General features: G+C 36.5%; 2 protein-coding genes and 4 long non-coding RNA genes across 8 annotated transcripts in view; 4 read left to right on the forward strand and 2 right to left on the reverse strand.

Annotated features, from left to right (window-relative positions):
* The first annotated feature begins 5911 nt into the window (after window positions 1–5911).
* LOC135797263 (U2 snRNP-associated SURP motif-containing protein-like) lies at window positions 5912–10127 on the forward strand. Of its 3 annotated transcripts, none has more exons than XM_065309510.1 (13): window positions 5912–6071; window positions 6127–6243; window positions 6318–6414; window positions 6468–6657; window positions 6719–6878; window positions 6944–7109; window positions 7269–7611; window positions 7668–7783; window positions 8005–8694; window positions 8753–8942; window positions 9063–9260; window positions 9399–9461; window positions 9576–10127. In XM_065309510.1, exons 1-13 carry the CDS (start codon window positions 6054–6056, stop codon window positions 9823–9825), a joined length of 2598 nt encoding a protein of 865 aa, XP_065165582.1. In that variant the 5' UTR covers window positions 5912–6053; the 3' UTR covers window positions 9826–10127. The 3 variants fall into 3 exon arrangements, with proteins under 3 accessions (XP_065165582.1, XP_065165583.1, XP_065165584.1); XM_065309511.1 differs by having other exon boundaries at window positions 6130–6243; XM_065309512.1 differs by lacking the exons at window positions 9399–9461; window positions 9576–10127 and having other exon boundaries at window positions 9013–9184.
* A 3511-nt stretch (window positions 10128–13638) lies between these two features.
* LOC135797586 (uncharacterized) lies at window positions 13639–14377 on the forward strand. The gene is made up of 2 exons (XR_010549585.1): window positions 13639–14082; window positions 14156–14377. It is a non-coding gene; the product is annotated as an uncharacterized lncRNA (long non-coding RNA).
* Window positions 14378–16057: 1680 nt separating this feature from the next.
* Window positions 16058–16518, reverse strand: LOC135797261 (uncharacterized). Its single transcript, XR_010549508.1, has 2 exons — window positions 16311–16518; window positions 16058–16228 (listed from the first exon to the last, which is right to left on the reverse strand). It is a non-coding gene; the product is annotated as an uncharacterized lncRNA (long non-coding RNA).
* A 427-nt stretch (window positions 16519–16945) lies between these two features.
* LOC135797331 (uncharacterized) lies at window positions 16946–17423 on the forward strand. The gene is made up of 2 exons (XR_010549514.1): window positions 16946–17160; window positions 17236–17423. It is a non-coding gene; the product is annotated as an uncharacterized lncRNA (long non-coding RNA).
* Window positions 17424–19540: 2117 nt separating this feature from the next.
* LOC135797579 (uncharacterized) lies at window positions 19541–20177 on the reverse strand. The gene is made up of 2 exons (XR_010549583.1): window positions 19836–20177; window positions 19541–19762 (listed from the first exon to the last, which is right to left on the reverse strand). It is a non-coding gene; the product is annotated as an uncharacterized lncRNA (long non-coding RNA).
* Window positions 20178–60689: 40512 nt separating this feature from the next.
* LOC135797446 (lachesin-like) overlaps window positions 60690–72089 on the forward strand; it is a 30698-nt gene continuing 19298 nt past the window's right edge. The window contains exons 1-2 of the mRNA XM_065309811.1: window positions 60690–60719; window positions 71202–71409. Coding sequence (XP_065165883.1) covers window positions 60690–60719; window positions 71202–71409 — 238 coding nt within the window. The remainder of the gene's footprint in view (window positions 60720–71201; window positions 71410–72089) is intronic.

Below are 72089 nucleotides of genomic sequence, written 5' to 3' on the forward strand. Positions count from 1 at the left end.
CCCGCAGCGTCTTATCTACGGACCATTCTCTATCCAGATAGCATAGTTAAAAGAAATCTAGGAGTAAAATTTTAAGTTTTAGAAAAATTATAGGGGTACTTGATACTTTTTCACGACGATTTCAAAATTCATAGCTCTTAAAGTAAAGAGATAGCTACCTACGAATTGACGATTGAAAGATTGGAAAATTCTCTATCCAGATAAAAATATAAAATAGTATATTTCCTACAGTAAAGGTCGAAAACATGACTAAAGTGCTAAAAGAAGTGACCATTTTGCAATTTTGCCCATTTTATTCAATCGCAAATATCGTAAACTAAAAAGAGATAATTAAGATCTGATCGCAACGTCTTAATCTACGGACTATTCTCTATCAGATAGCATAGTTAAAAAGGAAATCACAGAGATGAGAATTTTAAAGAATCTTAAGAAAAAATTACCGAAGGGTGCTTACTTTTTTCGACGATTTTCAAAAATTCGCAAACTCTTAAACTAAAGAGATAGCTACCAACGGGTATTTGATTATAAAAGATTGGAAAATTCTCATCGGATAAAATATAAAATAATTATATTTCCACCACAATTAAAAGGTCAAACGCAGTAAAGTGCTAAAAAGTGACATTTGCAATTTTTGCTTGTTTATTCAATCGCAAATATCTCGTAAACGAAAAGAGATAATTGAATCTGATCGCAGCGTCTTAATCTGCAGGACTTCTTTTCTATCAGATAGCATAGTTACATGGAAATCTGAGAGAGATAAATTTTTAAGTCTGAAAAAATTGCCAAAAGGGGAGTGCTTGATACTTTTTCGACGATTTTCAAAATTCATAGCTCCTAAACTAAAAAGAGATAGCTACCAACAGGTATTTGATTATAAAAGATTGGAAATTCTCTATCAGATAAAAATATAAAATAATTATATTTCCTACAGTAAAGGTCGAAAAACGCGGTAAAAGTGCTAAAAGTGACGTTTATGATTTTTGCCCATTTATTCAATCGCAAATATCTCGTAAAGCGAAAGAATGAGTAAGATCTGATCGCAGCGATGTGAAAATCTACGGACTATTTTTTCTATCAGAATAGCATAGTTAAAATGGAAATCTGAGGAATGGTGACCGCAGAAGTCTTAGAAAAATTGCCAAGGGGGTGCTTGATACTTTTCGACGATTTTTGAAAATTCATATCTCTTAAACTAAAAGCGCCAACCAACCAACGAATCGCTGATTATGAAAGATTGGAAAATTCTCTATCAGATATATACAATAATTATATTTTCTACAGTAAAGGTCGAAAAACACGAGTAAAAAGTGCTAAAAGTGACATTTTTTCAATTTTTGCCCATTTTATTCAATCGCAAATATCTCGTAACGAAAAGATAATTAAGATCTGATCACTTGGCGTCTTAATCTACGGACATTTTTCTATCAGATAGCATAATTTAAAATAAATCTGAGAGAGATAAAATTTTTAAGTCTTAAGAAAAAAATTACTTAGGGGGTGCTTGATACTTTTTCGGTGATTTTAAAATTCATAGCTCTTAAACTAAAAGATAGCTACCAACGAATTGTTGATTATAAAAAGATTAGGAAAATTCTCTATCAGATAAGAAATATAAAATAATTATATTTCCTCTGGTAAAAGGTCGAAAAGCTCGACTAAAAGTGCTAAAAGTGACATTTTCAATTTTGCCCATTTTATTCAAACGCGAATATCTAGCTAAAGAGAGATAGTAGATCAATCCGCAGCGTCTTAATCTACCACGGACTATTCGCTTTATCAGATAGGATAGTTAAAACTGGAAATCTAGAGAGATGAAATTTTTAATTTCTAGAAAAAGAATTGTCAAGGGGTACTTCACATACTTTTTCGACGATTTTTGAAAATTCTTATCTCTTAAACTAAGAAGCCACAGCAACCAACAAATTGCTGACTATTATAGATGGAAAATTCTGTATCAGATAAAAACATAAAACAATTATATTTCCTGCAGTAAAAAGGTCGAAAAATGCGAGTAAAAGTGCTAAAAGTGACATTTTTCAATTTTTGCTAATTTATTCAAACGCGAATATCTAGTAAACTAAAAGAGATAATTAAGATCTGATCGCAGCGTCTTGTGCTTGCACAATCTCTATCGAATACGATAGTTAAAAGGGAAATCCTGAGAGATAGAAATTTTCATTCGTAGAAAAAAATTGCGCAAGGAGATTACTTGATACTTTTTTCGGCAGAGACTCTTTGAAAATTCATATCTCTTAAACTAAAAGCACAGCAACAACAAATTGCTGATTATGATAGATTAGAAAATTCTGTATCAGATAAAATATAAAATAGTATATTTCCTACAGTAAAAGGTCCCTGAAAAAACGCGAAAGAGTAAAAGTGCTAAAAGTGACATTTTCAATTTTGCCCATTTATTCAAACGAATCTCGTAAATTAAAAGAGATAATTGAATCTGATCGCAGCGTCAGCAATCTACAGTTTATTTTCTATCAGATAGCATAGTTAAGTAAATCTGAGATAAATTTTGAAGTCTTAAGAAAAAATTGCCAGGAAGTGCTTGATACTTTTCGACGATTTTGAAAATTCTTATCTCTTAAACTAAAGCGCCAGCAACCAACGAATCATGATTATGAAAGATTGGAAAATTCTCTATCAGATAAAATATACAATAATTATATTTCCTACGGTAAGGTCGAAAAACACAGTAAAAGTGCTAAAAGTGACATTTTTCAATTTTTGCCCATTTATTCAATCGCAAATATCTCGTAAACGAAAAGAGATAGGTAAGATCTGATCCGCAGCGTCTTAATCTACGGACTATTTTCTATCAGATAGCATAGTTAAAATGGAAATCTGAGATAAAATTTTTAAGTCTTAAGAAAAAATTGCCAGGGGGTGCTTGATACTTTCGACGATTTTCAAAAATTCATAGCTCTTAAACTAAAAGAGATAGCTTCTCCAACGAATTGTTGATTATAAAAAGATTGGAAAATTCTCTGTCGAATAAAAATATAAAATAATTATATTTCCTACAGTAAAAGGTCGAAAAGCTCGACTAAAAGTGCTAAAGAAGTGACATTTTCAATTTTTTGTATTTTATTCAAACGCGAATATCTCGTAAACTAAAGAGATAATTAAGATCTGATCGCAGCGTCTTAATCTACGGACTATTCCTTTATCAGATGGGATAGTTAAAACGGAAATCACAGGAAGATGAAATTTTAATTTCTAGAAAAATTGTCAGGGGTGCTACATACTTTTTTCGACGATTTTGAAAATTCATATCTCTTAAACCCCGCTAAAACAACAGCAACAAATTGCTGACTGTATAGATTAGAAAATTCTGTATCAGATAAAAGCTTATAAAATAATTATATTTCCTACATTAAAAAGGTCGAAAATGCGAGTAAAGTGCTAAAGTGACATTTTCAATTTTTACTTAGTAATTTGTCAAACGCGGAAATATCTCGTAAACTGAAGATAATTAAGATCTGATCGCAGCGTCTTAATGTACGCACCAATCTCTCAGATACACGATAGTTAAAAAGGGAAATCTGAGATGAAATTTTCATTAAATAAGAAAAAATTGAGAGTGCTTGATACTTTTTCGACGATTTTGAAGAAATTCATATCTCTTAAACTAAAAAGCCACAGCAACCAACAAATTGCTGATTATGATAGATTAGAAAATTCTGTATCAGATAAAATATAAAAATAATTATATTTTCCTACAGTAAAAGGTCGAAAAACGCGAGTAAAAGTGCTAAAAGTGACATTTTCAATTTTTGCTTATTTTATTCAAACGCGAATATCTCGTAAATTAAAGAGATAATTAGATCTGATCGCAGCGTCTTAATGGCACGCACCAATCTCTCTATCAGATACGATAGTTAAAAAATCTGAGAGATGAAATTTTCATTCGTAAGAAAAAAATTGCCAAGGGTGCTTGATACTTTTCGACGATTTTTGAAAATTCATATCTCTTAAACTAAAGCCACGAAAAACCAACAAATTGCTGATTATGATAGATTACTGAAAATTCTGTATCAGATAAAAATATAAAATAGTATATTTCCTACGAGTAAGGTCGAAAAAACACTTGACTAAAAGTGCTAAAAGTGACATTTTCAATTTGTGCCCATTTTTGTTCAATCGCGAATATCGTAATCTAAAGCGCTGATAGAAAAGGAACGAATCTCAAAGTCTTAATCTACGGACAATTCTTTATCCAAATGAAGATGAGTTAAATTGAATATCAGACATAAAATGTTAACTCTTAAGAAAAAAATTGGTAAATGAGAGTTAGCTATATAACCTTCATCCACGTAAGATTGCCTAGACACGGTCACTTCTGCCGCTGCAACTTCATACGGTGCTGAGAACACGAGTCACTTCTATCGACACCTGCTACAGTATTATAAACCGAATGAGATTCAACTATACAGTGCGAATAATTTGCAGTATGACTAAATAAACAAGGAAAAATCAACGTTCTTGACATATTCGAGTCAATAAACGATAATAGTGCATATCTTTTAAACAAAAGCTATAGTGACCAGCTCAATTGAAAAGTTACCAGAAAAGATTTGAAAATTCTGCGTATATGAATTTGAAACAATTTAATATCGTGGGATAAAAGACCAAAACCTGACTAAAAGTGCAATTTTTTGCCCTTTTGAATTGCGAATATCTCCCCATTATGATAAATACAAATTGCGGTTGTAATTTGGTTCACAGGTGATGGGTGGTACGTAATAAAATAGAAAACTTTGTTTATAAACAGCAAATATAAATTTGACCCAAAATATAGGTGAATTATAAGAAACATACTAGTACACAGCTTATGGACTGCAGGCACAACGAGTGCTGTAACTAAACGAATACCTAGAAATTAAAACAACAATATTTCATACAATTGAATTATGTTATAGTAACAATCAACACAAAATATAAACAATATTCTATTTAGATTTTCAGATACTTACAAAAACCTGACGGATCTTTCTTAATGATGAGAATCATCATGGGGCGATATATATCTGATTAATTTAGCAACCGACACCAAACACAACAACTTGCCAGTGAAGAATGTTATCAAATCCACTATCACGTGACTTGTAATATACATAACAAACGCGATCAAAACCGGCATTTCCGAACATTAAACAAATTACTATAGTCGCATAGTACAAATAAATAGTCGATTTGATCTTCGGTATAACACCAAATTTAGAATATTGAAGTCGAATAAACGACAAATCTCTCAAAACACACGACTGGATTAACCAGCGACCGGCGCAGCGAAAGCTGCAATCCACCGATGGTGCATGCCGAGCTTTGCGTAAACTTAACGGCAAGGACGAAGTATCACGAAAATTAAAGAAGAAGCAAAGTTGCTTTTAAGCCAGCGCGTCGAAACGTCCGCACCTGACCTCGAGCGAATACTAGCAGGAACAAACGAGATTTACGCTGCATGCAGATAAAAGCATTGTATACAAAACTATTCTCGTTCCCACGTTTATCGATAAATATAAAAATATGCCGTATACCCGATTTTATGATTTTTAGTGCATCCTAGTGCCATCTATGAATGCGACAGATACTAGTCCCACAACTGAGATTATTATAATCAATAATTATTGATTCCACGTGTTTCCACTTTTGTATGCAGTTCATATTGTCGATTAACAGGTAGAGCATCTCTTAAACTATAACATGGCCTTTAGAAACTCACAAAATGTGTATTAGTTCACGAGCTACAAAGCGTTTCTCTTACTAACTTTTTAAAAATTAGAAAAAATAACAATTATTAATAGTTAGTGGTACTTTTTAAATTAAGAATTAAATTTTAAAAATTTCCAGATTATTGAGTTGCCTACAGTTCCCGAAAACACGCCTGCGCATTATTTATTCTCTTGTAATGGCTGACGCGCGAATGATGTTTCTGATATTTTATGTAGATATTAGTCAATATCTCTTCTATTAATTAATATTATCACCAAACCACAACGTAAACTAACGTGTAACAAGTGTGTTTTAATTCGGAGTACAAAATGAGTGACAAATTGAAGGTAGAAATCGTTTAATTCTATATTGAATCTTACTAACCTCAATATTATTTTATAGCAGATTCCCCAACAGAAGTTGAAGGCATTTTCGATTGGATCAATGGGAAAACGGACACTTTCTAAAAAGGAGCTTGAAGAGCAGCGGAAAAAAGAAGAAGAAAGAGCTGCAGCACATGTATGTCTATGAAACTCTAATTATTACTTCAAAAAATTTGATATTTTAAACAAAAATATTTCATTTTGTAAAAGGCTTTTCAAGAGTTTGTCGAGACTTTCCAAGAGACTCCAATAAATGGAGGCAGCAAGGTATGGGTCAAAGCAGGCACGTATGATGCAGGAGCAAGAAGTACGTATTTTTAACTTTAATATAAGAAATAGTTCTAAATTATTAATTTGCAGAGGAAGATACACGTGAAAAAGGCAAACTGTATAAACCACAATCACGATTATCATCAAATGATGCAAACACGACGGATGCCGCCCAAGCTTATGCAAAATTACTTGCCAATGAGAAGAAACCAGAGAGATTGGGCAAGAGAAAATCAAACAGCAAGAGTAATCTTGAGTCATTTAAAGAAGAACTCAAACAGTAAGCTATAAATTAGTTTTTAACATCAAAACTTATCAAAACCATATTTGTACTTGTTTAGAATACAAGAAGAAAGAGAAGAACGCCATAAGTACAAAGGAATGAGCAGAAATGCTGTGGAGAATGACATGGATCTTTTCCTCAAGGGAAATGACATTGGGTCATTTGATAATGGTGATCCTACAACAACCAATTTGTATTTGGGTAACCTAAACCCCAAGGTTAGTTTACATTAAAAAACATTCTGCTTAGTATTTTGGTTAATTATTGTATTATTTATGTGTAGATAACTGAACAGCAACTGATGGAAGTGTTTGGACGTTTTGGTCCATTGGCAAGTATTAAAATAATGTGGCCTCGATCAGATGAAGAAAAATCACGAGGTAGAAATTGTGGATTTGTCGCGTACATGAGTCGGAAAGATGGGGAACGTGCTTTACGTTGCTTAAATGGTAAGTTTTATGATAAAAACTAGAAAAATAGTTCAGAATTAATGTAAATAACAATTTATCACTAATTTTACTGAAAATATCTTCATTTACTCATCAATATTCTGTATTTTATTGCATCTTACCATTTACACCATTTACGTGGGATTAAAATTTTTGCAGGAAAAGATATTCTTGGCTACGAAATGAAGTTAGGCTGGGGAAAATCAGTTGTAATCCCACCACATCCGATTTACATCCCACCTTGTCTGCTGGAGTTGTCATCACCGCCACCACCATCTGGATTACCTTTCAACGCGCAACCCCAGGCTAGGGACAAAGACGTTCTGCCTAAGAGTGCGGAGGAACTCAATGAAATACTATCTAGAAGTTTAGTTAAAGTTGTATCGCCGACTGACAGAGCTCTGTTGATGCTCATTCATAGGATGGTTGAGTTTGTCGTGCGGGAAGGACCCATGTTCGAGGCTATGATCATGAATAGAGAGATAAATAATCCTTTGTTTAGGTAAAATAAATAATAATTAATGTGGATTTGTGTAAAAACTCAAAATATTTGTTTAGATTTTTGTTCGAGAATCAAAGTCCGGCGCACACTTACTATCGATGGAAGATTTATTCAATTATGCATGGCGATTCACAACGAGAGTGGAATACGAGGGAATTTCGTATGTTTAAAGGTATAATATTTATAATTTAGTCCCTTAAAGTGGTTTAAACAGTAATTATAAGCGCAATAATAAAGATCACAAAATCTAACCTTAAAAATAATCAAAATAGCACTAAATTTACACAAAAAACTAATTTTTATTTGTTTTGCTAAGTGTTTTACGTCTAACTCCAACAATAATTATTATTTATCTACAAAACAACAACTTCATCAATATTTGTTTATTTAAAGATGGTTCTGCATGGAAACCACCTCTAATGAACAACTACACCGCCGGCATGCCAGAAGAACTCGTTAACGACGACGAAGACCGCTCGAACACCAAAGGTTCCCTTTCAATAACCCAACGTGACCGTCTTGAAGACCTCATCCGCAACCTAACACCTGAACGCAAGAAAATCGGCGAAGTAATGGTGTTCTGCATTGAACACAGCGACGCCGCTGAAGAAATCGCCGACTGTATTCTTGAATCCTTATCTAATGACACCACAGCGATAAATAAAAAAATTGCGCGTTTGTACCTCATCAACGATATCTTACACAACTGCGCTGTTAAAGTTACACGAGCCTCTTCATACCGACGAGCATTCGAGAGCAGATTAATCGAGGTAATGAAACAAATCAAAATGGCGTATGACAAGATGGACGGCAGATTGAAAGCCGATGGGTTCCGAATGCGTGTTATGCGCGTATTAAAAGCATGGGAAGATTCAATCTTCTCAAAAATATACATGGATAATTTAACAAACACGTTTCTGGGGATAATCGCACCAGCTGTCGATGACAAAATGGACGATGTTGATGGTTGTCCCGTTGAAGCGGAAACAGATGAAGATGTACCTATGGATGGCGCTGCATTGTTAAAAAGCGCATTGAAACAAAATATGAGAAGTCCATCACCTATTCCATCAGATTATGATGGTAAAATATTAATTTTTATTTAAAAACAACTAAAATAATGTAAATATTTGTATGTTAGGTGTTGTTATTGAAGATGATTCCTCAACCGCCGGTTTCATCAAATCCAAATGGGAGACAGTGGATCCAGAACAAGTGGAGGCACAGGCAATGACCACGAGTAAATGGGACATGTTGGAGCACAGCGGCGACCAGAGCATGGACAGCAGCCAGGCGGACAACGACGGCTCCAATGACTATACGGATAGCAGGTTGGTGGTAGTTTACAGGTGTAGCAATACATTAAGCTGAATCTTTTGACAATTCGCAATTTAATGCAAGACGTACTCTGTGGGTGCAAAAATAATCAACTCATTTACAAACACACTTAGAACTATGACTGAAGAGAGGCGCACAAGGTTGCGCGAAATTGAAGTGAAAGCTATGCAGTATCAGGACGAGTTAGAGTCCGGCCAGCGATCGGTGAAGTCCGGCTGGACGGTGCCGCAGCACGTCGAGCATTACAGGCGCAAGCTGCTGAGGAAGTCCGAACGCGAACGTCGAGACAGCTCCGAGGAGGATTACTACCTGTAAGTACACCAGGCGTTTACTCATTCTTTTCTATTTCTCAAGAAATGACCATGTCAGTATGAAACTGTGTCGTATATGTTTTGATTTACGTGTTGATGATGAACCATGTGGGCTTACGTTTGTTACTAATGTTGTAGTACCTCTAGAAAACATAAAAAGCATGCGCGCAGCTCTTCGAGTGGGTCCACATCAAGGCACAGGTAAAAGTTTTTGAACATTTTCTATTTATTACTTCAAAAAGCAAGACTAGCTTGTGATAAATGTTGGGATATTTGCAAAAATATTACGTACTATGATTTGTGCTGGAATTTTAGGTCGAAAAGTCGTTCGCCAGCGCGCAAGAAAAGCACACGAGCCCCCAGCCCGCCCAGCCCCCCACGAATCAAGTCGCACGGGTCGCGTTCCTCGCGTCACAATCGCAGTCCTTCACCTTCCTCGAAAGGTCGTTATTCACCCTATTCCCCGAGACCTTCCTCTGGTAGGCATGATCGCAAGTCGCCGTCCCCGCGCGTGCGAAATCGTTCACCCGATGTGCGCAAACACAAGCACAAACATAAATATTAGATGTGTAATTCCACAACTTTATGCTTCTTACAAGTTGTTCATGATCCAGAGTTGTTAAGTCGTTTTTTGGGGGGTTGGTCGGCGCTGCGTCTGCGTCGTCGTCCGAAGAAGTGTATTTGTGTTCCATGGCCTTTTTTACAGGATGGTGTGTGATTTATTTTTCTTTTTATCCAATATTCCAAGTAGTAGACTTTATTATTGAATAATTTCTATTTTTTTTTATACTTGCACATGATATTGTATAGACTTGTAATTCGTTTAAGAATGTAAATTTTAACATGATATGTCTACAACAGGAGAAACACGTTTTAAAGTTATCCTGAATATTTCCTTCAATTTAAATGTTGGAATCCTGCGGTGTGTCAGTTCCAAATTGGTGTATGGTGGGTTGCCTAAGACACGACTCCATTTGTGAATATATTCCTGCTGAAGGACACTTGAAACACATCATTTGACTTGCTTAGTTTGCCAGGAAATACTTAAATATGACATGTTTTCCTTTGGATTAAGGCTTATTTTAATGCCAATTTACATATCCAGTAACACATAATGTATACTGTTGATTGGTTTTCTTGTTTTTGCAAGAAATACGAAAAAATCTGAAATGAAATCCAAAATAAACGTTTTTTGAATGTCGATTGAAACACGCCATTGAAATAATAGAAAAAAACGTCTTGCTCATTAATATCACTTATTCTCAAACTAAAAACAATATATTTATTGATAAAACACAAGTAAACATCACCTAAATTAAATAAAAACTATAAAATTCCAAAAATATTTGCCGATGTTTACTCCACTTGGCGAAGAAAAGCAAAGAATAGAAAATATTCCGCGAATAAAGGGACAGTAGGACAGATTTAATATCATTAAAATTCATGGGGTCGACTTGAACGTCAGTTATGTGACATTCGCATTCAGGCCGGGGCGAGACGAGGGTGGCCAATAAACCACCGACGTCGCATGAAAAATCATGATATTTTCATTACATCTGTACAGTTTTACAGGCGCATTCATTCCCTTTTCGTCTTCTGCGGCTTGCATCACGAATTTAATAACAATAAAACATTTAAATACATCAACAACGAAGGAACTCGTTTAAATATCTTTCAAAGTCAGAAAGTAAACAAGTTACAGTTGTAAACAATTATTACTTTGAAGAAGATATCAAGTATGAAGTATATTTATGAACAAATTGTATTTAAAGTTACAATCATGTCAAATTCAAGATAAAAATGGTGACTGGGTGCAAGACAACACGAAATAAGAGCGAATTTTGTTTAATTTTAATGAATTTGCTTATTATTATGCAAAATATGCATGTTTTTCATTGTTTAAACTTTATTTAGCGTTTGAATATTTGATTGTATTTAGAAAACATTAAAAACAGTGACTGACATAACCTCTAATGTTAACATAACCTATAATAACCTATAAGTACTAGTATATCGATTAAAAATTGCATTTTTTATTTAAAAGAAGAATAACTCGAGTAATCTTTGATAAAATCGGATGAAATTTTATATACACTCAATTTATTAGCTAAAGAAGCATCTGACAAAATTTTGTTAAAATATATTCACTGTAATCCAGAAAATTTGACGATTAAACATGTAAAACATTCAAATTTTTGAGAAGCAGTATTCAAAAAGAAAAACTAAAAAACTTTATGACTTCAGTTGACAATTAAACTAATCAACCCCACGTAGCGAGCACGTTTTGTAATTAAAGATAAAGATAAAATCACAACGTGATGCTGTAACTCATTCCTCTCAAACTTGAACCTCTTGAACCCTTTTATTACGGTTGACATTACTTTTACATCTGTTGTAACATAGTTGGCGGCGTTTTTCTTCCTTTGCTCACGTGCGACTCGCGAGCGCTCAAGATAAACGTATTTTAAATGTCCGCCTTGATGAGGTCCTTCTGCTGATAGTCCTCTTCTTGGTTTTTGCGCGCCGGGGACGACATTGTCTGATTTTTAAACAAAGTTAATGACTGGCAGTCATGGCCGGAAAACGGAAAATTTGCTTTCGGCTATTTAAAAGTTTGCGCTAATCTTGCGCGAGATATGCGCGCGGGCAAAGATGATGATGGTGGCGTGCCTGGTGGACTTTCGAAAGTAATAAAAATCTTGCGAGCAGAAATGAGAATTATCCTAAGTGATCGCCGGGTGCCTCGCGGCGGTCGAGCGATTGGGGACGGAGGAGAGACATTCAGAAGTGTGGGGGTGGGTTTTTTATATATAGGGTTGTGATGCCAGTAAGCAGAAGGGTTAATTTAGATTCTTGTTATCAATAATTGCAATTGCAATTTTTGTGGGGAGGAAATTAGTTAGTTTTAAAGAGTAATCAATACTTTTTTGTTTAATTTTAGAATAACTTCGTTAATATTTGATGGAAAGTTATGAAATTTTATACATAGTTAAATAATTACTTATTTAATCTAATTCCAAAATATTATTAGAATATTTTCATAAAATTTTGAGTTATTGACGGTTAAAATATAAAAAACAAAAAATATTTAATTTTTACTTTAATCACGGATTTCTCGGAGATTCTTTTATAGAATATTACCAAATTTTGAATATGCATAGGGTATTTACATAAAAATATGATCTAAAAATTTTAGCGCAAGATTTATAGTGCAACACTTAAATATTTATTAATATTTAATAAAAATCAAAAGGTTTTATTTAATAAAATTAAGAAAAGTTTGACCTTCAAATTTTTAAGGTTATATTAAATATTTTTAAACAAAATTTTCTCAGACACTTCCTTAGCTAATAAATAAAGTGTGTATAATTTCATCAAATTCCATCAAAGATTTCTCGAGTTATTCTCAATTTCAATAAAAAATGCATTTTTCTAGATTTAATTTCATCTTAATTGATATAACTTCCTAATTAATATATCCTAAAGGTGAGTCCCATCCGGCGATTGTTCCACGCTGTGTGTACCATCCCGCCCGCCCCCTAGGAACTCATTAAGCAGCGCGTCCGGTGCTGGCGCATGATAAACACGCCGACGACGCCGACGTTCGGACATTAGACGTCTCCATTAATTTAAATTAGCAGCGCCTTTTGTGTTTTTCGGCGAGGGCGCGCAGATACACACCTGATAGACTGTATAAGGTGGTGATGATGATGATCGTCATCAATGGCGGTGCCACCTTTGTTTTCGTGCGCTACTCACTGTTACCCCTCGGCCGCTCGATATAATTGGGTTGCGTTGCGTTGCGAGGCGGTTTATGAGCGCGAACACATTTGCACAAGTGAACAATGGACCGCAATTACCGCATTTGCGGCATTAATCACGCGCGAAAGTCGGCCAGTGTGAAAATATTTGGGGTTGCGCGCGCGGGGGCGGTGAGGGTGGTGGTTAAAAATTAAACGCTGGGAGATGGGTGATGGGTGACGGGGTGTGCAATATCTTTTGTAACCTTTCGTGTCGATAAATCATTTTTGCACAATGGCAAACAAACACACACATACAGAGGAATAAACAACAAACGAAAGCAATTATTTAAGTTGATTAATTTTTAATTTCTTTGAATTATGATTGATTGAATTAAAATTTAGAGACTGGTTTTAATTATTGAATTGCTTAATATTTTTTTTAAATAAAAAATAATAGAAATAGATTTTGAATTGGATTTTCAAGAGATTTTAATTTTATTTGCGTTTTTTTTTCTAATAAAACTAAAATTAAATTGAATTTTTTATAAAATAAATTTAAATAAAATAAAATATGATTGCTTTCTAGTAAAATAAAGGTTTTTGCATAATTTGTTATGTTTTTGGTATTTTGAAATGTTTTTAGTTCATTGCTCCGCATTTCAAAATTATTTTCGTGTCTTGCATTTCATTATCAATATTGCAAATGATTACAAATTTGTACCTAACTATGACGCATAAAATATAATAGATAATAAACAATATTTTACTATAAAAGCCCAAGCGATTATAAACCCAAACATAAATCAATTCCACATACAAGAATAAACAGTTCTACCAATATTTAAATAACAATTTAAAAATGGTTAAATTTATTTTGCAAGCTGTACTTCTATCAACTCTCCTGGCTATGGTATTAGCTCAAAGATGTCCTCATACTGTAGAACCACCTTGCATGTCTACACTTCCTTGTGAAGAAAATTGTAGTGATTCGCCTACAGAATGTGCAGAGGTAAATGGTAATGCTGGCGTTCTTGCTCCTGGCGGATGTAATTGTTGTAATACCTGCGTGTACATAGTCAGTAAGTATATTTTATGATTGATTAATTATAAAGTACTTCATATTGATATTCATTCATTTTGTGTTTGTTATAGAAAACAATGAACAATGCGGTTATAATGGGACAACACATACTTCCTTTGAGTGCCGCTGCAATTTCCAGTGTGTTGATGGTGTATGCCAACCAGAAAACAAGCCATGGTGGCCATAGGAAGAAGATGTAGAAGAAGAAAATGTTAGTTTGGAAGTGTTTTCAAAACATTGTTAGCTCTTGTTGTTATAATGATTGAGCGTTGAAATAAAATATATTAAAATAATATTTGTTGTAATTATATGCAGATCCCACATATTCCTGAACCCAATATTTGAGACTTCAATTTTGTCCATTTATTGGAAATATATAAGCTTATGGGTTAAATGAGAAGTGTATTTTAATCGGGGAACAAAATTTATTTGTTTCTGCTTACTGTTTACATTTTAATTATAAAAACATGAGCAGTGGTTGGATTTTGTATTAAATTGTATCTTCACCCTTCCAGAAACTCCTGCTACCTTACATTCCTCGTCACATTTCTGAACTCCAGTGCATCTTGATGAGTCTTTTAGAATGACTGTTAGTGTTGTTGAAAAAATATACATTTGTTAAGAAAACTTAAATAGGCTAAAATTTCTAATTTTTTCTTTAACTTACTGAGTTGGGTCAATAGCACTTCCAAAATTCAAAGAAAAACACAGTTATGCGACGCAAAACAAAGCACCACTTCATTATGAATTGTTGGTTCCACCGCAGGTATTCTTCAACAAATTGACTGAATACGTTTTCGTTTTTCTATATACTAAAACTAGATCTAATTAAAAATATTATCTAAATATTTTTAAGAAGTTAATTATGAATAATTTTGGTTATGTAATTTGCTATGCATTTTACCTTGTTAGTTCTTATCTCATTTCTTGATATATTTGAAAAGTGAAATGAACTTGAATTAACTTAAAATTGTATGAACTCAACGTCAAGAATGTGTTTTGTTGAGTTGCAAAAATTTAGATCATTATTTATAATGTGTGCTTATATTAACCAGTTAATCATTAACTATAATTAAAAGATTATTCAAACCAAAAGTTATTTAGTATCCTGTGTTACATTTAAATAGAAGTTTTTAATTCCAATGAACTTGAACCAATTTTAAATATTACTAAGACGTTAGCCAAGCTACGTATTGCTCGTCTCTAGAAGCCAGAAGAAGTAAATAAATGAAGTAGAATGGCGGGAAGTTTAAAATGGTTGAAAGTATAGCCTATGGAAGTATAGTGTACGTCTCCATAGTGTAGTCAATTGGATTTGATGTTGACGTAGCTAAATGGTAATACAGTGTGTGATAATACAGTGTGATGGTACCATAGTACCAGGTTTGAGCTTCATTGCTGGAATGCTGATGGCGTTAAAGTAGTCAACAGCTGTGATGCAGAGGTATTATTGGTTAAACAATTTCTTTATTTTATTTTAAAAATAATTTTTTATTAAATAAAAAGTAGCCTATAACCATTCGGGAACCACTAAGAATATGTGTACATATTTTCAGGATGATCGGTTAAGTAGTTTTTGCGTGAAAGTGTAACAAACATCAGGACTTTCGCATTTATAATATTAGTAGGGATATCGTGCCCCTCCGATACAAGCAGCAGCAGCGCCTGCTTTGACGTGCTTGACTGACGTTGCATGGGATTTCATACCGCGCGCAGCGCATGCGCAGGCGGCTGCTCCGTCCCGTGCATAATGCAAGTACATAATGAATATTATGGGCGGTTTGACCGCCCGTATATAAAGTACCACGTTTTGGGTCTAAATACTGTGGATAAACTGGCGTTGTATAGATGGAAGTAGAGAAATATTTTTATTATATATTTTTAACATCTAAGCAATAAGTGACAACGTTTGTTTCATAATGCAAATCCATAAATATTCGGGGATATGGTAGATAGGTATAATAAGAAACATATTATTATCGGAGGAACAAAATTTATTTATTCACGTTCGTGTTTCCAATCATTTTGCTAATTTTTACAACTACAGACGCTGGATTCGCATACTCCCCTTGAATGACCTTGAAATAAACATTGGTCCCTGCATTTCTGGGCATTGCAACGTGACTTAGCGTGGACTGTATACGCTGAAAAAACACACAATTCGATAAAATAATTCAAAAGTTATAATAATAAAATAAAAGTTTCATTTGATTTTTTTTAACTTACGAGAAGGATTAGCTGCGCTGAAACCAACAAATGCGATGGCGAGCATCATGAAAACAAAGCACCACTTCATTATGAATCGTTGATTATTGACGGCAGGTACTCTTCAAATAAAGTAACTCAAAACATCTCGGTATTTATACTAAAACAAAGCTTCATAAGGCGCAATTAGTATAACTGACAATTTTAATTATTATATTTATGTTATCTGTTAATCCACTTTTTTCATACTCGTATGTGAAGTTTGGTATTTAAATGAAAGTGAATTCTTTTCGAACAAGCTTAAAATTCCGTAAGTCATATGTAAAGAATGTGATTTATTAACATGCGACTTGACGCTATATAATGTTCAGCCTATTATTTTTAATGTACACCTATTAAAGTTGAACACAGGTGTTATTAAAAGGGTTTTTAAAAACTGCAAATGAAATATTATCAACATAATTAGATTATTTATTTATTTCCGTGGGTACGTGTTTCTTTATCAACGTCTTAATAGATAAAGCAAAAAACGGTTTCGCATGTGAATAAATTACATGCGGAATTTTAAGCTAATTCGAGAAAAATGCAGTTTAAATCAAATATTGAAGTTTTAATATAAAAAAGCATGAAAAAGCAATATATAAATTTTATAATCAAAATTGTCAGTTATTACCCTTTAAAACATAAATTATATAAATATAAATTATCAAGTCTTGTTTTAGTATATATACGAAAACGTTTTGAGTCAGTTTAATTCGAAGAATACCTGCAGTTAACAACCAACGATTCATAATGAAGTGGTGCTTTGTTTTTGCCGTCTTTGCCATCGCTGTGTTTTCCTTTGACTTTGGAAGTGCTAGAGACCCAACTCGTAAGTTAAAGAAAAAAAATAGAAATTTTAGCTTAATTTTATTTACTTTTCTTAACAAATGTATATTTTTTTCAGCAACACTAACAGTCATTCCTAAAGACTCATCAAGATGCACTGGAGTTCAGAAATGTAACGATGAATGTAAGGCAGCAGGTTTCTGGAAGGGTGAATGCAATTTATGCAAATCCAACTACTGCTCATGTTTTTATAATTAAAATGTAAACAGTAACTGAAACAAATAAAGTTTGTTCCCCGATTAATAATATTCTTCTCATTTAACCCATCAAAATATCCCTACTTCCCTACTAATATTATAAATGCGAAAGTCCTGATGTTTGTTACACTTTCACGCAAATACTACTTAACCGATCATCATGATAGTTTGCACACATATTCTTAGTGGTCCCCGAATGGTTATAGGCTACTTTTTATTTAATAAAAAAAATTATTTTTTAAATAAAATAAAGAAATAGTTTAGCCAATAATACCTCTGCATCTGGCTATTTGACTACTTTAACGCCATCTAGCATTCCAGCAATGAAGCTCAAACCTAAGTACTATAGTACCATCACACTGTATTATCACACTGTATTACCGACAGCTACGTCAACATCAAATCCAATTGACTACACTATGGAGACTGTACACTATACTTCCATAGACTATACTTTCAGCCATTTTAAACTTCCCGCCATTCTACTTCATTGTTACTTCTTCTGTGACTACAGACGCGTACGGAAGCAACTTCATTATTTTAGATATTCGCGAGCGAAGCCAAGGGTTAAAGCTAGTGCACTTATAATCTTACAGTTTAAATAAGTGTGCGAGCAAATTGCGATGATTTAAAATAAAAAAGTTGAAATACAAAAACCGCAACGTCGAACTAGAGTAGAAGTAGAAAAAATAGCATGAGCATCTTGTGGCTAAACGTTGTTAATACCCTCGTTTAGACACTTGTTACGTAATATACTATTATTTTCTACCCCTCAAGAAAAACATGTCAATTTAAAAATAAATAGTAGCGCAGAACTTTTTGAAATATTATTTTTAAACACACATCTTTCATATCGTATGAAAACGTCTTAGTAATATTTAAAATAAGTTGAAGTTCGTGGAATTAAAAAAACTCCCTATTTAAATGTAGCACGGGATACTAAATAACTTTTGGTTTTGAATAATCTTTTAATTATAGTTAATGATTAACTTCAATAAGCACACATTATAAATAATGATCCCAAATTTTTGCAACTCAACAAAACACATTCTTGACGTTGAGTTCATAGAATTTTAAGTTAATTCAAGTTCATTTCACTTTTCAAATATATCGAAATGAGATAAGAAAGAACTAACAAGGTAAAAATGCATAACTTAAATTACATGACCAAAATTATTCATAATTAACTTCTTGAAAAATATTTAGATAATATTTTTTAATTAGATCTGGTTTTAGTATATATACGGAAACGTTTTGAGTCAGTTTAATTCGAAGAATACCAGAAGTTAACAACCAACGATTCATAATGAAGTGGTGCTTTGTTTTTGCCGTCTTTGCCATCGCTGTGTTTTCCTTTGAATTTGGAAGTGCTAGAGACCCAACTCGTAAGTTAAAGAAAAAATAGAAATTTTAGCTTAATTTTATTTACTTTTCTTAACAAATGTATATTTTTTCAGCAACACTAACAGTCATTCCTAAAGACTCATCAAGATGCACTGGAGTTCAGAAATGTGACGAGGAATGTAAGGCAGCAGGTTTCTGGAAGGGTGAATGCAATCTATGCAAATCCAACTACTGCTCATGTTTTATAATTAAAATGTTAACAGAAACAAATACATTTTGTTCCCCGATTAAAAATATACTTCTCATTTAACCCATCAACATACCTACTAATATTATAAATGCGAAAGTCAGATGTTTGTTACACTTTCACGCAAATACTACTTAACCGATCATCATAAAATTTGTACACATATTCATAACGAATGGTTATAGGCTACTTTTTATTTAATAAAAAATTATTTTTGAAATAAAATAAAGAAATTGTTTAGCCAATAATACCTCTGCATCTGGCTATTTGACTACTTTAACGCCATCTAGCATTCCAGCAATGAAGCTCAAACCTAAGTACTATAGTACCATCACACTGTATTATCACACTGTATTACCGACAGCTACGTCAACATCAAACAATTGACTACACTATGGAGACTGTACACTATACTTCCATAGACTATACTTCCCGCCATTCTACTTCATTGTTACTTCTTCTGTGACTATTTCATTATTTTAGATATAAAGGGTTAAAGCTAGATGATAGAATTGAAGTCTGAAATATTAAGGTTCAGGAATCTGCTGGATCCTGTAATATAATTACAACAAATATTATTTTAATATATTTTATTTCAACGCTCAATCATTATAACAACAAGAGCTAACAATGTTTTGAAAACACTTCAAAACTAACATTTCATTCTTCTACATCTTCTTCCTATGGCCACCATGGCTTGTTTTCTGGTTGGCATACACCATCAACACACTGGAAATTGCAGCGGCACTCAAAGGAAGTATGTGTTGTCCCATTATAACCGCATTGTTCATTGTTTTCTATAACAAACACAAAATGAATGAATATCAATATGAAGTACTTTATAATTAATCAATCATAAAATATACTTACTGACTATGTACACGCAGGTATTACAACAATTACATCCGCCAGGAGCAAGTTCGCCTGCAATACCATTTACATCTGCACATTCTGTAGGCGAATCACTACAATTTTCTTCACAAGGAAGTGTAGACATGCAAGGTGGTTCTACAGTATGAGGACATCTTTGAGCTAATACCATAGCCAGGAGAGTTGATAGAAGTACAGCTTGCAAAATAAATTTAACCATTTTTAAATTGTTATTTAAATATTGGTAGAACTGTTTATTCTTGTATGTGGAATTGATTTATGTTTGGGTTTATAATCGCTTGGGCTTTTATAGTAAAATATTGTTTATTATCTATTATATTTTATGCGTCATAGTTAGGTACAAATTTGTAATCATTTGCAATATTGATAATGAAATGCAAGACACGAAAATAATTTTGTAATACGATACAATGAATTAAAAACATTTCTAATTAGTAAAAGTTTTACTAAAAGATTTATTAATTTGTTTTTAATTAAATCGGAATAATTAAGAAAATACTAATTGCACAGCATTGAAATACATACTACATCAAAGATAAATTAATTCTTCATCGTATGCGCATAGTGGTATAAATAATTGCATTAATTTATAAATGCAAAACAAAAAACAAATTTTGAAAAACCACATTTGAAAGTAACGCCATCTAACGGATTTACTCGTAGTGCGTAAACCACTAATATTTTAATTTATTTGCAAATATCTATATCTCAAATAAATACCTAAATACCCTTATATCACGTACGTATCCCAACACTTTACCTCTCACCTTTAAAATATTATTTACCAACCAAATATAACCTCGATATTATTACGCTTAGATACACCTACAAATAAACACATCCGTGTATCGAACCGTATTGAAGTTCGAAAAACACCCAGCCGCCCTGAAATACACCCGAATTATGCCGGAATACGCGCATACGCCGACAATTAATAATTATAATTGAAATGATAATAATGATAATGGCCGGCCGCCGGAACGCGTAAATCGCCGCCGCCGCTGGCCGCCGATGCCGCTGCCAATGCCGCAACTGTTCCGTTTCGCATTCGCGCACAGCAGTCGTACATCGATTTGATTTCGGGGCGGCAATCGGCGATGGGGTAGTTTTCCGACAAACGCGAAAGGTGCACGCGCGGGGGCGCACATCATTAATTCTCATAAATTCAATCGTTCAATGTTAATTGAAATTCCAAAATGTGATTGCGTTTCCAGTTTTCGCAAAACGTTTTTCCACCTCGCAAAACGTTTTTCCACCCGCCCCCACAATCACACACACACACAGAAAAAGAGAAAGAGAGAGACAAATGGTTTGTGTCTATGACCGGAAATGCTATTAATCTTACTCTATGCAAATCGGTTCGAATTATTTATATGAACATTTTAAATTTAAGGTTAGGAATTTTAAAAAATCAATATTTTAAAATCAATTTTATTTAAAAGAAAAGAGAAATGCTTTTACTGCACATTAACGCCATCTCTAATTCAATTTTTTAACTAAAACTATGATTAAACCTTAATACCAACTTTTATCCCTTATTTAACACCCTTTACGTCAAAATTTTTAACATTTTAATAAATATTATCCTATTCCAAACCAAGACAAATCCAAAAAATCATAAATCATCAAAATTCGTCCAGTCGTTCTTTAGTTATAAACGTTGTAACTAACAAAACTATATTTTACAATTTTTTAAATATTTTTTTTAGGTACAACCCTGTGAAACGTCTGTGGCGCACCGCAAAGATTGCATACTTGTGCGGGAATTTAAAGAACGGTCGGCTCGTAATTAAAATATTCTGCTTGGACGCGTCTTTGCCGCCTCCAGTGCCGCCGCCACCCCCTCGGGCAAGACCTACGGCGCTCTCCTGTCGTATATCCTGAATGTGCAAAGTCGAGCACAAGTCACACACAAAGTGTCGGCGTGTCGGCGTGTCGACGATGTCTCGCACCGCTTCGGGCGACATCTGCAAAAAGGAAAAAAGTCCTTTTTAACGCAAGGACTTCCTTTGCGCCGCGCGAGTGTGAATTCTTGAGCAAAGCGTTCGCTAAATAAATGTTTGATTCAAACCGAACGACGTGACTTTCATTTGTTTTTCATTTCAAGGATAATAAAGGATTTTTAGTAAATTTTGACTAAACTCACAGAAAATATTAAAAAAAAAATTAAAATTTTAGGATATAAATCTTATTTAATTGGTTGTAGTTTTCTCTATCCGCCATGTTGATCCTTTATCCTTTTTCCACCATTAGTGTATACAACGCCATCTTTAATGCTTGTTTGTGAGTTTTCACAGCAAACAAAAATGTTTTTTTATGAAACTAGGTCTTTAGCGCTTGTAGTCCTTGGAGTCCTTGGATTTCTTGGTGAGAAAACTTTGTTTGATGTAAATTTGATTTCTTATTAACGCCGGCGTCCGCCGGCTGTGAACAAAACAGACGCACTATCACGATAACGTCAAGCGTGAAACCACGACGAATGACACGAAATTTCAGTCCTGCCGGAGCAAAAAAAGGATAACGGGCAAAAAATAAATGCAAAACGTAAAAAATCTCGTCGCGTCTCGAGACAGCACAAAACGAAACGAAATGAAAGCGATTTGTGAATGATTTCGGGCTTTGTGACGTACATTTCCTGCTATTTTTGAAAAATTGTCCGCTGGCGTTTAATATGCAACACGTGTAGCATGTTAAATTGGCAAAAACTTTCACTGGCCACAATGTCACATTAAAACTTCACAGGCGCACAATTGTCGCACCCTTGGCAATTTTAATAAATGTAAAATTATAAAACATTCAAATTCAACAGCAGAATAACAAAATAACAGAATAACAAGAGTGAAAGTGCATTATGAGCGAGTTTTACGATTGTGCTTGTTATATGCAAGCAGGGTGGATGAAGAAAGGACAATCGAGCTTTTGTATTGCCGGCAACCCAACGTACGCGCGTGCATGTATTGTGTGTGAATCGTGCGCGACGTACCTGTTGATGTGCACATTTGCATATAAACATGGAAACTCCATTAGGCTTAGGCGAATCGAAAAATCCCCGATACGGGATGATATTGAGCAGGATAGCGAGCTGGACAGCAAGCGGCTTACATCGACGGATTAGTCTACTAGCTTTTGATTTCTTTTCGCAGCGGGAATTATTTTTTATGAAATTTTCAATTTTTTTTTTAAAACTAGAATTTTATGTTGAGGGTATGGAATAACGCGTACGGAATAACGTAACGCGCAAATTATCAACTGCCGTTTCGAATTGATTAAATTTATTTCGCTGTGCTGCGTTCGCTGTTAAACGATGCGGTACACGTTGCAGTTTATATAAAATATGCCTCGTGCGAATCGACGCGGACGTTCATATCGAGTTACCGGTTGAAGGTATTGAGTGTAGACATTTCTGGAGAGCATTTCTCGTGTGAGATGTGAATTTAACAAAATGGGAAATGTTTTTACTTGAAATATGAACTTTAAACGTTAATATCTTGAAAACTACTGTATCGATTTTTTTAAATTCCGTATGTACATTTATTAATATGATAAAAATATTTTTCCAAAGTTGTTTTAGTTTTTAATAATTAATTTTATAGTTATTAATAAAAAAACAATTTTTCAATTTTTTACTACATTTCTAATTTCAAAACCAATTATCTTTAAAACTAATTAACAAATATTGTTGAAATTAACGAGTATTATTTATTGTTATATGAAGTAACGATCTACCAAATATTTTTCAATTTTATCAAAAACTTTAAAAGTTATTGCAAAAAAACCAAGAAAAGAACATTAATCTATGAATTCAGAAATATTTTTACTTGAAACTTGAATTTTAAATGTTAATATCTCAGAAACTCCTTTTTTGATTGAGTCCAAATTTTCAATATATAATTATTAATATATTAAGTAAATATTTCCAGAGCAATTTTCGTTTATAAAAATTAGTTTCAAAGTTATTAATAACAAAGCAATGTTTTAATTTTTCTACTTTTTTTCTAACTTCAAAACCAATTATCTTTAAAACTAATCAACAAATATTGTTGAAATTTATAAATTATATTTGTTGATAATCATACAAACGATCATACAAACGTTATTGCCAAAAAACTAAACAAAAACATTATTCTGTGAAATTGTATCGTTCTTTAGATGAAACATAACATCCACATTTTATACAAAGTGTTTTGTGATCTACCCACTCTGGACACACTGTATATTTCCCTAGTATTTGCAAAAATAACGTTCAATTACCAAGTCACATGTCTCCCTGCCTCCACAGTCGAGGGGACAGTCTCCAGTCGTGTATCGTATATCATATGTTTGTCCTTGCTCCTTGCTCCAAGGACCTCCAACCTTCAAGGTTTATTATGTGTGTGCAGTGCTTCGTCGTGCTTTTGATCATGGCGTCGCTGGAGTACTTGACATGCAGACACCGTCCACCGTTGCACACGTCCTTGTAACGTGCAGCACGCCAACAAAGAAAAAGCAAAAGTTCCAACATGTTATTTAACTTATGTCATTGTAGATGGCGCTACTAGCTCATACATCTACACGCGGAGTCAGTCAGCCATCTTGTTTAACTCGTGCGCACATTTTTAGCGGACCACGTTTGTGGTTTAAATTTGTGTCAGTGTGTGTCATCCTCTGTGTGTATAGCAGCGTGTCCTCTTTTCCAACCATCCCTAAAACACGAAATTCTCTTCGGATGCCACACACGCCGGCTGAATATATAAACCGCGCGCGAGGCGTAATTAGAACGCCGAGCGCCAACCATAATTACCCGCAACAATTAGTTACGTTATAAAATAGTCGCTGCCGGCATGCAAGCTGCTCCGAGCAAAGTATTTTAGTATTTCAGTCGCTCGCAGAATTTTCCGTCCCCCCTGCAAGCATGTACACAGGTGTTGTTAGCCATCTAGGGATTTTATTGTAGGCAACTTGTATTGCACGTAATTTGCGTTGCATACATTTTTCAGCAATTCAACACTTCACAGATCATAGCGGATTAGTTCCACGTCTATTAGCACAGAAACTTGTCATGCGTGATGCTGGAAACATGTGCGTTGATGAAAAGCGAGCTTTGTGGTAAATTTAGACACAGTTTATTTGATTAATGCGTCGAAATGTGTCCAGACTCACGTTCTCACACTGCGAGCGTTTAAAATATTTTACGGTGTGTTATATAAGTTGCATAACATGAATAGCATTGACAAAGACATTTAATTACGTAAAGTTTTTGGTTTTGGTGATGTTTTTGTGGGTTTTTCGCACGTGGAGGTCGTGGAGTCACGTGGTCAGTTTACAAATCAAGCGGCAATTGAGGTATTCAATCGGCGCGGGTTGAAAGTTGCGAGTTTCTGTGCGGTGCGAACGCTAACGAACGAAAATCGCTCCGGTTTTCTTTGGAAAGATAGAAAAGTAAGGAACTAACTGGGAGTCAAGTCGCAAAAGTCGAGAAATATACGAATTTCGAGTTCTATTGCTTGTTTTTACGCTTTTTGGGTTTTGGGGAAAGTTTCTACGCGCTAAACTAGACGATTAAAGTTTATTTTCTTCGTGGGTGTCGAACACGTTGATTGATTTCGTACTGACATCAAACTGGAGGTTGGTAAAGGGGGTATACATATTTGGTTAGGTTGAAAAACAAAAAAACAAAAAATAAAGTAAAAAAAAACTAAAAAATGCAAAAATAAAAATTTTGCATTATTTTGTGTTTTTTAAAAGCCAATATCTCTTAAACTATTGCTCCTATTACATTCAATTTTTTTGTACACATTTACAGAAACATTATCTACCTAAATACAAAAATATTTATTGTTTAATCAAAAACTTTCCGTTTAAAACCCAAAAAACTAAACACTTCAAAACACTTTTTCTAAACCTAATATTTCCCCTTAAAACCAAACTTTGAGCAAAAGAAAAATACATGCATTCCACATCTTTACCGTGAAGTGTTTATTATTTCGTCGATGCACCGCGTGGCACACGTCTCCGATGCCTGCGAAACTTCGAACCGTGTTCGTAGCTTGTTTGCTTAATATGCGATTGTTGTGCTCGGAACATCTGCGCGGTTATGAGGCGCGTGCTCGCGGGTCGTCCGCCGAACTAATGAAACAAATAATCCGGCGCCTTTCTTCAAGATACCGCGTTTCGTTTCACAGCGATCAGAGCTACTCTCTAGCTGTAGAAGTACTCGTACCTGCTTTGACGACGTTCGGATTCAATTACTTTTTAATATATTCCCAGGCATGAGTCGCTTGTTAAGCGGGGAATTTATTTTATACAAGACTTGGTAAAAGGTGTTAACTCGTTATATTTTTAGATTAGGCAACTTATATTACAGGAGTTATTTAGGTTGCCTATGTTAAATTAAGCGGGAAAATTCTTTTTGAGTTAGGCAACTTATTTTACAGTTATTTGGGTTGCATATGCTAAGCTCAATTACCAAAAACAATTTTTATGTTTTTTTTAATAAAAATTAGCTCAAAACGAAATTTTTAACAAAAAACTGAAATATTTTGATGTTAGGCAACTTGTATGACTGTTATTTTGGTTGCCTATCCTCAAAAATGTAATTTTTAGTGCAAGTATATTTTTATCATACAGTAGCGATTTTTTCCACGAACCGGTAGCTGTGAAAAGCGAAAAACCGCGTTATCACACATCTCTCACGTTGGCTCGGCTGCATTTGCATTATATTACCACCTCGAATAGCTCACGAGGCGTCGAAACACTAACGTCATGCATAACAAGCGTGCACGCGCGAAATTCCGCCGGCGGAAAAATCCTCGAATCGCGCACACATCAGGCCTCTTTTTGATCAATTTCGATTTACGTCAGGGCGGCGAAAATGAGAAAATGTTAATACGCGCGCGCATATCGCGCCTCGCAATCCCGTCAGCTATCCTTAGACAACATCTAATGGCTTCGCACATTTTTACCCGCCGTTTTAACTCAAAGCGAAAATTCTAATGAAAAATTTCTCAGGTAGAATAAATGGAATATTTAAGATTAAGAAATGTAGAATCATGAAATGCCTAAAGTAAGTTTTATTCCTTTGGAAACGAAACAATGCGATCGGAAAGTTTTGCGCCCCCAAAGCGGAAAATCTCAAAACGTTGGAAATCTTTTCTGTTTTGCGTTTAATATTTGCGCTTTTGTCTCGCTGGTATTATAATTGTTAGCGAATTGTTGCCATGTGGAATGCCAGCAATAAAAATACTTTAAACAGCGTAAAACAATTACAAAAGTTTTGTAATCGTTGATTGTTATTAAAATATCCCACAAAAACAGCCAAAAAACGCTGTTTGTTATTTGGGTTGCATACATTCATACATACATTCATTTGATTGGTGAATATATAGGCAACCAAACACCCACCTATTCTATAGTTTAGTTTTTTGTTTGTGCGGAAAAAACAAAGAGAATTGTTATCGCCGCCATTAATTTATGACGACCGGCGGGGAATTGATGGCATCAAATCAGAAAGCGTTATTAGTAGTTTTGCAAAGTAGTAACGACCGATATATTTTACTACCATATTTGCCAGGACGACAACGCCTCATCCCTATGCAACCCCTTCGCCGAAAACACGCGTGTATTTTTCCCGCTGGCGTCGCGGCGGTGTTTTTCGACAAAGTTAACAAACACGAATTTAGTTGTTTTGATGTTTGTCCTCCCTTCTGCGGTGTGACCTCTTTTTTTCCTCTCCCCCTTTCATATTGAATGCATTTATATCAATTTGTCTCAAGCATGAAACAAAAGTTGCATACCTATTCAAATGTAAGTAGCGGCGTAAATTAGGTTAGAACTTCATGACATTAGAGTGGGGTGAAAGAATCAATTTGTCGGTTTTAACAAGAAATGACAACCGCAGGAAAGTTTTTACGAGAAACTTGTTAGTTGAGACTTTGACATTGCTATTGTTTACCATATGCTGATAAAGGTGGCAGCGGAAGTGCACAAGTTTCGCATTCTGCAATGAAATGGAATAAGGTATGGAATAAGGTGAAGGAAAGGCGCATGAGTGTGAAATAAGAGTTGACAGTTGAGAGTTGTGAGGGTTGGGGATGGGGGATGAAACTTGACATTCGCTGACAGATCATCTGGCCGGACTCGCCCACCCTGGGGAGATATATGTGATCATGGTTGGGTTAAGAAACAAAATGCATCGAAAAATATGATATACTCAAATAAAATAATATAGGCAACCAAATATACACTGGTGAAATTTAGGTTGCTTTAGTATTATGTGTTGGAGTTAATAAATTCTTTGTTTATAGTTGCTACGATAGTAATAGAGGATGGTATGTGATTGTTATCATTGGATAGTGATGACGTGTTGGTGTTAATCTGATAATCTTGAATAATAACGGATTATGCATGATTGCAAACTGATGCGATTACACACAAGTGAATTAATTGTGTTAAATTGTATATGAAACCATAAAATATTAATATGTTGTTTTGGAATGCTTTAAAAATTTAGTGTATATTGGGTTGCATATCTTTAGTAGCTGATAAATCTTAACCTAAAAATTATTTTTTTTAATTTTAGGTTTTTGAGGTTTTTTGGGAGTGTTGGTGGTTGAATAAGACAGGTAGGCTGTAATAGCTCCCCGCCGCCGCCGTAGCCGCCGCCGATTCTAATTACGCGTCTTACGTGCCGGCCACCCCGACGTGATCCCACCCATGCAGCGTCTTTTGATTTTCCCATTGGTTTTCCGGCGGGCGGCTTGCGGTTCGCCATTGGCGTAGGCGCGCCAGGTCGCCGGCGTCGCGCATGAGTGAAGGTGAGGGTGGACGGCGTCGCGACGCACGCTGGGACGCGCGCGCCCCGCGTCAGTGCATCGCCGGCGAGCCGACGCCGACGACCGGCCGCTCTTCAACTCAAACACGCGTTCGTTTGCGCGTCTATCTCGCGCTCAACTTCAACAATCACAGAAAAATTCAAAGAAATCATTTGTTAATTAAATATATTAAAAGAATTAAATTAGAAGAGAAGAAAAAATTAGAATATAAAGAAAAAGTTTTAATTGTGCGGGAAATTAATTTTATTTCGTTTGTAAAACTATGAAAGTTCGAAAGTTATGGCGGCTGTTGGCCGCCATCTTCATGGTCAATCTTCAAGTCACACGTGCGGCTACATCTTCAGGATCTGGGTCTACAAATGGTAAGTTTTAAAAAATATTTTTTTTAATAATGCCAGACATGTTCTGTTTATTATGGAACAACCCGCGTATAAAAACACGTGTAAATGACCCGTTTAATTTTAAACGACAATAAAAAGCATAATATGCTCAATAAAAATTTGTTATGTGTTTGGTAAACTCGCTAAGTACATTAATTGCATCAATTACATACAATATGTCCGCAGAATATCAAAAAATAATAATTAAAAACTATTTTATTAGTCGTTAAAAATAGAAATATTTAAAGTAAAATTATGTTTTATTAATTTTAACTTCAAAATATTTGGAAAAAAGGTAATATTAAAATTAATAGTTTAAAAGTTAGGTTAAAGTGTATATCAAAAAGATGTACGCTATGAATTCCACACACGTGAAGATATGTTTATGACGCGACGGCAGGTGACAGATATATGATTGTTTCTACGTGCCGCCTTTGCGTGCCGCCCGTGTAAGTTAAACTCTTTGGCCGCCGCCGACGTGTATTCAATTCGTTCAATTCGCTTAGTCGAATATGCGACTAACGGAATGTTGAAATGCGCTCTACGTGGCACGAGTAACCTGCTTCGACATCGCAGCCGCCCCCGCCGTCTCCGCCGCCCCCGAAAAACATTCGATGTAAATGTAAGGCTGTGCGGTGGAATGGTGTGCGTCTTGGTCGGAGTAGTCTTTCCGCAGTCCGCCAACGTTTCATCGCGTTCGACGTGCTGCATGACAATGACGGCGGGCGGCGGCGGTTTAGCGGTCTCGCGGAGGTCGCCGCCGCGAATGTATCCGAAACGGAAGGCGCAACGGAATTTCCAGTCATTTTCATTTCCGTCCGCTCATGCATTCACACACAGAGAAAAAACACAGCAAACTCGACAATTGAGTAGGCTACCCGTGTGTGTTGATTGTGTATATTGGGAAGCCTACGTTCGAGCGCGCTTGTTATCTCGTTTTCTTTTTAGTCGTCGTGCAGAATTTCCATCCGTTATTGCGTTGCCGGGGACGAATGACGCAGAGGAGTCTCTCATCGGGAAAAAAGGACCTAACGAAATGAATGATGTTATTACGCTGGTGGTGCACGGCAATGGCAATGGCGGCCATGTTTGGCCAAGTTGTTCGTGGCGCGCTTATTGATGTCGAAGTTGCGCGCTCGCGATCGGAATCGTCAAATCCGCGAATGGCGAGCTACGAGTCCCATAGGTGCGGTTATCACTTCATTGCTGTACTTTACTTTATCAAGTAAACACAACTTTAAATCAAGTAAAAAAATGTTGCAAAGTTTTCGAGCAGAAAATACAATATGTGAAGAACAACGGTCTAAAAATGGGAAAATTTGTTTTTTTTCACAATTTTATTAAATAATATAAAAACTAATAAAGATATTGCAAAAATTCTTTCACTATATGATTTATAATTAAATTCTACATCTTATACTAAAAAATTATTTTATTTGCATTATGCATTAATAAATTATTAATAATTTAATTTACTTTTTAATTTTTTTAATATATAAAAGTTTTTTGTTAATAATTATTTAATTAAATACAATAATATATTACAATAAATGTTATCATTCGCAGAATTTAACGCTAAATCGATATAAATTTTAATAATTGCAATAGCTTTTGTAGTTATTGAATTATTAATTAAGAAACATTAAAAATCATGATTTTATAATTTTAGACTGGTATTCTTCACTTAAGTAAATTTCAAACACAAAAGATGAATTTTCTTCGATCAAATCGAAATAAATTAATCAAAAACTAATTTTTAAGTGTTCAGGCGTTGAATGCAAGAAGATCTTTGTAGATCTGGTGCGAATGAGCATCACACACGATTTGTCACCGCCTCGGCTGGCAGTCGATGCGAGCTTTGCAGCTTCTTTTTGTCCGCGTCCTGCTGCGAATCCCGTGATTAATGAGCGGCGGGCGCTACCACGAGATGACGGCGAGATAAATTGCAACCTAATACATACTCGATATGTATCACATCGGAAGGCAATTTGACAAAACGGATTTAATCCCAGCGCCAATCTCGCAATCTCGAGCAGCAAGCTAATAATTACAACTTGGCACTGCTAACACCCACACACATTTACACATATACACTGGACGTGTGGAGTATTTATCGCAGGTGTTTTCGGGGCGTTAGCAAGGGTGTTATACGTTTTGTAACTTTTATCGCGACCGAGTTAACCGGTGATAATAGGCTTCATCGGAGCGGATTTGTCCGCGACCGCAAATACACCGCCGTCGTCGACCGAGCGTGGCTGGTTGCGGCTGGAGTAGGGGTTGTGGGTGCGTGCGTCTGCCTTTTGGGTTGCAATCCTACCCGAAATAACAATAAATCTTTTTCTACTTTTCTACTTTTGCTGCTTCGTGTTGCACTATCTGTATTGTTGGGGGCCTGCGGCTGTGGGCTTCACACTTGTCACAGCAGTTTCGATCTTTTAACTTTCTTTCATTCAAGTGGAGATAAAGTAAGATTCATGATGGTGTATGTTATTACCTACTTGAATTTTCAATTCTTAAAAGAGGGACAAACATTTGAAATATTCGGAACAATATAATAAATTTTTTTCTTACAGCCGTGACTAAAGTACTTTACACTGTTATATTAATATCAAGCCAATTAAAAATAAATATTACATTTAACAACAAAAGAATATTTAAATTATTATCCAGATAATGTTATTTTATGTGATATTTGATTTTCGGTCAACGTGACTCGACTCCACTCTCGAATTCAGTTCTAAGCTTTCAAAGCTTGCACGTTGCGAGCTGCGATTACAGCCCGGGCGCCTCCACCATTCCCATGCAAATATGATTTCATATCTTTATTTTAAGACGCACAAACACACCGAGCGCGACTTTCGATAAATACGACGCGTACGTTTCTTCCGTACGTCGTGGAATTTATATCTGTTGTCCTGATGCTGGACAATATTACGGATGAATACCAAATCAGGACATCGCGGGACATGCATGGCGTCTTTCGGATTTTCTTCGAGTTTCGAATTAAGCGCCACTCCGACTCGACTCGAGCAAGTCGGCTTGCGAACCGGAAACCGGAACGTAGTATATTTATAGGCGAATAAAAATGTTAGATAACAGCCCTGCTGGAGCGCCGGACCACTTTTATTATTACGAATGAATTGCTGAATAGCTTATTTGCTCGCGTTTGCAGCGCCCAAGCGCGCGGAGAGATTTGTGTATGTGGGTGGAATTTAACAGTGAATTAATTTGATTATACAATTTTTAGAACGGAGGAGTGTGTTTTAAGTAAACATGGTGTTGATAACAATGCAAACAATATAAAATTAGATGTTAAATTGTTTGTGTCACTTTCTAACCTCAATAATGATGTATAGGGATAAATTTTGGTAAATTTGAGTTAGCAGGTTCGTAGATAATTTATCTAGGAATATATATTCCAAATTTGGTAGTGATTAAATAAAAATTGAGCGAGTTATGACCAAAAACGTAAAAATATTCAAAAATTTTGGCTACAAAAGATTAATTGTCAATATCTCGTGATAGGAGTAAAATAAATAAAAATAATTGACAATTAAGAGGAGTATATTTATTCTAATATTTATATATTAATTTTATATTAAAAATATTAATAATTGTCGAAGTTATAACAAAAAACATAAAAAAAATTAACTCAAACTGTTTGAAACTTCAATAAAATGTTTAAATATTTAGTTATGTTAAATGTAAGGTTATGTTTGGTTATGTTTGGTCCTGAATAGTTGTATGTAGAGGTTAGAATAGTCAAAATGTGATTTCCATCGGATTGCATATGTGTGCTAATGTAGACAACCCAAAATACATATTGCGTCTGGCAGCGCGCGGCGTTGGCGGTTTGTTCGCGCGGAAAGCGAGCTAATAACGCGCCCGACGCTAAGTGGCACATTAAATCCGAGCGCTCGAGACCGCCGCCGCCGCCACCGTGGCCGCCGCCTCCCAGACACAACGCTTCTCGGCGTTCACAACGCTTCCTACTGAACGCGGCCAGCCAACACTGGCTTATTCCACAGATATTAGCATTCATCGCCGACGCCGTCTGTATTATAACAATGTTAATTAATTACCGGCAAGCTGGCGATAGTTGTGCGTGCAACGTGAACGTGCGTAATGTGCGCCACTGCTTGATGTATGTATTCACATTCAAATCGCATTCGCATATTTAGATTCGAATAGTACATAAAGTTGTCCATTGTAAAGTGGGGAAAGTGCATTTTAATCGTGGAAAATATAAAATTTTAATGAGTTAGATCAAAATAGATATTATTTCAAAGGTATGACGAAAATTTTGATGTAAATAATCTAATATTAAGCAAGTTATAGCCAAAAATAAATGAAATTTTATAAAAATTGTGGAAATTACTAAATTGTTTTTTAATTTTAAGCCGAAATATTAAAAATTTTGAATTCTGTTTTTGGATTCAGAAAGAGAATTTAAGTCTACGTCGATTATTTTAGCAACTTTTTTTTGATAACTATGACCGTTTAGGCCCTATTTGCAATTTTAATATTAAAATTGGTTTTTCTATGCCAAAACGGCTTTAATGTAAAATTGTGTTACTGATTTCCGATTTAAAATTTAATCTACTTTCTGAATCCGAAAATAGAATTCAAAAATTCGTATTATTTCAGAACCTGCATTTGCTGAAATAAAAGATTTCGTCATAAAATAAGGTAAAAGATTGGCACGAGTGGGCGTACAACACGTTAAATAAAACTAATTTCTGCGGAAAGACAGGGTCGAACTTTTTTTAACCAAATTATTACCAGTCGAACAACAGGGTCGAACTTATTTCTTAAAAACTTTCAGGTCGAAACTGTCGAAGTGCCCCTCCACCAAAAAAAAAATTTAAATGAGTAAATGATAATTATCTCGAGAACAAAAAGGGCTAGAAGAAAATAAACTTCATATTCTTGATCTGTAAAGAATTCTCAAGAAGATGGCATGTTTCTTGTAAAACGACCAAATTGGTATAAAAAAATTAAAGAAAAGATTTTATTAAAAAAATTGGCAAAAGATTTCTCTTTTTTATAGTCGAAATTAAAAGTTGGAATTTTTAAATTCTGTTTTCGGATCCTGATAGATAAATTAATTTTGCATTGATTATTTTAGTAACTTTTTTGTTATTATTAACCGTTTAGGGCATATTTGCAAATTTCAATGAAAACTCCATTCGACATAAAAAAGAAAAATATTTTGCCTTTTTTATGACGAAATCTTTTTTCACCAAATACAGCTCCTGTAATAATTGGAATTTTTTAATTTTGTTGTCGAATTCTGAATGTAGATTAAGTTCTGAATCGGAAATCAGCAACACAATTAATAATTAAGGCCCTGTTGGCATGTAGAAATCAATTTTTGTATTAACATTGCGAATAGGGCCGAAACGGTCAAAGTTATATTCTGTTTTCGGCTTCTTCAAGCTATATTTTAAATAAATATTTTAAATCGACTGTTTAAGTAATTATTTTCCTAACATTAAAGATATAAGCCCAATTAATCATATTAATTCATGGAAATCCAACAAAAATCTGGCGGGAATTATCTATGTCCACTTTCTGCGTTCCTAATATCACGAACAAATGAGCAGCTCAATTTTCGTATTTCCTCGACAAAATTTTGTTGAGAAATCCGATGAAATTCATACACAAAATTCTTTGGAATATTAGGATCGCAGAAAGTGCAGTAGGCTGCTGAATTAATAATGAAACTTATTGCAACACCCAGTGGCGGTATAGTTTATTTACTCATAAACAGATGGCAGTGGTGTGACAATATTCAATTAATTTTTGGTGCAATATAAAACTAAAAATTGATTTTAAATTATTAGTGGACGTATTCGTTATACATATTTCTTAATTAGGTATCTTTAGGCTGCTGTCGTGGCATGGCTTATAACTATACATTCCTGCAATCGTGAAACACTTTAAAATCAATTTTCAATTTAATATTTACCATAATTTATTTAAATATTGACACCGCTGCCATCTGTTTATGAATAAATAAATTACGCCGCCACTGGGTGTTACAATAAGTTTCATCATTAATTCAGCAGCCTACTCGCTCATTCTGCGATCCTAATATTCAAATCATTTTGTGTATGAATTTCATCGGATTTCTCAACAAAATTTGGTCGAGGAAATACGAAAATTGAGGTGCTCATCAGTTCGTGATATTAGGAACGTAGAAAGTGGACATAGACAATTCCCGCCTGATTTTTGTTGGATTTCCATGAATGTGTTATGATTAATAGGGCGTATATGGATAATTTTAAGCAAATAATTACTTAAATAGTCGATATTGAATTAAAAATTAGCATGAGAATGCGAAAACAGAATATAACTAACATTGACCGTTTAGGCCCTATTTGCAATTTTAATACAAAAATTTGATTTTACATGCCAATACGGCCTTAATCGTTAATTGTGTTACTGATTTCTAATTCAGAATTTAATCTACATTCAGAATCCGATTGAAATAATCAAAAATTATACAGAAATTACAAGGACATAGTAAGAAATAGTAGGAAATAGTAAGAAATAACAATCCTAATCTTCAATGCGTGCAAGTTAATTTCCGTTCTCTAAGTTTCTTGGCGTCATATCATAGTCCAAGGGACTCTTTTTAGTGTGCATTTTATTTAAACTTCCTTGACGTTTTAAAAGTGTCCTAAATTGCTGATTATGAAAGATCGGAAAATTCTCAATCAGATAAAAATATAAAATAATAATATTTCTAATAATAAATTCAATCGCGAATATCTCGTAAACTAAAAGAGATAAATAGGATCTGATCGCAGCGTCTTAATGTACGGATTATTTTCTATAAGATAGGCTAGTTAAAAGGGAAATCTGAGAGATGAAATTTTAAGTCTTAAGAAAAAATTGCCAGGGGGGGTGCTTGATACTTTTTTTCAACGATTTTTGGTAAAAAATATCTTTGAAATGAAAAGAGATAACAACCAACGAATTGCTGATTATGAAAGATTGGAAAATTCTCTATCAGATAAAAAGATAAAGTAATTATATTTCCTACAGTAAAAGGTCGAAAAACGCGACTAAAAGTGCTAAAAGTGACATTTTGCAATTTTTACTAATTTTATTGAATCGCGAATATCTCGTAAATTAAAAGAGATAAATAAGATCTGATCACAGCGTCTTAATCTACGGACTAATCTCTATCAGATAGGATAGTTAAAAGGGAAATCTGAGAGATGAAATTTTAATTCTTAAGAAAAAATTGCCAAGGGGGCTTGATACTTTTTTTCGACGATTTTCAATAATTCATAGCTCTTAAACTAAAGGCGATAGCAACCAACGAATCGTGCTGATTATAAAGGAATAAAAATTCTTTATAAGATAATTTAAATTGCTTCGTTAGTTCCCGACATACAAAGCGTTTTAAAAAAATTCATTAATCATAACATAAACAAATTTTAACTTCAATTATAAGCCAAAATATTACTTTTTAAAACAAATTACTGAATATAAAACTAAATTTAATTGTTTAAAAGATTCAAAAATTTGAAACAATTCCTTCAAATACCGACGAAGATATTGCCACTTTAATCCAATTTCGTAAATTTTCTCGGTAATTAAAAAAAAAATCATCAGTTAGGCCATTCCAGTACATGTAATAACATCAAGCAACAGAAGAAGCAAACCATTTAAACGCGCTGTTTGCTTTGAAATTATGAACCTACTAACCTGTAAACCTGTAAACCTGTTGGGGTGCAGGGTGCGTGTTACCTATCGTGTTCAACACCGTGTTATTTGTCAGGTCGGGGCCGGCCGCACATCCCGGCGCACGTTAATCTTCCCCCGCCATCAATTAAACGAATTAAATCGATGCGCCACGCGATACGGCTAATAAAACGGAGGGGGCTAATTAATTAATAAAATTTGATATTGTTTGCCTAGAAACTCCCTTTCTCTTGTCCTTACACATACAGTTAAGGGGTGTAACTTACCTAATTTGATATTGAATGTCAAATGTGTCATTTAGTCATTTCCTTGAGTTTTAAAGAATATTTGAGGTTAAGAATTCGGAATTTAAAGTTAGGTTAAGTTTTGGTAAGTATTAAGAGTTGTAATAAATAAAACAATTAAAAATTATAATTATTACAAAATTTTATCATTTGAAAAGTTTGATTATGTTATTTTTGAGGTTATGAAAAATTCCAGTGGCGTATCAACTTTTATTAACCAAAAATGCAATTTTAAGAAAAAAAATAAAAATAAACAACACCAAACAATTTTACAATCAAATATCCTAAACTTTCATAAATAAAATTTAATTGTTTAATCATTATTGTTAATTATAAGTACAAAATAAATTTTTGTGCCGCCCATGTCTACATGTTAAGACAAAGTTGTTTGCACTCTGCCACAGCTATTAACGATCATTTGCGAAGCGTTAGTCGTGGTTGCGTCTACGTCTACAACCCCAGGGGGTGGCGTCCGGGGGTGGCGACTTAAACGAAAGCGATTACGCGCCGACAACTGCCTTCCTCGCATAAAACACAATCCGAACGTGCATTAACAACAAACGTTGACAATAAAAAACGTAATAGTCACCGTCGCACCACAACCGCCAGCCAAAAGCCAAAACTACCCTGACTTTATGAATATGTAAATTGCAAATAAATCCCACATTTTAGGTGCGCATATTAATTCAGCACAAAGTACTATTTCTGCACATCACACCCTCAAAGGAATTTTGGAGGGTAGTTTTGTAATACAGGGTAGTTTTCTTACTTCTTCTTGTTTTGTGCTAGATTTAGTAGATGTCAATGTCAATGACTGTGACTATGACAATGACGCATGCATACACCCTCAAAAACCACCCCTAACAAAGCATCCCTTATTACTTACTTGAGGCTAGCATTTAGTTACGCTTCTTATTTAGATTCTGGAAGCTATGTCCCGCCAGAAATATGTAATCAATGACTTGGGGATGAAAATTAGGGATGAAAAATTCCAATAAGTAATAAGCAATTTATCAAGTGTTAAATCCCTAAAATCATGATTTAACAATTTGAGGTTATAAAATTTTCATAAAAAACGTATTTTTAGGCAATTTTTAGTGTTTTATAGTGTAACATTGAGGTTATGTGTTGTTTAACGCGATGAATCACCGCGTGTCTTTTTTTGTGCGCGCTGGGGGTTGAAAAAAGCACATGATGAAATAAATAACGGTTAAGCGAGACGATTACGAAGCCATTAATTTAGCGCGGAAGCATTAACGGCATTAAATGACACTGTGTCCATGAAACGTGCGGATTAACATAGTAAATGGATGAATCCCGAAGCGTCGCAGACGGCGCGCCGCCACCACCATCCCCATGCCCATGCGGCGCATCCCTTATTCTCTTGCTCTCCACTCGAAACCGACGTTATTTATTCTTATCGGCCGTCTGTATCGCGCGTATCTACGAATCGAAGACGAAGATTCTTTTGCTATGCAGGGTGGAAACTATTCTCACCCTTAAAACCTTCCCCTGGTGATCTGAGCTTTAATTCTTTAAATCTGAGGAAAAAATTTGGAGGAAAAAGAGAAAAGTTTCAGGTGGTTGTTACCTGTGTGCGAATGTTGTCATTCTTTTGTGTAGCAGGTGAGGGGGTTGAGCCGGGAAAGTGATTATTTGGTGGAAATCAAACGGCGATCCGCTGAGGCGATAAGAAAACGACGCGTCATTATTACGCGTTTAGCGCGCCGCGTTTCTATGTTTATTAAGCGTTTCGCACGCTTCAAAGGGCTAATAGTGGTTATCAACCCCCTCGCGCCAAGAAACACAGGGAACATGTGGGGGGATTCTCATGCGGCGACATTAAATTATGCATGAGAGTATTTACATTTCGTGGTGGAACGAAAAATCAACAAAATCAAGTGGAAATAAAAATTGTACGACGGTTGTTTCAAAATTTACAAGTCTTTTGCTTATAACTCGGGTAGTTTTGAGATATTTTAATCAAATTTAAAATGGGCATAGATTTAGTACTGACACAGTAAATAATCATTTTTTAAATTTTAAATTTTAAAATTTTGGACCATATTGAGGTTAGAAGTGGCAAAAAACTTTTTTTTTGTATTTTTTTTTACATTTTTGATCATAACTTGACTAATTTTAAGAAGTATGAAGTAAACTTTATTTTAAGGTTAAACAATCAGCTGATGATAAATAATTTAAAATTTCGTTTAAAAATATTAAGTAAATCGTTATTTATAAAGGCTTAAAGTTATAAAATAATTTTTTTTCTAGATTTTTTCTTGATTTTTTTTTACATTTTTGATTGTAATTTAAACAATTTTAAAGCAAATTTAACGAAATTAAAAACATAAATAAATAATAAATAAATAATCAAATCAGCTAATTTTTATTAAAAAATATCCACCACACCCTGAGTTATTAACCGCGAAACAAACGTAAAATTCAAAAGTTTTTGTTTTTGTGTTAAGTTTTTCATGTTTAGTTAAACATAATTCTGAAATGAATAGCGCGCTAGTGGTAAATTTGTAACGCAAAGTTATATTGGCATATTGTCGAAGATATGGGGATGTTGCACCGCCGCGGAGGCGGCGAGAAGTACACATAATTCAATGAAGTAATTGAATTTGCCGAGGCGACGTACGCGCGCCGCGCACATGTATATACGCGGAAATTCGCCGACGGAAATCTACGAGTTAACGGTAATACCCGCCACCGCCGCCGCCGCCAACACATTCACATTCACATAGGTACGAGCGGACGCAGACGTACCCACTACTTACACTCGACAAACTCAAAACAAAGTTGTAAATATAGATACGTACAGACGTGCAGCTAACTCATGTTAAAACCACCCTTAAAAAATTTAAGGGTTGAAAAATAAAATATTCCAACAATAAAGAATTAAACATGATAATTAGACTCGGGTGACAATTGTCTGCGGTCGTGATTCATCCCAATTTTGATTTAGTTCCCACCCTTAAATTTCATCCCCTAAATTTGAAGATGTTATATGTCGCACCGCACATGTGCGATCAAACGTGAGCGACCCTCGCAAATGATTGTCGAACTGTCGAACTTATTGCCGTTTTGGGCCAGTTGGGGGTGGGGGTGGCTTCTGCACCCCTAAAAAATTATATTAAATATTTTTTCGACACATCTGTTATTGGATAACGACCAGCTTCCAGGAACCGAGTCACGTTTTATTTATGACACACTCACACATCCAAAATAAAATAGGGGATGAAAAGAATGAAATCAATTATTAATTGATTATTATTAATTTGAGCGAATAAAATAATGCGCGTGATTGCAGGCGAGTAATTATACATATATTTGACATGATTTTCGTGACGGGGTGCAAACGCGTAACCGGATTAAAAACAAGTCGTAAAATGACGCCCCCGATCCGCGGGCCATTAATTAGAGCGCGCTCGAAGCGCCGAATAATGCACGGACGCTGACAAACGGCGCGCACACAGCCAGCGAGCTAAACGTCCGCTTTTCCACCCTCTTCGTTCACTACTCTGTCGGCGGTGGCGGCGGCAGTGGTCAGGAGGGGTGCGCGTGCCAAAACTCGCGTAATGTACGACCGCATGAGTATTTTTGGGGATGGCGCGGCCATTAGCCGGATAATTTGTGCATTCCTATCACATATGACGTACATAACCGTAAACATAACCTATTTTGTCTTTAAACCGGAAGTGGTATGTTAAAATCACTATTATGAAGTAATTTTAGAGAAAAAATTATCGAAAAACACTTTAAATACTTAATTTTAAGGTTATGATGTTGTATTATGGGTTAAGTCATGTATAAAACCGGAAGTGGGGTTTTAATCGGCCATATTTAAGAGTTGACAGTAGAAAACTTTTATTTTCAAATAATTTTTGATACTTTTAGGTTATTTCAAGTTAATATTAATAAAATATTTAGTATTTATTGAATTACAGCCATTTTATAACCGGAAGTGACATGTAAATATTAGTTTATGACCAAAAAATTACGTTTTTGAAGAAAATTTTGTTGATAAATTGTCAATTGAATATTATTCTACTAATGTAATATATTTGGCGCCATATTCAATACCGGAAGTGCTCTGTAAACTCCCCTTATTAATAAATAGTCGCAATTTTTGTTGTTTTCCTTTTCTGATATGTAATTCCGCTTCCAAAGTTATTTTTCGTTTTGTGTACGCAGGTGTACATTATGCAGCAAACTTTCAACTTGTTCCGCCTCGACACACATCCGCCGGCGGCCATTTTATTCCGGTGAATTCGCGCTCCGCCGAAAGACTGATCGACTCACAGTCAAGATCGATGAGCGCCGCGCGCGATGCTTGTAATTTGCAATTTTCAATTATGTTAATGTACTCGAGCATAACGCCACCCACCCCCGCAACCGCCCCACGCTTGTGATATATTTACTTCCACATATTACAAATATCTTAAAACATTTTTAATGTTTGCATGTGCTTAACTCACCCGGATGTCGACGGGATGGAGTTTGCGTGGTTTACTTTGTCGTTCCGCGCGATTAACGCAAACCGCCCCCGAGTCGCCGAGTTCGAGTTTATTTGTTGCTTTTGACGTACGTCGGTGCGTCGAAATTGATGTACGAGTTTGGGGCTCGATCAAGGTTTGCAACGGGGGCAAAAAGTTTGTTATGATTTTTAATATGAAAGGGAAGTTTTTCCGCTCGGCGGGGCGAAGAAATTTTATGCGTGTTGAAAAAGTGCTACAACTTTTTTCCGCCGTCGACATGCTCTTGTCATCATCTGATCTTGTAACTCAAAAAAAAAACAACATAAAAAAGTAATCATCAAATTGTCGTTATGTGACATTAATTTTTGACTTGACCGATCCATCACACGACATAACCTCAATTTTGTGCGTCTGAAATTTTATTTTTTATTTTTTCAAATTGAATATATTTCGAGTAGAATTCGCAGACAGTAGAAGGTGAGGGGGTGGAACAACGGCGCGCAACAGTTCGCATTGTGCCAGGCGTATCGGGGCTGGAATATTAATGCCGCATGTAAAATCCACCCCCGACCCGCTTTCAAACGCACCCTTTACTCGACGCATAGACTAATTGCGATTGTGTTGTAACAAACCCCGACAAAACAAATGAAACAATCGTATACACAGTGGTGGATCAACTGACTTACACATAACCTCACATAATCCTAACCAAACATTCTGTAAACATGAAAAAGTGATAGTTTGGTGCATTGTAACCTAGTTTCAAGTCAACCTAACCTATTTTGATGATTATGCGTGGCGTCTTGCGGTCTGAGTGCCGGAAAGTTTCGTGAGTTTGTACCTGGATCGTCGCCGAATAAGGACAATGAACTTGGCACACATGCGTCCTTTTGCATCCTTTGCTCAACCCGATATCGTTTCCACTCGCAGTTTAACTAAATAATTACGACACGAAAACCAGTAATAGGAAGCGTGGAAACAAGCAAAACATAAACACAATAGGCAACCAAACTTACATGTTTACACGAGTGTAGTGGTATGCAACGTTCTGTAACTGTTCACGGCGAGGTGTTGAGTTGAGATGTTAAGACGTTGACTAGTCGAGACGTTGACGGCTTACTGCTTTATTTGCTATTGTTACGACGCTAATGGAATAATTACGAAATTACTTCGCAATGCAGAAGCTGATTATTGCATAAATTTGCACAAAATTAAAAATTCTCTCAAAAATGCCAAATCAATTTCTCTGGTTGATTGGTATTCCGCAATTGCCACATCCGTTGTGTCAATCTTTGTCATCCGGTTATTGGCGGTTAGTTAAGAAATTCCGTTTTCCGGCTGGCGCGCGATTGCGAATTGTGGACGCCGGATGGAATAAATTCGTGACCGCAATTACAATATTTATTTAATCAAACGACCGCCGGCGCGCTGCCAGTTGTGTGGACCCCGGTCATTGGGTGTATAAGCGTGGTTTTTGCGGTAGGTGGAAGGAATAAACGTTTTCGGGACGCGTAACGGCATAAAGGGACACGCACGTAACAACTGATAGTATCAGGACTGCCATAATGCCATTCTATTCTACTGCACTATGCTCGACTCCGTTTCATTCCGCTTTGTGACATGGATTTGATTTGTTGGTTGGGCGGGTTGGTGGATGGAGGAAATCGCGGAGGGAAGGGCGGATGGGAAGGAAGGGAAGTAGTAACAGAGTTCACTTTCCGTTTGCGTCGAGATGCCGCCGCCGCCGCCGCCGCTACTACCGCAAAGCTGTAGCTACTCGTGGGAAAAACCTTCCTAAAGCAAGCCGCTGAATGGACTTACGAAAACTTTTGATGGGCTATAACTCGGAAAATGTTTTTTCGAAACGTAATAATTTCTTTGCACATTTTAGGTCATCAAAGGAATAAAATTAAAAAAATTTTTGAAAAAAATTAATTTTGAAATTTTGAAAATTTTATCTCTCTGTATCTTTTTTCAAAACATTTTTAAAATAAAAAGTACTTAGGTGTATTAAGGTCCTTGGTTCAAATATAATATTTTAGTTTCTCCCAAAAACTTTTTAACAATTTTTTGATGATCCACCTTTTGTCACATTAAATTCACAATTTTTGTTGCTACATTCTGAAACTTATAAATTAAAGGAATATTTATTGTGGCGTTGTTTTGTAATTTTGAATTTTTTCCCAACTTTCTTTATTCAGCTGTACTTTTTTCGGCAAGCCGATTTTTTATATCGAGGGGTTGTGCCGAAGATTTATGGTCACAATCAAATTTATAAGCTACACCTATACTATCATCCCGCACAAAAAAGAAACCAACACCTATAACTATGACTAGACATATAGCTGGTAAACACTATCCCGGCGGCCAAAAAGGTGATAAAGTTATAGCTTTCACCTTGGCGAAACAAACCGACCCTTTCGTCCGTATTCAGATTATGTCTATATTTCGGACAGGCCGAAGGTTACTGAATATACTTCGGAACTTCCAAGTTTGATATTTATGGAAACGGAGGATGGGTGGTGGGGTAAGGTCGGATTGAGGGGTAGAGGATGGAGGTTACGGGCAACGGCGCGAGCCTTGTAGAGAAGGTTGCGGTGCTAATCAATAGGAGGGCAACATATGCACGCTGGCATAAGCCGACGCGTGTTATTCTTTGCCGAAATGTTTGTAACTAAATGGCTTTCAAACTTCCAAAGATGCAATGGCCAAGAAAATTTCAGAGCCGCATTTTGGGAGATATATTAATTATATTAGGTAAATACTCATTATTTCCAATGGTTTTAGGTAAATTTAATGATTTTTCTGGTTTGAAAATTTTTGATGGGTCGTATCTTTGAAACAAATAATTTTTTTGAAATAAAAATTACATAGGTCAATTGGTCGTTCTAGGAGTGTTAGGTTTAAGTTTATCCCAATCAGAATTTTTAAATTTCCAAAATTTCAAATTTTCAATCAACTGTAACTTGACCAATAATGATTTTTAAAGAAATAATATTTGATACATAATTTTGGGCTTTCTTAAGAATATAAGTAAATTTTTCTCCTAAAGAAAAATCTAAAATTTGATTAATGCGGTTCTGTGACTTTTTACCATGTGGCAACGTTGAATTTCCTTCAGAATTGCTGCAAACGTAGGGAAATGTTTGGAAATGTTCGGATGCTGGCGGCGAGCGGCGCGCGCCTTTTTGTTTGCTCAGTCGAAGTACGACCGAAAACCAGAAATCAATTTTTTGCATGAATGAATATTTAATGTTTGTCTGCCTCTTAACTTTATTACCTTGCGCGCCCCTCGGATTTATTGCGCTCGCGATTCCGGTGGCGGGCCCGTTCAAACAAGAACAAAACACGCCGCCGAACCTACAAACCCGCACAAAGATCAACCACTCCAAATAAACACATAGACATTTGCAGGTTAGATCGGCAGATTGACGGTAATAAAATTAGGTTAAATGTTCCAATTGTCCGCCCGCCACCATCGTCCCGAACATTCCAATGCGCATATTAATATATGCACGTTTTTACCTCCGACCTAACCTCAATCGGCGACTACTCACTGCTGTTTCCATACGTAATGGGCGAGATGTGTAATGTGTTCGCAGACGTGTCAAAGCGATGAAATTCGTGCATGTGCCGTAATCATCCCCACTGCCAACCCGGTCGACGGTGATTCTCTGATTCACCGATTCCCGACACAGTGTGCGTGATTAATGATCTAATTGGATTAATTGCGAAATGCGAAATCAAAATTTTGACGTATCTAACCTCAAAACAAAAATACCACAACACCGCCAACGACATCTTTACAAATGTCACTGGGGAAGACGAGGTGTAGAGTTTATAATTCCACAGGGGTAGTTGACGCCCAGCAACCAGCAACCCTTCAGCATAACTACTTGTTATGCATTACGCGGCGTTCATTTTGCGTGCAGATTTTTCATCCTTCTACGACATTCTCACGACAGTAAAAGTATTATCAAAATTGTGAACCTTTTTCAAAATAATTAAAATTTTTGAGGTTATGTTTTATATATTTTTGTTTATTTTGTATGAACGATATCATTTATCAAAAAGAACGTTTGACTTTCATATGGGGTGCAAGAAATCGGTCTCATGATGTATGTGCAACCAGAGGCCGTTTTTAAAATGCCGCGTGCATACTGGAACGTCTTCCTCGAGGTCCAAGGGGTGAGAGTTGATACACACTCGAGAAATTATTTATGAAGTCATGGGACGTTCGCAAACGTGATAAAATAAGAATAAACATTTTTTTCTCCTCAAAACAAGCAAAAACCGAAAACCGGAAAACCGGAAATAACTCACTTTTAACACGTATGATATTATGTGCGAGTGTGTGGATTGAAATTAAACGTGACACCCTGACAATTGTAACAGATTCAGATTTTGAGACGGTAATGTAAATCAGTGTATTTTGGTTCCACTCAAGATATTCGTCCCGACAGTCGTGGTTTTTTGCCTAAAGTGGGATGGAGCACGAGGGAGGTTGAGGGGGTGTCAAGGCGTCAATACCGAGGCAGCGACGTCTCGAATCCGCAGTTATTTATGCATTCAACCCACCAACACACACCCGCCCGGCGCAGATTTTCAGGTCTGTGAGGTTTGCTGCTGTACGAGAGGGGGCGAGAGTGACTTAACAGAGTTGCATTTGTATTCGGTAAATCCCTAACGGGCAGATGTGCCGCCACACGACCAATATAAAAGGATTTGCGCTCATCTGAAAAGGACTAAACGCGATTGCCGGTGTCTGCTTGGGTATCTATATCAAGGGTTTCAAACTTCTACATTTTGTCAAAGAAAAAAAACAGCTCTTGACCATTCTTAGGAATATTTAAAGTTGGGTAGACTAAAAAGTGTATAATATACAATAGGGGACTGCTAATATGTAATATTGCCCAAAAAGGGCATTTTTTCAAATTGGTCCTAGAGGGTTGAAATTTTCAGGATATACTCCTGAGATGGCCCAGAATGCAGTGGACTACCAAAAAACTTCATCATTTGCCGCCATTTTGATTTTTCTGTTAATATATTTACAATTTTATGGTTTGATAGATAAATGGGTTGGATATACTGCAAAACACAGTATAAATCATCCTCATAATCGAATATTTAGTTAATCAAACCAAAAAGATATTAATATTCAATAAAAAACTGCTAATAAACAATATTACCCAAAAAGGACATTTTTTCAAAATGGACCTAGAAGGTTGAAATTTTCAGAATATACTCCTGAGATGGCCCAGAATTCAATTGGCTACCAAAAAATTTTAATACGCGACGCCATCTTGATTATTAAGTCAATATATTTTCAAATTTATTGTTTGATAGATTAATGGGTTGGATATACTGCAAAATACAGTATAAATCATCCCCATAATCAAATATTTAGTTAATCAAACCAAAAAGTTAATAATATTCAATAAAAAACTACTAATACTCAATATTTCCCAAAAAGGGCATTTTTTCAAATTGATCCTAGAAGGTTCAAACTTTCAGAATGTATTCCTGAAATAGCCCAAATACAGTGACTACCAGAAAACTTTATCACCCTCCTTGTTTGATTATTACGTCAATATATTTCCGATTTTATGATTTGATGGGTTTGGATATGGTGCAAAACACATCTATATAGATCATCCCTAGATCACTCTAATATATTGCTTCATTGTATACCAATTTACTTGATTTGTCTCATCCGGTGGACAGTGTCCACCCGCAAGAGTAATACTCCGGCCTGTCATGCATAATCATATGGTTCCATTTCTTCCTCATCTCCCAACCACAATTACACTCACGTCTGCCACGCACCCGTGGATTAACACCTGCGAAATCTCGCTCCGGAACCAGTCATGTATCTCCTGCACATGATCAACTAGAGGTTAACCACTAATCGGATAATGAATTAATCTTGCAAGTATATTGAACATATACCGCATTCAGAAATGAATATTTCCGCAGATCCTTTAATACCTGTTTTGCTAATTTTCAAAGTCCGGCCGCTGCCGATGATTGGATGGCGAAACCCGCGTTATTGATTGCGTTCTAATCCAGCTGTAGCAGGAACAGTGGCAGACAACATCGCGGCATGCATGCGAACTCTCCCGCAATGAGATCATCCCTTGTGTTCGGCGTGTTCCGCTCCTACTCTTATGCGGCACCTCCGAGGACCAGTCGGCGGTTGTATTGGGATTCGCAGCGGTATTGTTTCGTAATGAGAAGATTATGATGCATACGTGAGCCGATGATTGAACACGTGGACCACGTACTAAATACCACTTTCGCTTTCTGTATGGGGACGGGTACAAGGCAATTCACATGTCTGCGAGCTCAATCAAATCTTTATTTGGTATTCTGTTTGCTTACAGGTGTGTAAATTCAAAAATTGGAAATTTACCAAAATTAATTTAGAATTGAGAATTTCAGATAATTACCATAAAATGACATAGAATTCAATGGACTAACAAAGAGATTTAAAATAGCAAAATAAGCAAGATTCTGAGGTATCAAAATTTTCATAATTTCAAAATTGAAGCAGAAAGTTAAAATTTTTCAAAATTCTTCTCATAAAAAGACCTTTATCTAACCCGTAACGGGAACTCAAAATATTTTGTTATCACTATCTCCTTTACTAAAACAAAATTTTTTTCTAAAATTGACTCAAAACTTTTACTTAATAATAAAAGATAACGTAGCAAAGATGACCCCAATTGATTTCCTGTACAGGTATATCATTGGAAGCCGTAAGGTTGTGGTGCTGTGTTATCGTCTTAAATATTGTTTTGTAGCTTGTTTTCCGACTCCGTCCTACAACACGTAATAAAATATGGCATGCACCTAATATGGAGTAAATACAGATTGAGATGTATAATGGAAGATATCCGAATGGAAAGAGCCATTTGTTTTCATTCAGTAAAAATCTATCTGTGCGACTCTTAAGGGGTTCCCAGCCGATAGGACTTTGCAAGCACCCCTCTCCCCGTTACAATGTACGGTGAAAACTGTAGGAGAAGTTGCGTCAACGTCGTAGGAAAATATATGGGATATATATGGCTGTGGGGTCTCTCTAAAGAGACGGCCTTAATGACATAAGTTGGCGTTAAGGCGGCGTCTGATGTGATGCCTCCGGCAGACATGGCGCCAACTTTAATAATTGCTTTTATTCGATGCGATGCCGAATTTCCGCTCGCAGACCCGGTCCATTTCTGACTTTCTGTGTCAGCATCTTTAACGTCGCCCCGTTGTTTGTTTAAGCGTTGTTTCGAAGTCGAAGATGTTTTAACAGATTCCGAGTGCGGTGGTAGCGTCAAAATGGTCAGTGGGCGAGATTCGCAAGTGCACAATTTAACGGTCAAACTTGAAATTGGTCCGTTGACATTGGGAATTCCAACGTCGAGGGGAATATTGTGGGGTAAATCCAATTAAGCACGTGTCCATCCTTTCCCCAACATCGCGCATTCCACGAGTTAAATCAACGGAAATGCCACCGACATTCCGCGCCCTAAATACATTCGCTGATGTATTTGGCCCATCCTCGTGCGAGAACACAACTTTTTGTTTCTCTTTCGCTGAGAGCTTTCTCGCGCCAAAGCTGCTTCTTAGGGGATTTATAGCCAATAGGCTGTATCGAAGGCGTCGCGATCAATTACGAGCGGCGAAAGCATGAAAACAGATTTTTCACTCCGGCAGAGATTAAAGGAAGTAAATAAACAGGTGTGCGCACACACCACACGAGCGCGCGATCGGAAAATGTATTTGTTGTTGGCAGTTGCAGCATGATGTGTAACGGCCAAAAATCCGACAAGCGAACTTTTCTACTTTGAAAAGTGTCGCGATACGAGCACAAAGGTGTCCGCGTTCTATCAAATTTATTCGCGTTTTATTTTCGCCGCGCAAACGGGTGATAAATTGCGTAAACTTTTTGAAGCGAAAAAGCTTGTCAGGTGCTAAGTTACGCACTCGACATCTGCAAACAACAATATTTATTGTAGATATCACAACAAATAAATAAAAAACTTTGCTGATACATACCTAGAAATTGCATTTTTTGCTAATTTTGTAGTTGTAGAAATTTATTGTACAATATTTTTGGTCAAAATGGGTAAATTTTTAGATATTGACCAAAAATGGTCCCAAAATGGTCCCACAAAATAAGGCTAATTTTTGGGAATTAATATAGAAACGTAGATTTTCAATAATATGTAGGTACAGTGGCCAGAATCTTGGGACCTAACAAGAGATCTACATCAACTCCGCCATATTGCCCAAAATGGGCTAATTTGTAGAAATTGACCTTGGAACTTCATATTTTTTCAAAATTTATTACTAAAAGTGGTCAGAATACTAAGACCTTACCAAGAGACCTGCAACTTAACCGTCGCCATCTTGCCCAAAATGGGTTATTATCTCAAAATCAACGCAAAGCTACTTTTTCAAAATACATTCTCTAAGACCTCTAAAATCAATAACCTAACAAGGAATTATATCCCATTTCCACCACATTTTGCCCCAAATGACCCATTTTTTAAATATTCTCCTAGAAGCTAAAATTTTCGATAAACATACTAAAATTTCCCATAATTATTTTGTGCTAACAAGGAGCTTCCATAAATAATAAATTCTTATAGTTACATGATAAAATTGCAGTATTTAATACTTGTCCTAAATGAGTAACAACTTAATTTAGCCAAGTCAGATGGAGAATTGAAAAATGTAAAAAGTGACATAAATAAAATAACGAAGCGCTGCGACAAAGGGCGACGCGCGAATGGCCCCGAGCGTCGGAGGCGGCTGCGGCGCGGCAGGCACTTTATCTGAAAATACTCTGCTTTTGCAGAAGACTGCGCCTTGATTTATTACGCTGATAACATCCAACTAGTTACGTCACTCTATATATATACATATAAATTCCCATCCGATTCACCGTTGTCGCATGCATTTCGTTTTCCTCGCCTCCCATTTCGAGGCGCTCGGCATTTAGCAATGCACTTTCAGTACGCCGCTACCGCTTAGGGTTGAACAATCGCTTGGATGCGCATTGCCGCCGCCGATCATTGAATGATCCGAATTCGATATCATTATGCGCTTGATCAGCGCCGGATGCATTTTTCCTCGGCGCGGCTGAAATGGTTTAAAGCTCGAGATGGCTTTTAAGCGTACGGGGTCCGTCTGGTGCTGGAGGAGATGAGCGGGTGTGCAATTTATGGCGCATAGATTAAAGTGTGTTAACTGGATTCTTAAACCTTCTTGGAAATTTGCTGACCTGGTTACGTGTGAATTCGCCGAGTGCCAGGCTTGGAAAAAGCTTTAACCTCAACAATACAAAACCATACATAAGCTACGGAGAGGGCAAAGCATCAAAAACTTACATTTTCAAATGGTCCCAGGAAGTTGAAATTTTACAAAGGTACTTTTAGATGTCCCTTGATTTAATGTACTTTAACAAGGAAGTTTGTAAAATTATTTTTTCAAATGACCTTGAAGGGTTAAAAATTTATTATTTCAAAATTATTTTTAAGTCTCCAAAATTTCAGAATATTTTCCAGAAAAGCATTGTTAAATTCAATGTGTTAACAAAAATTTTTATAAAATTATTTTTCAATAGGTTAATTGATAATAAAGAATCCATTTTACCAGGTATAAGATTCAAGTACCCACTTTCACACGTTGTGTCCCGCATCCAGGTACAAAGAGATTCAAAAGACGCAACAAATATTTGTATCGAAGTTTATTCCGAGTCACGTTCGCAATGTGCTCGGGCATCCTCCTTACCTTTGCGGGTTTTGGCCGCAGCATGATTGCTGTTTTAGCGTTGTACTCAGGTACACTGAAATCCACGCAGGAAAGTCACGACTTTCGCCCGTTTTTCCCACCGGATAAAACCGGATGAGGAGTTCACGAAGCGCCCTCTAGCGTGTTCTATCTTTCAAACATACAATTATCAATGAAAATATTCGGCACGTACTAAAACGCTGAAAGGCCAAGTGTAAAGAGACAAGTATTTGAACCGCCAATTACCTATTCCACTTCGGCGAAAAGCCCGCAGCGACTTTAAAAAGCAGCAATATGCCTTCGCGTTTCCAGTTTCTTTATCTTCATGATTAACTTTATTTGAAGAACCAACGCAACAGAAATTAGTCTTTAGTCTTGGTAATAAAATTTTATGTTTGACATAATTATCATCTATTTTAATACTTGTCGTTAACTATTATTTGAAGAGATGTGCTATTATATAAAAATGTAATACTCAGGGTGGCAAATATTTAAATCTGAAAATTGGCATTTACAGTCAAAACGTGAGATGCTAAATGAAGGCCGCAGAAACGTACGGAAGAACAACTCCCCAGCGCGGCAGGGCGCACACACGAACCCTCGTTTTTTCAACCGCCGCCTCAACCTCGTCTCTCCTTATTGCAGCGCGGGACTGCCGGGAATCTCCCCCTGCCAATAAACCAAGAGAGAAGCTTGGCGTGCGTTCGTTGATTCATTTCCATATTCCAGCCGCAGGCGCAATTTACATGTTATCGATAATTTTTTATCCTCGTTGCCGTCGTTTACAATCAGCCCGCAACGCGTCACTTGTAGCACATCTCTGCAATCTGCAATCCGGGTGGAATCTGGGAGCTTTCTTAATATGCGCTAGGTTTTCTATTTCGCGGAAGCTCTTAGGAAACTTCGCATCGGCGGTAAATGGAGACCAATGCAAACTCTTGGATAGTCTGTTTCCGGGAAGAATGCAAATATACGTTGACCCAGGTGTTCCTACAAAGTTTCAAAGACTTTAATTCGTATTCGTCTAGTTTTTTTCAGCACAAACCTACTTCAGTCATTTAAAAAAAAGTCGTTTTTTCAAAATTGACTAAGAATTATAAAAATTTTACAGAAATACTCCTTTGATCACCCATAATGACCTAGACTAACAAGGAATTTAAAAAAATAATTTCTAACCCAGAAATCTTCCAAATTAATTTTAACTCCTAAAATCCTAAAACAAAAATAATGAAATTGCAAAGGTTTTATTATTTTGTTACCAAAAAGTTTGCTACGTGCTCGTCACATGATTAAAAGAATTATCGAAATTCCCCCGCTGATAAACTTATCAATCTCCTCTCACATGAACACGTGAGGGCCTTCAAAGTCAAAAAGTAGCCAACAGAAGCGAGAACTTTTACTATACTTTGCTCAAGATTCTGCGGCGTGAGCGTAGTACGAAAGAAATAACGAAAAGAGTGGGAGACCTAAAAATACTCCAACGTTCAGGTCTGAAAGGAATAGAAGATACTAGTGGGTCTGATAGCATCCGATGCGGGCGATGCTTTCGGGGATTAGCTCTCGGCTCCACGAAAAGAATTGTTAAGTGACTAGCGCGTTAATATTACACGAGTGTTTGCTGCATTTGCCAATATCCACACCTTTGCAAATCAACAACTCAACATAACCTCAAAATTTTTATATTTTAATTTTATAATATTTAAAATGTGAGTTTTACTTGTGGGTCCTTTGGGGCATGTTGGGTTTGCAGACCTTTTGAATTCTAATTCGCATGAAAAATACCAGAACTGACAGATTCAAATTTAATACGTATCACGTCTGCTTATCAACCATGGGACCTTCCCCCACTTTTTCTTTTTAGACTATAAAAGACTGTAGTGAGATATAGATCTACGTAGACGTAGTTGTTAGTATTACGTGTAGAGGTGGATACCGACTCCCAGCTTGGCTTGGTTTTTCTTTTCGTATTTTCCTCCTCGGATTGCGCGTGGTGGAAATTGTGCTGTCATATTTATTCATTGCGACTAAGGAACCACAAGCAGTTCGCACAAATAAAAATGTCAAATGCTGGAATTTATTCAGTGCATGTTTTCTGCCATGAATTCGCAGAGAAAAGAAAAAGTATCCACATTAGATTTGATTTGCTAATCTTTGAGGGGTTGTAGGTTATGAATGTACGGTTGTAGTTGTAGAGTTGTAGTTGACTGGGTTGTACCGGTTACAATGCTGATTGCTCACAATACCCAAGTGTGAATTAATTGCTCCAACTTGGTCGGCGCTGCGAAACAATGGAGAGTGTGCAAGCGCGTTATATTGCTATGTTACTGTGCGGCCGCACAAAGACGGGGCCGCGTCGTGCGCCACCATTCGTCATTCCGCATGCATGGAAACTTAACTCAACATCTCACTGCAGGGTCAAATTCAACCTGAAAGGTTATTGCTCGTATCAATGTAATGCAAATTTGCAAATTATACTACTGCTACAAATCACATAGGGCAAGAGGTGCAATGCGCAATGGGTTAAATATTTAATGGATGGAAAACTGGCTACATCTTGACCAAAATGGGATTGATTTTTCAAAATTGAGATAGGAGCTGAAATTTTCAGAATATGCTATTAAAGTGGTCCAGATTATAGGGAGCTAACAAGGAATATTTTTAACATTCATAATTTTGGTCAAAAATTGGTCAATTTTTCAATGTTGAGATAGAGAGTTAAAATTTTCAGAATATACTATAAATGAGGTCCAGAGTACAGGAGCTAACAAGGAATCTTTTAACATTCACCATCTTGGTCAAAAATTGGTCAATTTTTCAAAATAGAGCTAGAGAGTTGAAATTTTCAGAATACACTTCTAAAGAGGTCCAGATTACAGGAGCTACCAAAGAATTTCAAGAAAAGACGCCATCTTGTTTAAAATGAATTAATTTGAAAATTGGACCTACAAAGCTGAAATTTTGGGAATATATTCTATAGGTGGTCTTAAACCCAAAGTAATATAAAAAATTCAAAATCCGCCCTTTTGCCCAAAATTAATGATTAAAACAATAACAACAATTTTATATTCCAAAACATATCGATTCAAGTGTAGTGAGCTACCTAGCAACTCAAAAAGTAAAAGATTGCAGAAAAACTGTTTGGGGGACTGTAAGATGCTGTAAGCCACTGTAAGGTGCTGTAAAGGACTGCGAGGAGTTTGTAAAGAGCTGCGAGGGTGAGTTTTGAAGGGCATTGCCACGAGCCGCGAGCGTCAGACGATGCATTTGCATAATTGAAGAAGTAGATGAAAGTTACGCGCCACGCGCCCTTTTTTGATCTAAGATTGTGCAGCAGCGACGCAAAAAAAAAACTGTTCCAATACACGAGTTGCAAAATTCCGTAACACACTTTCCTTCTTCTCGTATTTTCAACTTTTCTCTAACTTTATTTAAACTTTATTTAAACACACGCGAAATAAAAAATGGCAAAGGATGAACGTCAGTGTAATAGTTTCTGATGATAACCATGAAATATATTAAATGTTTTTCAGTGGTTTTAGTTTTTCGTGTTTGAGTCCTGAAAAATGTGCGCGTGGCAGGAATAGTTGGCTAGGTTCGAAGTGTGTGATGTGTGGACATAAACACCAATTTATCTTGGGAGCGCGGCGCGCTTACCAAAATCGTTGCATGTGTGGGTGCCATCCTTTCGTCCTTGGCAACATCCTGGCGAAAAAGTTTCGCGCTGATGATTTCGAAAAGAAACTTCTTAACGCGCCGCACGCTTAACGCAATAAACCCACCAAAAAAGCAAATATAAGTGAAAAAACACCAAACCGGAAAACCGGAAAAACAAAAATATCCAGTCGATTTTCAGTTTTAGGGATACGTGTAGCAAGCTAGACATGCAATTTTCACGTCTTGCTTGAAGCCAATATCAACTGCACCCTCAACCCCCTAACCTGTCTTCTTCTTGCAGGAGTGAGGGGAGGGGGTACGTGCATGCGACGCTTGTCGCTGCGTTGCGGACTCCTTCATTTCCGGGCGCGCGCCGCGACGAGAATGCACAATAAACACGAACGCCGGCACGTCTTTCATGCGCCGCGCTGCATATTTCCGGTTTCGGTTCCGTCGCGGGATGTCATTTAACTTGTCTCGACATCCGCGTGCGCGCGCGCGCATCGATTGTCTAAAGTCTAAAGTCTATCATAACTCGCTTAGACTTGATAAATTACGTTTGTGTAACTGACTTCGAATCTACTTCCGGAATCAAATTAAATGCGTATACGTCGTGCAGCAAAAGGGAAAATATCTTCGAAGCGAAATAAATCGTGAGTTTATTGTGCTCGAAGATGGAAACGGATGGAAACTTTCGTTTATTGGTCGATGGCCAATTCCGGCTTCCGGGCATTGCCAATACTTGAGTATTACTTATTTTAGATTCAATCCAAGAATTGAGTCGATTCTCCTATGGCGATCTGAATTCCAGCGTAACGAAGCGATGAGGCAATCAGCGAACTTGATAGAATTTTATTTTTCCGGAAAATCATTCAAAACTTTGTTAAATTCCGCAACTAACGGCACAATGAATGCACACTTGACGAAAATTATCATTCCCAAAGAAATAAATACACAACTTCAGCAAAAAGCAAAAAAAACTGCAAACCGGAAATTTCCGGAAAACTTAAGGGTGGTTGAACTTGAAACGTAGAAATTGGCAATGATTACGACTAGGGTAGAGGAAGAAATCAATCGGATCCACCCCACAGCGTAACACAATGAAAAGGGTCTGCACAATTTTATACAGGGTGTACAAAACCAACAAAAAAAATCTCAAGAGAGTTGCTAAACTTTGCATTGTTACAAAACACATTGTACCAACTCCACTGGTCAGCAGACTATTACAACACCTATGCAAGGGATGTAAAAGGGATGAAAACCTGAAAACGTTGCGAATAGCGAATGTGGATGCGCCGGGCTTGCAGTACAATATACAACACTAAAATAGTGTAGTTGCAAAGGGTGGAAAATGCACGCAAATGGAGAATAGCGAATCAGAAATGCAAAATTCGTTTCCAGGTCTTGCCGATGCATGAATTCGCGTAATTGGCCGGGACGTAGACGATAATTAAAGTCGTTTAAAAAATTTAACTACATTCAGCTAACTGAAGTAATAAAACGGCAAAAAAAAAACGTTTTTGTGATTTTTTAGTTTTGTGTGTTGAATTTCACAATTTTTACATTTATTATCATCGTTCTGACATTGCGCTCGAGTGAATGAGCGACGGGTGTGCGTCGGCGAGAAGTTGTGGGGGTGGATAAACCCCGAACCGAGCAACTCGGCGTTTAGCGAGTGAATGAAACATTTCACCCGACGGATTAGATTAGATAGAAAGCAGAGCGTGCATTTCGCGCCTGTCTTTTTAGCTTTCACGCTTGCTTTGCGAAACATGCCACAACAGCCCGAACAAAGGGGGTTGGAATTGTTGCATACTACGAAATAAATAAACCTTCACAAATAAAAACATTCAGAATACTACTAGAATATCAAAGAAAATAAATTTTAAGTTTTAAAGTCAGAAAATTTATTTTTAATTTTTTTTTATTTTTAAGGGTAAAATCTAGTCCAACCCGTGAGGCGACAAGTAAGCAAACGCAAACGGAACACGGCCTGTGTGTCCTGGGGCCAGCAACAGGTCGCTTTTCCGCTTGTCTTTTAGCTTGTCGGTTGAGCGCCCTCTACGTCTATGTATTAATGTATGTGTGCTACCACCACCGCCAGAGCTTACTTCAACCCTCGTTCACTTCCTCAATCCTCATCCTCATACTCTTGTCCGCTACTCAACTGGGAGACATTCATTATTTCAATACAATGAACTGCACCATTTAGCAATTTTACACCCCGGCATGGATTTTCGAATGAAATTCGTATTTCCACGCGGCGTAAATCACGCGCATCGTTTATTTTTTCATGCGTTGCAGGCTGCAGGTTAGTTTGGTGTGTGTCTTTTTGGTGTGTGTCTTTTTGGTGGAGGCGCCGCAAACAGCAATTCGCTCTTTTAACACTTGTAAATATTAATGCGACGACGCGCAACAAAGCGCCTTTGTGTAAACGGCGTGCGCATTTCGCCATCCAGCTCCTTCGGAAGTCGAAGAAGAGGCGGCCGGGCGATAAATTCTCGTTTAAATAGAGTGCGATTATGAAGAGAGCTGCAACAGCGCAAGACCAAATTCACTATATTCACTGTATTCAACATTTGTGGAATTTTATGTAAAAATTATACAGGGTATTAATATTTTAATTTATTACACATTAAAATTTATTTATTTTATTATTATTATATAAAATATTTTGTTTTTTTTTTTGAAAATTTTTGATTTTTTTTTTGTTTTTTTGTGATTTTTTTAAAAAGTATCCTGTATATTTTTGGAGTAAAAAGCTCCAGCGTTTCCGAAACCCTTGTAGCCGAGCATTGTGTCGACTTAATGTCGGGGCGCGCGCTCATGAAATATTTATGACTTAACAAATCACACCTTCTCTTATTTAATTGCCGTCTCGACTTTCATCTCGGCGCGCGTATTTTTTGTTTGCGCTTTTTATTAAACTAACTTTGTGTTGAGCTTCTGCGGTCCGAGGGCGTATAATTCGCAAGGTGCTGAATTAGTTACCGAAATTAGTCTTTTCAACCCCAAAACACCAAAAAAAAAACCTCGTTTTTCTTGATGTAAACGCCCTGAAAATAAATTCGAACCTAAAATTTTTGGATTTTTTTCTGCGAATAGGACGGAAAATGTGAAATGCGTACGTGCTCACCGCACATAATGTGTTCTAACATTGGATTGGAATTTTTATATGTGACATATTGTCCCATTACGGGAGATACGCGCATCTTCGCAGACATGCTGATGAAAATCCATCATGCCCGCCGGCGGCGGATTAAATGAGGTGAACAAACTGAAAAATTATTGCCGACGCGTTGGTGCCGCCGCCGGGTTAAGGGGTGGCTGCGTACGGGCACTACGCAACGCTGTACATGAGTTGGTTGCGGTAAATTGTCTACGTGGGGGATGGCGCTCTCAATAAACTTGATGAGAGTTAACTTTTAGCTTTCCTGAAGGCATAAAGGGATGAAAAATCAAGTAAAAAATAAAATAAAAACATTTTTTACCATTTTTTTTTTAAATAAAAAACCTAATTTCTAATAAATATATTTTTACATTGATGATTCAACGTGGTTGGTGACTAGTGTCACGTCTTAAAACCCCCAACGGGGCAATCTCACCCCCTGTCCGTTTCTCACCCCCGCACCGCGTGCGGCAAGGATTAATCTCGATTGCCCGGACATGCCGCCGCTTTCGCCACACCTGCAATGTGCTTGGTGGTGAATCGCAAAATGCACTGCGGGCGGATCGTGTCGCGGATAAAAAGCACCCCCGTCGCGATAACGATGAAAAAACCTGCTCGCCGAGACGCAATTCGAGGAATAGAGATAGCGCGCAAAGAAAAGTTATAGGAAGCCGAGGAAAATCGTCGGGAAACTAACGCGCTGAGGAATAAGGTGCGCAACGTGCGCCAGCGTGCTCGTAGGGGATGATAAAAAATATGACGGATCGTCCCCAAGTCGCGAATCCACCGACAACACGCTAGGGTCGTTCGGAGACACTGCCACGCCAAGTAAAAATCGTTCAGGATGTAGAGACATCGAGTCATCATGGCGCCACCACGAAAATTTAAATTTTCAACCCTTAAATAAAAAATTTTGCATTTTTTGTGATAAAAATTTGAGTTAATTTAAATTTACACTAATTAATGAGTAAATATCAAAAGTAAGGTTACTAATAGTTAAGGGTAGTTAGTAATGGTTTGGGGGAGTGGAAAACGCCGGAAGTAACGTCGGCGAAGATGCATAATGGTGTCCAATTACGAGTAATATCACCTAATACGAATTTGGGCGTCGCTTCTTCTTTGGGCGACGAACTTCGCTAATGCAATTGAAAATTCCGTCTGCTAACTGGGCGCAAAATATACCCGTGTCTTCGGGCGATTTTACCACCACCAAAGCAGATAGTGATCTTGCGAATTGTGAAACCAAACCAAAACCGGAAAACCGGAAACTGAAACTGAAACCAAAACTAAAACCAAAACATTAAGATCTTAAGTTTAAAAGCAATTATGTAATTAGCAAATTAAGATTTCACCCTCAGAAACTACCCCTAACAAAAAACTACCCCTAAAAAATAAAAAAAATAAAAAAGTTTAATTTTATTTTACTTACATAGAAGATTTTAATATATTAAAACAACTTAGAATACTTTCTAAAATTTTCCCCTCCCGAAGGGGATGAGGGTTGTTTAAATCTACGAGTACATCTGTATTTGTATTGTCTGAGCTTTTACCCGACGTAAACTTTGGTGGGAACAACGCACAATGCGTTTTCTTATGTTAAAATTTACGCAAAGCTTCTAAGGTGAATAAAACACCCCTAAAATCTTGCGAAAACATTCCACGAATGTATATTTAATTTTTTACGTAATAAAATGTTTCCCAGGGGTTGTGGAAGCTGTTAAAGCCATAATCTAACAAGGCATTGACGACTTTAACTTGTTATTCACCTTCCTGCAAGGATAGGAAAACATAAAGCGTTGGATGTGTAACACGCCAGCAGGAAACTCATTATCTCATTACAGCGCAGGGGTAGTTTGGGGGGTGGATGGATGCAAGCAGCTGTAGCGCCTGCGATCGATAACCCATCAAGTTCCATAAACCGCAATTTACTTACACGTTCTCCAAACCCACCACCCTTCATCTAGAGGGATGTCTAGTGTGATGTGTTGACAGTCGACATGTTTAACACCGTTTAAAATAATAAATAAAATATTTACAAGTTTAGATGTTTATTTTGAGACATTTAAGTACGAACGATCAAGTACGTGACTCAAAGTACTTCAGGCCGCATCAAAGTGTTAAACTATAATTTTAATACAAATAATTGATTTTAATATAAATTAACTACAAATTTACATTAAATTTATTTTGCGTGCTCAAAAGTGCACTTTTGTATTTACTAAGACGAAGTCATAACGTTATTTTAGAGAAAAACATTGATTTCACTAAAAACTAAAATTTAATTAAATACCTTTTAATTAATTTGTTAAATAAAGAAAAAACATGTTTTCACGTCTAAATCTTAATAATCCCTAATTCAACACATCATAAACCGAAATCTTACATTTTAAATTTCCCGACGTGCCAAAAACTCTGCGCGTGACAGCAATCGCAGGACAAAACGTCCTGAGCATCCTTTCGCACGCAAACGACATTCAAGATGCTAAAACTTCAGTGCTTTTTCGCTCCCAATCGAAGATATCCGTCGAATTGGTCGCAAAGTGGAAAATGTCCTACGATTTCCACTCCAGTCCTAACGTAAGCTTTTTCCAGCATTGACGGGGTGGATAAAAATTTCTTTGTACTCGACGTGTCTGATGTATTAAAAGCTCGCAGAGTGTCGAATCCGACAAGATGAGATTAATAAACCATCAGGATAACAAAGCACCAACTAAAACTTTTTATTTTCAGAATATTTTTGTCTACACTACACTTAAAAAACAAATGTCAAATATAAAAAGAAATTAAAATCTTGTATGATTATTTGTAATGCATACGGATCCTTTTGATTTTCGTCCCATTTTCGTATTTTTAATGAGTCGCATGCATTCGTAGTGTGTGGCGCGCGGTACTACTTAGCGTTTGGTGCTGCATGAGCGAAGCTTCCTTTAAAGCCGAATGTACTACAGATTACGAAAAACGTCAAGAGGGGTTGCAGCCGGCTGAGAGGGTTGACGAAGAAAAAAAATAACACAGACTGAAGATCGGTGATGAATGACGGTGGCTTTTCCAAGTGCTATGGGTCTTCATTTATATTACAGCTAACAACCTGACATCAACCCTCAGCGCACCCTTAAAACTAGTGACAATATTGATGATTTGATGATTTTATGATATCTATCAAATTTTGAGGTTAAATTATGCGTGAAGAATTAGGATCGCGAATGATAAATTATGAAATCAAGAAAATATGGGTAAATTTAGGTTTATGTGGTTGTAATATTGAGTTATGGGTTGAAATTGATTATTGGAATTCGCTTGATAGTCTATAACCTTATTAAAAGTTATAATTAATCAAACTTTGTTGAACCGATAAAATTCAAAATTGTTAGTGTCCAATGTTAAATTTATTAGTAGCAGACGGCGGGTTCTAAAACCAATAGCAGTAAAATTTGGTTAAATGATGCTTTTACCTGTTTTAATCTGTTGTAATGCGAAACATTTGTGTTTTGTCCATTAAATTGAGTTGATTTACGCGTTGGGTTTATTAAATTTTTTAAGTTCATCGGGGTGAATTGCGTGCTTAATTTTCGGGGTTTATCACCACTTAGATACACTTACCGCTAATTCGACCCTATTATGTTGTGAAATATGAATACCTCTCGGATTTAGTGGCCGCAAAGGTCAGAATCATACCGAATACTAAAACCACCACAAAATCATCCCTTAAATATTAAATATCAACTAAAATTTTATTTTTTAATGTTTTTACACATTTGAATAAAATAATATAATGACGAGTTGATGGAAAACTTTTATGAAAATTTTACTACCCTTCATAGCGTAGCGCAGATTTTTCTTATTTTCTACTTGGAAATTTAACATTCAACATTCCGCCATTTCAACATTCAAACTTGTCTCTTGGTCGTGGTTTTCCTCTTGGTTTTTCCACCCTCTTTCCACCCCCGTCGTCGAGGTGGACACAACGCGACAAGCGTCTCCGCATGCATGGATGACAATGGGCAGGCAAACGGGCGATCGCGCTCCGTCGACGACCGTCATCCGGAGAGGGCGCGCATCTTCCATTATCCGCTCCACAGCATCGCAACCTCATTTTCTCGACCGTTGATTTCGGCCCGTCGCTTGCTTCTTCCGCAGCACCGGGGGAAGGGTTTTGCGTTATTCACTCTTTTACAGCCATTGCCTTTCACTCATCGCACCTCATAAAATATTATCCTGTTCTCGATTCATTGAGGTTAATTTTTCTCATATTACAGTTTCCTGTAAATTATACAAACAGATATTACAGTTTTCTGTAATTTTGAAAACATTTAGGTTATGCTTAAGTCATGAAAACAAGTTTCCCGAACGTAAACCGAAGTAAACTCGAAGTGAAAGCTCCACTTCACTTCGTTTATTCGTAATTTGCGCCGATGAAGAAAGACGCTGTTAGAATTGTCTCTCCCTGAGAGGGATGCTACACAATCCGCCCCTTCTCCGTTAATCTGCAGGCATTTAGAGGTAACAGCTTTTATATTGTGAAGCCGGAGCGTTGATAATCAATGCGAACTTTTTCCATTTACTCAACACCGATGAACAAGACGCAAGACACAAGTGAGCTTTTTTACCCCCACCACTCTCACAAAAAACAGATATTAATCCGTTGTTGTATTATCTAATTTATAAAAATAAACGCGCGATGTTTGCTTGTTTAATTTCCTAATGCATGTTAAAGCTCAAAGCGCGAAAACTTGCAAGTGTGGTAATCGATAGCGATTCGTTTTGTTTATGTTTATGTTGCGCTCGCTTGGAAATTTACATGCCGCATAGTGCAAAGTTGTGTCGATCCCTCGCAGCGCCGAATGTCAGGGTGCTCATTATGCGCGCGTACCGCGAAAGCTCGAAAGCTCGCCGCGTTTTATCCGCCGCAGCAATCGATGGCGCAAACCGCTCATGAAACAGTTAGCAAGCCGAACAATGCCATTATCACCAGTGACTATCATCCCGAAATTACATCCCTTATAATTATTCATTCGGCCGCCATTTTGGGTTAATTCACTAAATTGATCCTGTCACACATGAAAAATTAATTTTTTTCCAAAACAAAAACATTTCACATTAAAAATTTGTTGAAATAAAAAAACCACCCTTAGAAAGAAAAATCAAGATTCAAGAGGGTGGTTTTTAGGGGTTGAGAGGATGACTTCGTGCAAGGGCTTATAATCTAATAACGACAACGTTGTAATCAAGCGAGCGAAGTAACAAGCGTTTTCTAACCTTAAAATTCCTAACAAGCTGCCTCTTTCCGGTTTTCCGTTTTCCGGTTTCGCACGTAGTGTACAAGCGGCGTGCAGAATTACATATTGCCGGGCGACGTCTTCGTGGGTGGTCGCCGTAAACGAGTTGCGAACTCATCTCGGCCCCGGCTCGGGCTGTCATCGCGCATTCCAAGGACGAAAGTTGGACGATACAATTAAAATTTGTGACGAGAAAAACAATTTTCCGAATTGCGTTATGTGGAATTTCGCTCGTTTTACGACGAAGCGCGCGCGCGCGTTTTACGCGACGGTTTTTCTCCTGTTGTTGAGTTGTATGCTGTGTTTGGAGTTTTTCCGGTTCGGTTTTTCCGGTTGCTTATTTTGTGCTTCACGTTGCGGCAGCGACTGATGTTTAATTACGATCCACTTCTCGCACGGATTCGAAAACTCTCGTAATGCAATATCCTTGGATGCAGGCAAGGATTTTACAACATTGTTTCCGGTTTTAAAAGAAAAACTAATTTTATTATGCTTTTTATTGTAAATTCAAAATTTTATTTTTAAGTGATGAACACAGATGTCACACACTTTTCACTGTCACGTTTTTATTTCCCTCTGAATGTTTTCTTGCATTATTGGAAATGTGAGCAAAGGGGGCGGTTGATTTATAGCATTCGCGATTACTACGACACATCATTCCTCATTCTATCATCGAAACGTGCAGTTTATTAAAAATCATTTGCATATGTGTTTTAAATCACATTTTGATGTTTTATTTTTATTTTTAAGAAAAATCATTTTTTAAATTTTGAAAATTTAAAAGAAACGCAGACTTCCGGAATGGCCATGTGGTGGCGGTTGAAAAGCAACGCCGGGTGTTTATAATGTGGTTTCGTGGCCTCGTTCGGCCGCTGCTGGCTCCCATCTCAACTTCTCCACAACGATAGATAGATGCGCTCGCCGCCCGGCGCCTCCACCATCCACAATCTTGTAAAATTTTAATTAGTTATTCCACGTGCATGTAATCTATAAATTTCTTTCACCCAAAGCTGTTTTACATGATATTCTATTATTTATCGCTAAACTTCAACGCCTAAGCTGTATTTAATTATTTTTAATTTTCTGTTTTTTTTTTCCTTGAGAAAATGTAACAAAAGGTATATTTTTATTTTGATTGTGCTCGAAGTCGTTAACAACGTTACGAATTAAAACGTGAGTCGTGTTAGATGGGTTGCCGACAATGGTAGTGCGGCGACGACGGAGCAAATTAATAATCTCGTCGATTGGGGGCCAGCGCTCGTGATTAGCTCGTAAATCCGTGTGCGGGATGAACGGACCGAGAATGTGCGCCTGTAAACGGCCCTCGCGCGCACAAATAAACGCCCCGGCGTTGATTGGGACTGAAGCCGTGCGTCGACGGCGGCGGCCGCACGCGTCGCCACGTATTACCGTCGGATTGATTGTGAAGGCGCCGGGCAACCAGTAAAAGAACGCATCTAACAAGCTAACTACCTATAACCTACCCAATTCCACACAAAACAAAAATCCTTAAATTGATGATGAAATTAGATACAAATTTAACCCATAACAAAATTACTTCTCAAATTTCCAAACAAAATTGCTCTTTAATTTTTTTTTATTTTTAAGATACACACTGTATAAATTATTGTAGAATGTAAAGAACGTCGGATTTGCATTCAGGAATGCACAGCACTTATGCTCACATCCTGTTATCGTCATTATTAACTTTCAGTTTTACACGAATTCCATCCTAACCACAATGTCACACTATGATAGTGATTTTCTTGCGCGCTCAGCACTAAAATTACCAAAAGCGTGGTTTTCGGTGAAATTCGTGAATGTGCAAGGTATTTTTTAATTAAGTCACACCGCTTCAACGCGATGTAATACTCAAGCGTGGTATGATCGATGTCTGGCTGCTACCGTCGCACCTGCCGAAAATGAACTTAAATCATATTTTAATCTGAGTTCATTACACGGTCATTTCACTCGACGGCATATTCCAACTGCTTTTGACAAATGTTCATTGAGCAAAACTCCGACATGAATAAATTTAACTTTTTTGAGGAAAATATGACCAAAATTTTAACATCCACCCAGTACATTTTTTAAATTAAATATATTATTTATAATTATAATTAATATTTTTGTGAAGAAATTTTTATTTTAATTTTTTATAATGAAACTATGACTAAATTTATTTTTCCCACTTGGTACATTCGTATGCATGTGTTTTCTCTGTGATTCGATGCAGTTTAAGAGTGGATTTTGGCGGCACGAGTTTCCCCGGCCGGCGAAAGCCACTCGAACATGACTTCACTCGGAGCTGGGGAGTCGTTCGATTGCTTGATTCCAGCCGCCGCCGGCAGCCGCCCCACGCTCCGCCAATGCCGCCGGTTACACATGTCGCACCCATGCACTCATGCATTCAATACACATGAATTTTTTTAACTTTATAAATTACAAAATAAACATTACTCATAGCAATACAACCGGAAGTTGTACACTTACACAGAGCAGAGTAACTAATCTGAAGATTGAGATTATGTCGAAAAGAAACGAAATTTATTCAATACCAAGCTGGAAATAATAATAAAAAAAAGTTCTGCATCGTCGTGCATAAGAAAGCATTCGGAATTCTGTGAATAAAAATCGAAATGCCAGACGGATAACATCCGACAAAGAAATCTGCCTCTACTGCCTCTACACGCTGCCGCCCCCTGCTTTGCAATCGGACTCGGTGTCCTTGATGTTTTCGTACTATTTCCCTCTTCACATAGAGCAGAAAAAATCTTCTACACACACACAGACACATAACTTACATCTATATTTATATACATACATACAAATACATACAGTGCGTTTGTGTAGATGTGTGTGCGTAACACGCACACATGAAACATATGCGCATCCAATACTTGCGTTCGAGGCGATATAATAAAAATCCCAATTCCCCCCGGGTCTGTATATCTTCAAGATCAAATACTTAATCAGGAAGTCGATGGGAGTAACGACCACTACATTCAACTTCCAGCCAGGACTACAGCCATACACAGATGTAACTGAAACTAAAATTGTACAAGCATGACAACAGGACGAAATAAGTTACAATATCATGAAAATATTATTGTTGGAATTTGATTTGAAAATTTTCATATTAAATCTGGTTTTTAGCTTCTTTTATCAGTTTTATTATATTACTAGCTTATGTCAATTTCTACTGCATTGATTAATTGACTGTAGCGCCACCTGGTGAGCAGTTACAACGAAATTGATAATAAAATCGAATTCTTCTCATAAAAATACACAAATAAACCAATTTTCAGCAAAATTATAGAATTTGATATATTGCAGCGCCACCTAGCGGAGAACAGCAACGAAAATAACCTAAAAACCTTTTCCACACTACAATACATACACATACCAATTTTTATGCCAATCGGTTCAATGGTTTTCAAGTTATAAAAGAACAAACATACAAAAATCCATTTAGGATTAGATTGATTAAATAATTGCTCAAAACTTATACAATTACAATCGATTGGTCATTATTAAAGTGTAAATCATGCAAAATGGCCGCCAAAAGCCCTGTGCTCGTAAATTAACGAATTTGTCTAAAACTACACAAATTCAACACAAATCCCAACTCGCCTAAAATTGTTTACACAAAGCCGAAATGTGATAGTAAAATAAACACATCACTATTCAAAACTGCCGGATAACAGTATGTAATTACCAGCAACACTAATTAGTTGCCGTGATGTAATTAATACCAACTGTTTAACGTGATCGCCCAAATTGCTCGCCAATCGATAAATCCGATAAAAAATCAACGAAACGAAATTGAGACACCGAGAAAAAAATGTTGGAGTGTTTGAGCTTTCGAAGCTTTTCCAGCTTCTTGCGTTATCTCGCAACACTCCTGCCACAAAAACGTCGCTTGTAAAGACGCTTGTAAAGCACAAGACGACGAAAAAAAAACTTTCCGGAATAAAGAACAATGTTCGTAAAGTTTGAATCTTTCTGAGAACTTGAGGACTTGAGGACTATTCGTAGTGATTTTTTTTTTTGTAAGACGCAGGAAATATTTTTGCGTTTATCTGTTGCAATGTGACTTGACTAGGTCCTTGACAAGCAGGAACTATTAACAACTCAATTCGGAACAAACGCGCTTTGTGCACGAGCGCGAAAAGTGGTAATTGTGTCGTCATTGACAAAAACTCGCCGCCGCCTTGTCATCTGACTCGCGACACTGCACTAAGGGTGGTTTTTGAGGGTTGTGTAGATGGGGAATGCCGCGTCGTTTTAATTGAAGTTAATAATTCAATAACGAACAGGACGATGAGACAACCAGACAAGTCTTGTCGACAAGCCGACAGCTTTCAACGAGCGATGCAAATGAAAGATACGAAATGAAACGTAATTCAATTATTTTATTTTATTTCGTGTAATTTAATTTCATAAACAATTTTTAAGAACTAGCTTTAACCCACGACTTGCTAGATGGCGTTAAAGTAGTCATATAGGCCGATGCAGATTATTGGCTAAACAATTTTTTTATTTTATTTCAAAAATAATTTTTTTTATTAAATAAAAAGTAGCCTATAACTATTCCGGGACCAATAAGAATATGTGTACAAATTTTCATGATGATCGGTTAAGTAGTTTTTGCATGAAAGTGTAACAAACATCCGGACTTTATAATATTAGTAGGGATTGCAAAATTTTTAAGGTTATGTATGTTTTGAGGTGTGTAAAATATTTGGCGACACCACATCGATTCCGATTCGGGTGGATTGAATCGGCGCGTGCCAAGACAAAGCCGCGTGCGATATCCGCTGGCACCGGGACCGTCTGCCGCCCCCGACTCTCTCTGCCGCCGCCGAATACGTCGCGCCGCCGCGGATGGAAATTTACTACCTTGTTTACCACTTATCCGCGTTTACACACGACGAGCGGCGGCGGCGGCTGCCGCCTCCCTCTTACATCTCGCGACCCGAATCGAATGAAAGCACAACGTTTGCGACTGCGAAGCTCAAAGCTGCCGAAAGTCCTCTAAGCTTTACCAAACTCACAAGTCCACCCAGTAGGTTTTGCCGCCTCCTTGGAATGCGGAATGTGAATATCTCTCTCTCTCTCTCTTACTCTTATTTATAGAGAGCTAAAGGATCGAAAGATGAAAGCACACTTTTAATACTTGCATTCGTGTTTTTCGTGCGGCTATGCTCGTGTTATTATCGTCCGCATTCTTTTCGCAGCAGGAGCAGAAAAGGACGAGGGTGAAATAGGGTTATGTACAACCAAGGGGGTTGAATGCGGTGAGACTAGGATCACTAGGAGTTGGTTTGTGTTTGGGAACATGACTCGACTGATTACGACGCCGGCAGGCCATCAGCTAATCAAATCAGGACTCGTGTTTGTACACGCATCCTTTGGCAGGACTTTTACTTAGTTTTCTTTTCTTCCTTGCACGTAAAACAAAAACTTTTTGTGTTAAACATCTTAAATAATCAAAATAAACAAAAAAAAACTAATATTTAAATTTTATATCATGATCCTGATCCTGATCTTGTTCTAGGATAATAACTAAAATGTTTATGATCCGCTGAAAAGTTTTCGTTTTAGTTAATGCACTTTTTATTTTATTGTCGCTGCTCGCTGATTGGATGTTTTTCTTGTGTTCGTCGTGATCCTGGATCACAATTTGCAATATGTGAAATCGAGCGCGCACCAATACACGAGCGGCGAATAAATCGAACGGAAACATGTTTGAGGACATTGCTGCCCGGCGCCTCCACAATATGCACAAACATGTATTAGTTAACTGTATCGTTGTGTCAGTGTGTGTGGCGGAAAACGCACGTCGATAATTTAATGAAATGGCTCATCCCAAATGGACCGTATATTTTTTATCAGCCATTTCGTCAAACTGCACACAATCATAAACCGACGCACAAAGTCACGTGGTGTCTTTTTCTTTGCAAAACAAACAAACAAATTTATATAATTCATCAGAACACAGCCAAGATATGGAAATTAACTGCGTAGCGAGTTTCCGAAAAACCGGAAAACCGGAAAAACAAACAGAAACAAATATTGGTAATTGCCGGCGACAGGAGAAAATTAAATTAATGTTTACGCAACTATCAGAAAACTTTCACTCCTTACTTTCGTCCTTCGTGTCCCCTGTTTGTCCTCGAAAGTCAGCAGTTTTTATCTTTCCCGGAATCGTAAACAACATTTGATATTTTTGAAGTAGATCACTGCAGGAAAAAAAAAACTTGTTTAAAATCTGTCAGAAAAACGTTCGTTATTTTTTTGCAGGCCGCTTTTTTCCGGTTTGGTTTTTTTCGGTCAATTTGCCGCATTTGCATTTATATTTATGTTCGCTCGACGCCGCGTGCCGTCGAACGCACGAAATGACCCATACATATTTATATATATATGGCATTCAACAGGTTTACGCTATTAACAATTAATTTCGTCCTCGAACGCGTGTATTAAACATGTTTTTATTTTCAACTTGTAAATTCTCAAACATTTTTTAGATTTTATTTTGTTATCATAGATGGCGTTAGTGTAGCATGTCAATATATGCATGCATAACCAAAAATGTTATGTAACATATGCATAGCATTGTTTTGCGATAGTTTGGCACAGTTATCGATATTCACTGCGAGTGTAAAACATCGATGTGAGTCGTTCTTTTGTGCATAGCGATTTTAATGACGATTTTTATTCGGCTGCGGCGCATATAAAGCGGATATGTGTGTTTTATAGTTGAATTTGGTTGAATTTTTAGATGTTTTCGTCGACTTGATGCGAGTTTCACGTTTCGTAATAATAGTCCGAGCTGGAGGCGAAGCCAAAGTCGAAGTCTCGTCGACCGAGTTTGCCTTCTTTGCATTCCGGACGCGCGAAACTTATACCTGACCTAAAAACTGTTTTCGAACAGTTTCTGCATTGTTAATTTATACATTTATACGCTTTTATTACATTTTGTATAATTTTTTGCTTGTTTTAACTGAAAATTTTGCAAAAAATAAAATTTTTAGAAAAAAATTTCAAAAAATTGAAAAAAAATACAAAAAATTAATTTTTTGGAAAAAAATTGTAAAATAATATTTTTCCTCTTTAGACCTATAAATTTTATATCAATAAATATTTTTTCAATTTTTAAAATTCATAAAAACTCAAATTTTGCAAAAATCTGATTTTTTTTTCATTTTTGCAATTTTTGCGAATTTTACAGAGAAAAAACCCAGTGGCAAAGAAAAAATAAAAGATAATTGACTGGCTGACTGCAGCGACACGGCACGATGGGCACAAAGTGTCAAAAGACGGCGTAAATTTAATTTATCTCGCCTAACAAGATTATGCGAAAAACATCTAAAAATTCAAATTAGCCATCCGCGATGCGTGACGACGCCTGAAATATGTGTCTCCTAACTAACTCATTAATAACGGCCCCGGCTTTGATTAGATCAACCTGGCGATTCATTTTTCCACTGCTTTTAACCCGAACGACATAAATTCCCAAATCGCAGCCGTAGGACTTAACAAGGTGATAAATCACAAGGGGATTAATATTATCGAGGATTAATACGGAAACTTTACGCAATCTCCACAAGAAAAAAAAAAGATTAAGTTGTAAAACGATAAAATAAAACATTAAACCATCCACACATTTCTTTACTTCTAAGATTTGTGTATTCGTATGTTTAAGGATTTGTAATCTTAATAGTCCTGATATGTCCTGAAATTTATCCTCTGACTTTTGTGTGTTGTTTGTTGTTTTCAGGTGGCTTGGATGCACTTCGAGCAATCCGCGATCCTCACCGTACACAATCACGTGATAACGCGGAATCCTCGCATCAGCGTCACGCACGATAAGCACCGCACGTGGTTCCTGCATATCAGTAACGTGCAGGAGGAGGACAAGGGGCGGTACATGTGTCAGATAAATACGGTCGTCGCCAAGACGCAGTTCGGCTTCCTGCACGTTGTCGGTAAGTCGAAGCTCTGTTTTATCGACGCACGCCTTCCATCTTGTTTTCCACGTTATCCTGCCAACATATTGTGTTTTTTCCATTCTCTCTCGTGCGACGTGAATAAAAACACTTTCGAGTCGGTGGAATTGTTGCGAAACGTGGAAACGTTTTCCGCTGCTGAATTTCATTTAATGCTCCCGACGTAATATGTCACTTGTCGTTTGCTTGTAACATGTGTGGCAGCCGAACAACCCTCTCGCGAGGCGAAGGATCAAGAACGAGATGCAAATGCATGCAATAACGCACATGTGCGAAACACTCGCGAACACCCTCCAAGGCATGCATTTAAACCTACTAATTTTCTCAAGGATATAAGAAGAAACAAAAATCAAAAATTTCAAAATTTAAATTTCAAAATTTTCAAATTTTAAATTTTAATTTTTCTTCCCATAAATTTAAAAATTTAAAATTTTATGTTTCAAAATTTAAAATTTTATGTTTCAAAACTTAAAATTTTATATTTCAACATTTCAAATTTTATATTTCAAAATTTCAAATTTTATATTTCAAAATTTTAAATTTTATATTTCAAAATTTCAAAATTCAAATTTCAAAATTTCAAAATTCAAATTTTTAATTTTCAAAATTTTCACCCCCAAAATTTCACAATTCCAACCTTTAAATTTAAATTTTCAACC

The sequence above is a fragment of the Atheta coriaria genome, unplaced genomic scaffold (assembly GCF_025399875.1).
Source record: "Atheta coriaria isolate IRGN ID8LTWV9N9 unplaced genomic scaffold, Caltech_Dcor_3.1 hic_scaffold_8_pilon, whole genome shotgun sequence".
Taxonomy (NCBI): domain Eukaryota; kingdom Metazoa; phylum Arthropoda; class Insecta; order Coleoptera; family Staphylinidae; genus Dalotia; species Dalotia coriaria.

Excerpts from the sequence above, each read along its gene's own strand:
- LOC135797263 (XM_065309510.1), top strand. Across the intron at positions 6,244-6,317 it reads AAGAAAGAGCTGCAGCACAT|GCTTTTCAAGAGTTTGTCGA; the intron begins GTATGTCTATGA and ends ATTTTGTAAAAG. Across the intron at positions 6,415-6,467 it reads GTATGATGCAGGAGCAAGAA|AGGAAGATACACGTGAAAAA; the intron begins GTACGTATTTTT and ends ATTAATTTGCAG.